This window comes from Mytilus edulis, chromosome 1 (assembly GCF_963676685.1).
Source record: "Mytilus edulis chromosome 1, xbMytEdul2.2, whole genome shotgun sequence".
NCBI lineage: Eukaryota > Metazoa > Mollusca > Bivalvia > Mytilida > Mytilidae > Mytilus > Mytilus edulis.
The window spans coordinates 31,687,663-31,759,751 of NC_092344.1; the positions used below are offsets into that span (position 1 = coordinate 31,687,663).

General features: G+C 31.7%; 2 protein-coding genes across 3 annotated transcripts; both read left to right on the forward strand.

Annotated features, from left to right (window-relative positions):
• The first annotated feature begins 2,655 nt into the window (after positions 1-2,655).
• On the forward strand, positions 2,656-11,758 carry LOC139529729 (uncharacterized). 2 transcript variants are annotated; one of them, XM_071325597.1, is made up of 4 exons: positions 2,656-2,776; positions 7,516-7,600; positions 9,513-9,679; positions 11,399-11,758. In XM_071325597.1, the coding sequence occupies exons 1-4, from the start codon at positions 2,695-2,697 to the stop codon at positions 11,524-11,526; spliced, it is 462 nt and encodes a 153-aa protein (XP_071181698.1). In that variant the 5' UTR covers positions 2,656-2,694; the 3' UTR covers positions 11,527-11,758. The 2 variants fall into 2 exon arrangements, with proteins under 2 accessions (XP_071181698.1, XP_071181707.1); XM_071325606.1 differs by lacking the exon at positions 2,656-2,776 and adding an exon at positions 4,523-4,703.
• A 5,439-nt stretch (positions 11,759-17,197) lies between these two features.
• On the forward strand, positions 17,198-21,914 carry LOC139529749 (protein shisa-5-like). Its single transcript, XM_071325627.1, has 4 exons — positions 17,198-17,337; positions 18,953-19,028; positions 19,614-19,774; positions 20,869-21,914. The coding sequence occupies exons 1-4, from the start codon at positions 17,283-17,285 to the stop codon at positions 20,994-20,996; spliced, it is 420 nt and encodes a 139-aa protein (XP_071181728.1). The 5' UTR covers positions 17,198-17,282; the 3' UTR covers positions 20,997-21,914.
• Positions 21,915-72,089: the final 50,175 nt, after the last annotated feature.

The window sequence follows — 72,089 nt, forward strand, 5'->3', positions numbered from 1 at the left end:
ATATTATCTGCCATGTTCATGTTACCAAAAGTGTAGTACTAGTTGAAAGAACACTGAAGCCAGCTATTCCCAAAGTGATGATTAAGTCGTGTTAAATTATTTCTCTCATTTTTACACGATTTATCCTTTACTTGACATGTTGGTTATTTTCTATCTCTCTAATTTTTGGTCTATTTCAAATTTCTTGATCAGCGGTGTGAGAAAAATATTTCTCATCACAAGTGAAATAATTGTTTTCAGCAAATGATTGGTCGAATTTTATATATTACGTTGTATTTTCTTTATTTCTTCCGAATTTCCGTCATGAAAGGCGACTATGTCTGATGACATTATATATAAAGAACACAACTTTTTGCAAAAATTTGAAAAAGCAAGATAAAAATCATTTAAGAAACAGATTGAACTATAACTCCTGTATTACAAAAAAAAAAAATCTACACAATACACGTCTATTATAAACATTGCATACATTATTTTTTCCACAGCAAATAAATGTTATACCTCCGGTTCCTATGGTGTGTTATATAACGAAAAGATTACATGTACAGTTACTGGTCGCACCTGTCAAAGATGGGACCTTGATTATCCACAAAAAAGAAACAGGAAACATATACCATCAAATTCTGATGATCTTAGATCCTGAAGTCAGATAGGATTTTTGTTACGTACCACTTTGTTGATTATTGTTTATGTAAAAACTTATGCAGAATATCTATATATATTATATATATATTGATTGCCTAACAATGTAATTTAACACACTATTTAGTATGTAAATATAAGAATGTTAAAAAGATTTACAAAATGATGAAAATAAACGCAATATTTCGCTAGACCAACTAGCTTTATCAAACGTGCATCTATCGAGATGAAATTGGATGTAGATGGTAGAAAATTTTGCAGCTCAATGTATATATTGCACTTGAATTTAGCTGCCTTGGCAATAAAAAAAATTTGCAGCTCAATGTATATGTTGCACTTGGATTTAGCTGCCTTGAAAATACATAATTGGTAGTTGAAGTTAGCAACGTCCATTGGCCAATATTATGGGATAGAAAGGACAATGCTTTGTTTTAAATTATTCTTTATCTTTTCTGTATCTTTTCTCGTCTTTTTCGTTAAGACCATCAGGTTCTAAAGTGTGGAGTTGGTGGATCCAAAAGTTTTCTCTTCTCCTTCTCGCCGTAGTGTCCTACTCGGTGTTGACTTCTATGATTTGGAAAGTAACATTATCAAAAGGATGTTTCGTTAAACGAAGATGTCTTATATTATATGTATATATAATTGAGAATGGAAATGGGGAATGTGTCAAAGAGACAACAACCCGACCATAGAAAAAACAACAGCAGAAGGTCATCAACAGGTCTTCAATGTAGCGAGAAATTCCCGCACCCGGAGGCGTCCTTCAGCTGTCCTCTAAACAAATATATTCTAGTTCAGTGATAATGAACGCCATATTAATTTCCAAATTGTACACAAGAAACTAAAATTAAAATAATACAAGACTAACAAAGGACGGAGACTCCTGACTCGGGACAGGCGCAAAAATGCGGCGGGGTTAAACATGTTTATGAGATCTCAACCCTCCCCCTATACCTTTAGGGTTCGTGTTGTTTATTCTTTAGTTTTCTATGTTGTGTCATATGTACTATTGTTTTTCTGATTGTTTTTTTCATTTTTAGCCATGGCGTTGTCAGTTTGTTTTAGATTTATGAGTTTGACTGTCCCTTTGGTATCTTTCGTCCCTCTTTTCTCCTCTAGCCAATGTAGAAAAGTAAACGCATAACAATACGCACATTAAAAATTCAGTTCAAGAGAAGTCCGAGTCTGATGTCAGAAGATGTAACCACAGAAAATAAACAAAATGACAAGAACACATAAATAACAACAGACTAATAGCAGTTACCTAACTGACATGCCAGCTCCAGACTTCAATTAAACTGATTGAAAGATTATGATTTCATCATATGAATATCAGGCACGATCCTTCCTGTTAGGGGTTTAGTATCATACCATCATAACATATATGAGAAGAACATAACCAGTGTCATGCCAACAACTGGTTTTTGAATAAATGTGTTTAGTTTCGATGCAAAGACCCTATAAGTGAATCAATATTAACGCCAAAACATGCAATCTTTAATGACTTGACAACAGTATCGTAACTATATCCCTTCTTGATAAGTCTATTTAAAGGTTTTGTTTTGTTTTTGAGATGAATACTGACATTTTTGTGCTTTATAAAGAATATTTCCATAAAAAATTGGATGTGAAATACCTGAACGTATAAGAAGTCTGCATGTTGAGCTATATTTACGAATGATGTCTTTATACCGATGATAAAATTTAGTAAATATTTTGACTAGTTTGTGATATCGAAAACCCTGGTGTAATAATTTTTCAGTAATACATAAATTTCTCTCGTTAAAATCTAAAACATTGTTACATAAACGAGCGAATCGTACAAGTTGAGATATATAAACACCGTAAGATGGTGACAAGGGAACGTCACCATCTAAAAACGGATAATTAAGTATAGGAAATGAAAAATCATCCCTTTTATCATAACTTTTAGTATTCAGCTTTCCATTAGTATATATATACAGGTAACATGCGTTAAATTGTTGATTTTCTATATCCTGTATAGATAATATGTCCCGGTGGATGTAGTGAAAATCTAAATGGAGATCTTTGATGATCTTGGTTTGGAAAACAGTTGTTATATTACATAAGACACTGAAATTCGCGGTTAAAACCATCAACGAAAACCACGAAAGTAAGTTCCTCATGAATACAAGTACTTTAATAGAGGTTCACCGTACGGCCTCTTACAATGACAAAACCCTATATCGTATAGCTAGCACTAAAAGCCCCCTTCCCCCGATAGAAAAACATGAAAACATTTAAACAATTAAAAAAATTACAAGCTCTTAACTTTAGACAAGAATATAAACATAATTGCGGGGAAGCCGGAATTTAACATGTGTGTAAGACCCCTTAACTTTCAACAGTGTTGTTACAACGGAAAAAAAGAAAAAAACTGTAAAATTTAATTATAAATGGCTTTACTAAAAAGATGGGTACTAACCACAGACAAACCAACTGACATAAAACAATTACAGATACAAAGTATCGACATTAGAGTACTCGGGTTATTGAAAGCTTAGCCTAGCTCAAAGCCGAATACAAGTAATAAATAAAGTATGTTTTCCTACGCTAAAGTTTCAAGCAGTACAGTGTTAATTGTACTGAGATGAATTTGTTTTCCTGTTTTGAAATCTTTATGTTTCAAACCTGGCGAGCATGTACAAAATATACGATAACAATATCAGTCTGACTAAAGTCCGAGAAAGAATAAAAATTGTACTGTCTTCCAAAAGTAAAAATCATAATTCGATTTGTTTGCATTCTGTTAAACGTAAAACTTACAAGATATATAAATTTATCTTTATCAATTGATTGTTTGTGTTTGTGTGAAATATTAAGGGCATACGATACAGGGAAGGTAATGACATTGCTAACGTAAATTGTTATTTTCCCGACGTCAAACAGTGACTTATCGGGAAAAGATGCAGTTTTCGACTGAGTTTTATCATTTAAACTGATCTAACACGAAAATGAGTTCATGGACCCCTCTTTTTTATAATGACATGTGGTTTAATTACATATGGCGATTATGTGTACCAATTTCTATAAAAAGCCAATAGTGCAATTTTTATAAATTTGATAAATATTCAGTAAAATATGTTATTTTTTTCTATATTCATGAGTAGTTGATAAATATGTGTTATTTTCAGAAATAAAATGTACAAACTTATAGAACATTCATATAAAACAGAAAGTACAAATAGATTAACAAAAACCAGCTTGAGTGTATCTTTTAAAACAAAAACGTTATGTATATTTGACGAAAGGAAAAATACGGCCACAAATCCGAATTTTGACTCGGGAAATATCTAAAATTTCAACCTCAATTTACCCACAAAGTAGCACATGATTGTATATTTTTTATTATATTTGATTTAATCAGGTAACAAATAGCCTATATGAAAATTTTCATCAAAATTTCAATACGGAATCTAAAGTGTATCGGATTAAGCAATTTTTGAAGATTCAAGGAAAATTCATTTACTGAAACTTATTACACTTTGTTGTGATTATTCATATAAAGAAAACAGGAAGCAAAAGTTTTAAAATCTTTTATAAATATTATATACACTTTGCGTAGGGTTGGACAATGTTGCAGAGTGATAAATATCAATAATTTAGCAAGAACAAAGAAAGGGGGTGTCTTCTAGCGATTTGATCATATGTTTTTGAAAAGTACGATAAATGAAGGGTATCCAATTTAATTTAATGACATCCTGATTTAATATATGATAGTATCTACTTTGCTCAAATATATTTGAATTAAATGACAAAACCACAGTCATTTATTTCACATCCTGATGTAAACTGTAATATATATTTTTTTTAAATTAAAAAGTGATTAAAGAAAATATTCATAGATCTTCTACGTCGTGTTTTGCATTCTGCACTTATGAATATTTTCGAATTTCGATAACATAACGGTCTATTTTTTCATATCATGAAGTAATGTGTAAAATAAGTTTTGTTTACTTTAAAAAGTCATTAGAAAACAATATTCATGGATCTTTTACGCTGTGTTTTGCATTCTTTTCTTCTGAATTTAATATTCAGCGGTAAGTGTTGTTAAGCTGTTACTCAGAACATTTGTTAACTACCTTGTACTGGTAACTTATTAACTAAACAAAGTATGAACATATGTGTATAGTCCAGCTGATTCGTGCATATTTTCAGAGGAATTGTTGGTTTGATGATAAAAGCATGAAACTTTGCACAATGGTAGATCTATATATGGTAGTCAATTCGCCGTTTCAGAATGTAATGCATTCGGGGTAATATTTCCAAAAGCGTTCACCATACGTTGGGATTGGTTTAAAACGTTCTAAACAATGGAAATTCAGCCAATGACGTAACGTTATTTTCTTTTTGGTGTACGAACAATGAGATTACCCATAGTCCTTTAGATTCTGAAAAGGCGAATTTAAGCTATGGACCCACCCTGAAAAATCCAATATGGCGACCATTTTCAAGATGGCTGTCAATCAGTGAAAATCCCCGTTATCATTTTTTAAATTATAGCGAATAATATTCAAATCTAATATGTATAATGCATGAAAAATGTGATTCAACGTTTAAAGAAAGTCATGGCGGTTTTTAAACTTTACAAAAAAGGCGGACATTTCAAAATCGCCGTAAAAAATGTAAAAATTTTATTTATCTAAACTAAAACAGGGCTCTGTTGATATTCATTACATTCTGCGAATTGCTATATCAGTTGATACTACGTTCTAAGGATTGTGTTTCCATAATACATGGCTTGAAAGATATTTTAATAAAAAATCCCATAAATCGAAACATCCGAACGCCTTTATGATTTGTTTGACTGTGTAACATCTAAGTCACAAATGAGGATTTTAAATACAGCCGATGTGGTATGATAGCTAATGAGACAAATCTTAACAATAGACCTTATGTAACAAAAATTAACAGATATAAGTCACAACACGGCCTTCAACAATGAAAAAAGCCCATACTACATGTTCTACCTCTCCTTGACCGATTCATAGTATCTTTTTCCCAAGAAAATTTGTCAATAGCGTGTAATTTGTTCCTTATTTTGTCATATCTGTGTTGTCAACAAATGAGTTTTTAAAGCAGTGTTATCATCATACAGAAATGGGACACCTGATTTCATTTCAAACTTTCACATTTGGTCAAATATAAGATTACAAAAATTAAAAAGATGTTGGTATACTTAACATATACCAACATGTTTTTAATTTGATTATACTTGATATGACTCATCAAGCTATTTAACCAATAACACATACTGACCCTCCTTGAACACCTGAGATTATTCCCTGTTTTATGAGAGGGTTCATGTTGCTCACGGTGTCTGTCTTCCTCATCTTCTGTAACATTTAAACAACAACATATTTTCACAGCAGTTTTAAAAATGTGTACCTAGTACAGCCCATTTAGTCTTTGCACAACTCTTTACCACATTTGAAAAAGCAATGTACATTAAATCATAATCTTCCCACATGTTTATCTACCGCTATTGTATCTTTCAACCATTCTTATGAGCTCATAAAAAAATGCTGATACCTTTGTGATAAATATCCAATAGGGTATTTATCCATTTCTGTAAAAGAATCCCTATTTATGTGGTGTATTTGTGCGATATTATTTATAACATTCAATACGATAGCACGGCCTTCCTATTTTACAAGCGTGTAATTCTACTCATTGCTTGATCTACATATACAATTTTCATATCACGTTTACAACACTAGTACTGTATAGGTACTGGTACATCACATACTATAGCACACAGACACTATGATAAATGGGATAAGAAAAGGCTAAGAACCACAGAACTAGCAGTAAAATAACACCTTTACACCTTAGACATATAAATAAAGGCAACAGTAGTATACTGCTGTTCAAAAATCATAAATCCATGGACAAAACAAAACCTGGGTTATAAACTAAAATTGAGGGAAACGCATTAAATATAAGAGGAGAACAACGACACAACATTAAAATGTCACACACACAGAAACGGACTAAGCATTAGACAAAATCCTATGAGAAGAACAAATATTACAATATAACATCAAAACAAAATACACGAATTTGGGATATATATAACACAGTTTGAATTAAATGGTATACCTTATGCTTACTTGCAAATCTGTTTTGCTTCCAACGGTCGTGTTTGATTCATTTATTGTTTTTATAAGCTGTGTGACATATTATACCACTTATAATTGTAGCACACGTCATTTGAAAACAAGATATATTTACAGCTTTTTCTTGGATGTTGTTTGCCAATATCAAACGTTAGAACTTCCATACACATTCAGAACGAGAACAAATTCACGAAGGAATGACTGTAATATTGTTTCTATCTATGAAGAAATATTCTCATTATTTGAAAAATATATATAATTATCGAGGGGGTCTTTCAGCTAATGGATCATATGTAATTGAAAAGTATGATCAATGCAGGGTATCCAATTAATTTTAATGACATCCTGGTGTATACCTGAAATTATGTACTATTCTCAAATATTTTTGAGTAACTTACCCACAGTCTATTTATTCATTTCCTGTTAAGTGTAATATAAGTTTTGCTTAATTTTAGGTTGATTAGAAAACAAATGCATTTATCTTTTTTGCCGTGTTTTGCATTCTGTTCTTCTGAATTTAGTATATTACAGTGTGTATTAATTAGCTGTTACTCCGAACGTTTATCAATTACCTGAAGTTAGTAATTTATAACATACATTGAGAATGTCAAAGAAACAATAACCCGAGGAAAGATCAGAATACATAAATAAATGGTATATAAACTGAAGTAATAATTTTTGCGTACTTCAATATCTGCCAATCTGACACAGATAATTATTTGATATTTTTCAGTCTTGGAAGTTTATGGTGAATACTGTTACTACTACTATTCATACACATATGGTTATTACTACGAATGTGATAGTACAGCAAGTGGGTAGGAAACAATTTAGTGTTTAAATGACTAATTAACTTTTCATATATCAGTTAGATTTTTTATTCTACAGGAATTCACTGAAATTCCCATGTCAATAACATTCATCCGTGACCAAGATGAAATATTGTCGGGTAGGTTAATGTTTGGAGGACGTTTTTTTCAACAAACTATCTGCATTCCCATGGGAGCCAGCTGTGCCTCTCCTCTTGTCGCATTGATACTTTATTCTTATGATGCTGACTTCATGCAGGAACTTCTTGTAAAAAAAAAAAGTATCCTTAAACGTTACCTTTCGCTATGAAGATGATGTTCCCTCACTACATAATTCAAAATTTAATGACTATGTTGATCGCATTTATCCCATCGAACAAGATATAAAGGATACAACAGATACAGTTAAGTATGCTGCACATCTGTACTTACTTCTAGGAACTGACAATGAGGGTCAGTTGAAAACAAAACTTTACGACAAAAGAGAAGATTCCAGCTTCCCAATTGTGAACTTTCTATTTCTGTGTAGCAACATTCTAGCAACGCCTGAATACGGAGTATATATTTCCCAATTGATATGATATTCCCGGGCTGGTATTACCTATCATGATTTCTTTGATAGAGGGTTTCTGCTCATAATGAAGCTTTTAAACCAAGAGTTCCAAAAGGTGAGGTTGAAATCATATCTTCGTAAATTTTACGTACGCCATCACGAGTTGGTTGATCGTTTCACAGATAATAGCGGATAAATTCCTTATGCCGTAACAACAGTCCTAAAGTTCCTTATAAACTCTGAAATGTAGCATTACTCTTTTTCTAGGTTGTACGATTGTTCGACAAGCAGAACGGCGGCTTCTGAATTGTGTGGTCAATACACAGTTCTGTACTTTTTTCTTTTTATTGATTTTAATAAAATGTGACATCCATGCCATTTAAAAAAGCAATTCCAGTAAATATTTACACTATATTTTGCATTTCTTTTCAATGAGACAGTTGGTTTGTTTCTGAAGAAATGATACATTTTTTTTCAAATGACATTTATATTTTCGGACTATATTATAATTTTATTCATAAGAAATACATATAACGCTGACAAGTTTGTCATAAATAAAGGCTACAGTAGTATGTCGCTGTTAAAAAGTCATCAAGCGATTGAAAGACAATAATCCGGAATACAAACTAAAACCGAGGAAAACACATCAACTACACTGCTACTTTTGCATAAGTACTATCTCTGTACATGAAATCTGTAGTACTGGAAATTTACTTTTAATTTTTAGTACTTTTTCTTAACTTTAAAATTATTGTAATATTTAGGTACCTGTAGTTTACAGTACTTGATTTGTACTTAAAAATATGTACAGAACTAGTACCAACAATGATCACAGTATATCATGTTTGAACATCATAACTATAAGAGATTTTAAATAGACAAACTTTCAAAATACTGAAAATGTAACGATGTAACCAAAAATCTGTAGTACTTAAATTTCGAGTACAAATCAAGTACTGTTAAATAGAGGTACCTTAATATTACAATAATTTTAAAGTAACAAAATAGTACTAAATATTAAAAGTAGATTTCCAGTACTATGGATTTTTGGTACTGAAATAGTACCTATGCAAAAGTAGCTGTGTATAGGAGGAAAAAAATGAAACAACAGAACGCTGAAGTGAAACAAAAACAAACGACAATGCAATATACATAGAAAAGAACTATTATATAACATCTCTCGTATTCCGGACTTGGTACAGGACATTTTAGGAAAACAAATGTGGATTGAACCTCGTTTTGTGGCTAGCAAAACCTCTCGCATAAACAATAATTCCTGATCTGGATCAGTATAACTTGTTTATATATCTAATTCCCATATTGTTCTTATATACATTATTTATTGATACTTTATATTTACCTTTTCAGTGGTTCCATAGCCGGGGCGGTAGTAGGAACTATCATTTTTATAGTCATCATTGTTGTTATTATTGCTGTGTGTAAAAACCAAAATAGAACAAGGGTGACAACTATTCATACCACCCCTCATATTGGTGGAACAAATTTTATCACACAACAGCAGCAACAACAGCAAGGTAATCTAAATGGCAGAGAAAATATAACTTGATTTTCATTAATATGAAAGATCAATCGGGTTTACTTCTGGTTTCAATACATATTCTTGTTTACAAAGAAAATTAAAACATTTATAAGGCATGTATTGTTGCTCTAGAAATCTCTAAATATTGTTAAGACTGGTAATTACATAACTCTAGTATGTGTTCAAAGCCGAAAATTAAAACAAAGATGCAACAATTTGTTTACAAAATATAATATAAAAAAAAAAGCAGATGTGGTATAATTGACAATGAGACAACTCTCTCCATATAACAATATCGAAGTTAACAGATATATATCTCCATACAACAATGAGTAAAAAACAAAATGACAACAGTAAAACAATCGGAATTTGAAAACTCACAATCTGATTTAGATAAGATTGTAAGTTTGTTCATAATTCCACATTTCGTTTTGTTAATTCTTATCTTCGTGTTCTGTGTTTCACTTGAATTTTATAATAAAATGTTTTTGTCTGTTTTGTTTCAAGAACAATTAAAAAAAAGCCATGTGCTAAAATTTTCAATACAGTTTACAAGGTAAAATATCATATTGAGACATTATAAAAAAAGAAATTGGTTGATTGACGTCCGCTTCACGTCCAGAGGCCAACATTGCATTTTATTATACTTCAGTTATCCTTTTCTATATAAAATAAGTAAACAATATTTGCACTGTTTTGCAAATTACAAGCTTTGAACTATTGGACCGGTAAAAATTTTTCAACTATTACACCTGGGAGAAACTATCTGACCGCAAGCGTCATAAAATTTCGCGGAATTTTAAATACAGCTACGCGATTGGAGGGTTTTAAAAACAACGCGGGAGTAACGTCGTCGTGTTTTACCTATTGTATGTAGTATAGGGTTGGCGCCAGTGCAAGACGTAGCCTTTAGCCTTATTCTTTTTAATATTACGATAGTTGATTTATCCCCGCCATTTATGTCTGTTGTCTTTGTCGATATAATAAACCACTTACTGACTGGATATTCGTGGAATAGTAAGTTTATTGTCCCTCGGATACAAATATTGCCATCGGCTACGCCTCAGGACAATAGTTGCTCCTCGGGACAATAAAGTTACTACTCATACCCAGTCAATAAGTATACACTATGGCATTTAGTCTCTGGTTGAGCGTTATGACATTGGCCATTATACCACATCTTTTATTCTCATACTTACAAATCTTAACTGACAAGTTTAATATAAAAAATAAGCCCCTTTTCAGCGTTTAAGCATTCTATTAATGAGAAAATTTTGTAAAAGAAGTTGTAATGGCAATGCTGTTCAGTTTTCTTTAACCACCATAGTACTCACTCAAATAACGATTCTTTATGAATGATACTCCAATTGGAAAACCAACATTCAATATATTATCATTAAGACAGCAAGCTTTTCAAGGAAGTTAATGGATCAACAGGAAACACCTCTATATCTTTTACTAAATTAAGTATTATATGATGAACTTTGGCGATTTATCAAATCAACCCCTTTCCTGTTTTTAAAAATCCCCTGAATGAAAATATCTTGTAAAAAAGTTGTTATATTTTGTTGAGGTTCCTTATCCAACTACAATTCATGCGAAGAACTATTAAGTATAGATAAAACTACAATGTACAAATTAATTTTCAATATTATTATATTACGATAACTAATGTGTTTACCGATGATATTTTTTAATATTTGTGTCATTTCAGCCCAACCACCGATGATGTATGGTCAGTATCCACAACCAGGTGGTAGTATGTATAATCACCCACCAGCTTATCAACCGCCTCAAGGAAACTATCCTCCGCCGCAAGAAAACTTTCCACCAAAATACTAACAGTTTATCAATAACAAGCAACCTTCCAATCAAAAGAACTGTTTTAAATTCATAAACTACTTATTCTATATAAAGTGTGAATAAACCTATTTTCCTGTAAAAAAAAATCTTCGGTTTTAATGAACTTAAAACAAAAATCAAAATTTGCTGCTTATCTTGCTGATGTTTGATACACCTATAGTGAGTTTGATATATTTTGTGTCTGCAATAAAATAAATAAAATTTTAATACACATTTGGGCATACTTAGAGCTCGAAGAGTCGAACATATTTCAGATTATAAGGTACCATCTGTTTGTACAATTACAAATCACATAAGAAGTATATCAAAAGTAAAAAGGACAAAAGCACTGAAAATGTTGATTATTCTAGTACTATTTTTTCTGAGTTCAGATCAAATTGAATTTAATTTTATATATGTTTTATTTGATTCTTTTGATTTTGTAAAAGTATGGCTCGAGGCCATTTTGTACTTTGTTAATCATTTGAACTCGTGGTTCACTTTAACTAACGAATATTGGCACCCAACGATTAATAACAAATTCTCTGTATATTGTAAAAGTAATAGGCTGTTTGAAATAGATTGTCTGAAGCTTATCAGAAATATGGTATAGAATTGAGAAGGGATATGGGGAATGTGTCAAAAACAAAACAACCCAACCAAAGAGCAGAAAACAGCAGAAGGCCACCAATAAGTCTTCATCACAGCGAGAAAATCCCGCACCAAGAGGCGTGCTTCAGCAGGCCCCTAAACAACAATGTGTACTAGTTAAGTTATAACGGACATCATACTTAACTCCGAAATATATAACTAAAGAAAAATTGAAAAGCATACAAGACTAACAAAGGCCAAAGGTTCCTGACTCGGGACTCGATCTAAAATGGATCGTCAATTAAACACATTATCATTGTATCGGTCTGCAATATTCAAGTATTTATTTACATTAGAAGTTCGAATGAAAATGTCAAGATATCTGTCATACATTTCATAAAATATTAAGTAGAAAACGTCAATATCTTATTTCGTATATTCAGTATCAATTATCTATGGTTGTGTGCAAGGTCGTTTCCACAACTGCATTTTGAAAACAAACAAACAAACCTACCATAAACATTTGAAAAACGCTATTCACGTCATGATTATGTAATGAGAAATAAGCGATATTTGGGTTACACTAATGTCCTGACAATGTCCTGACAGCGTCCTGACAGAAATAAAAATGCTAAATACTTTTTTATTATTGAAAGGATTTACTTGAAATTTGGAATCAAGCAAGATGAGAACTTAAATTTAAAAAAGAAATTTTTTAAAGAATTTAAAAATATTTATAAGAATTAGACAACTTGACCTGACCAACTTGACTTTGAAACTACTAATGTCCTAACTGAAGACAAACGGCTAAAAAATGTTTTATTATTGACAGGATAGACTTCAAATTCGATATCAAGGAAGATTAAAACATTTAATACAAAAATATAAGAAGAAAAAGGAAAACAAATATTTTTAAAAGTTAGAAACTTGACCTGACCAACTACGTCATCCCGTGACTAATGTCCTGACTGATGTAAAATGCTAATAACTCTTTTGTTCTTTGAAGGATCGACTTCAAATGTAATGTCAAGGAAGATTCTAACATGGAATATAGAGATATAAGAAAAAATATTCAAAAAACCTATTTTAAGTGTTAGAAAACTTAATCTGACCAACATCGACTCTCCCCTGACTAATGTCCTAGCTGATCGATGTAGGAAATGTTAATAACTTTTTTGTTATTGAAAGAATTGACTTAATTAAAGTTCCTCGATCACCAAGGAAAATTATATTATTCAAAATAAGAATTTAAGAGAAAATATTGTTTGTTAATTTTTGAAATGTTATAAAACTTGACCTGACCAACGTAACTGATCTTTATCATGAAAATTAAGTAAATTCTTTCAATAACAAAAAGATTTAGTTTTTTTAGTTAATGAGGGATTAAACATGTCAAATAACATAAAAGAGGACAGGAAATTGGCTTCTTTTGATTTCAAGATAATGTTTTTACCACGGGGGGCAGGGGGGGGGGGGTAACTTCCTATTATTAGGTATATGGGGATGTGCCAAAAATATGGGTCATAATTTTGCGAGATCTTGTATTAAATGACCCTCCTTTTTAATGACATCCTATATTAAAATGCATTTACGTTTGATAATTGTATATTGAATTGGGATATGATCTACATATCATATATAAATATGCTATTGAGAATATTACATTATTAATGGTCAATTATTATATTAAATTAAATCAATTCATTTCAAAGTTCCAACGCACCAAACGATGTCAATTCATATATAAAAACTTAAGGGTAGCTGGTATATTTATGAAATAGGAGTGATGATGAGTTAGTGCTCATATAAGCATGGAATCATATTTTAAATATTGTATATAAGTATAGGTCATTCTTTCTTAAATATTTATATAACTATAGGTACTGAATTTCAGTGAATGTTATATTTAAATGGGTATTTTTGAGGCAAAAATGGCACACCCCTACCAAAAAAATATCGAAGTTACCCCCCCCCCCCCCCTCTCCCCCCGTGGTTTTTACAAGCATTCAAAGTAGAATTATGTTAGAATCACATAGAAATATAAAAACTTATAATAAACATCATTTTATTATGTCCCTGTCTTTTGGCTTTCTATTACACATTTTACACATATATATTATGAATTTTAAAAAGTGCATCCAAGTTCTTTCTTAACTATATTTAAATAAAAAAAATGAAATATCAATATAATTTTCAAGAATTAAGTCTATTCTGTCTTTAGGAAGAGAAAAAAAAACGGCCGGTTATATAATATTTGTCTTTTCTTCATCGGTCAGGACATTGCAGGACAAAGATCCAGTTGGTCAGGTCAAGTTTTCTAACATTTAAAAATTAACAAACATTTTTTTCTCATAAATTTCTATATTTTATGCTATCATCTTTCTTGGTAAGGAACTCAAGTAATTTTTTTCAATAATTAAAAGATATCAACTTGAAATCGATCCTTCAAAGAAGAAAAAAGGTATAAGCATTTTTACATCGGTCAGGACATTAGTCACAGGAAAGACGTAGTTGGTCAGGTCAAGTTTTCTAACTCTTGAAAATATTTGTTTTCTTTTTTTTTCATATATTTTTGTATCAACTGTTTTAATCTTCCTTGGTATCGAATTTGAAGTCTATTGTGTCAATAATATCGGTCAGGACATTAGTAGTTTCAAAGTCAAGTTGGTCAGGTCAAGTTTTCTAACTCTTATAAATATTTATAAAAATTTTTAAAATTTTATTTATTAAATTTAAGTTCTTATCTTGCTTGATTCCAAATTTCAAGTAAATACTTCCAATAATAAAAAAGTATTTAGCATTTACATTTCTGTCAGGACATTGTCAAGACATTGTCAGGACATTAGTGTAACCCGCGATATTTGCCTCACTAAATCCATAAAATGGTTGATATATACATATTGATATTTAAGTAAGTCGTAGATACACGATTTTGTTATTTAATGCATTTGGCTTTGAACAAGCTTCCAAAAAAGGTATTTTGAATGGAATAGCACATCCGAAATGTTAAATTGATGTTGTTTATCGAGCCCGGAAATTTAATTATGATCTGTGAAAACCTAGATAAATTAGATCTTTGCAAATAATTTTTATTGGTATAGAAATTGATTTAGTGACCAGTAATTCAAAACTGTAAAAGTTATTATTGCTATACACATATGTACTTTTAAGAGTACTGCAATCTCTCAATACCTATATTTTGCCATTGCATTGTTTTTCTGTGACTGTTAATGACGTCTTTACACTAAAAAGTAAACTAACATAAATACCGGAATCGAAGGAAAATAATCTACATCCCTTGAAAAAAAAAACTATTTCAACCATTTGAAACAAAATGACATAGAAACACTCAATATACCAAGTACTATATAAAAAAACTGACAAGAATACAAAATTGACCATGGCACAGAAAATCAATGCAACGCCAAAACATAAGGTATTGACAGATTTCTGTAATATTAAAAGTAAATATGTGTATAGCAATAATAACTCAGACTACTGGTCACGTCTTTTAAGAAGTCCATGATTTTTAGAAAGTGGACAGGATTTGATTGTTAGGCCCAAACTAAGGGAATATGTTTACTTTACTTTATCTTATCAAATTATATTGTTTGCAAACCAAGAAATATATTCAAAAAATATTTTACAATGAAATTTGGAATAGGTTAAGCTATTTATTTCATATTTTAGATTTTTTCGTGGATCGTAAATTTTACCATAATATTTATGTTGAAACACCGGCAACATCACTCGACCTTGTCTCGTGAGGTTTATTTCGTGGCTTTCCAACAATGGCTACGATACACGGAAAAACTATCCAAGAACTATGAAATATCTATAACTTATTACATAGGAATATACACACCTGTCATTTGAGATAGGAAAAGCCTTTTAACCGGAAGTAGCTCACAAACTCCCTGATTATAGTCAAAATTATATAGAAACAATTATTTTTGAAATAATTAAAAATATTGCTTTCATATAAGACCGAAAGTGGTATTTACGAAACAGAAAGTAGTAAATTGTCTTTCTATTGTCAGACAAAAGATGACAGGAAACATGTACCTTTTGAAGAGCGGCGAGATGTTTTTCTCAATCTTAAACTTTTAAGTTCCTATATTGGTTAAAGGAAATACAAAACAAACAAAAAAAAATCGGTCTGACACAAGTCTTAGATATAAAAAGAAATGTTAACATTCTTCTAAAAGTAGAATGATAATACGAATGTGTGTATTCTTCAATTGACAATATGTATAAATACATAACGTCACAGTACCCAAATTGAACCTTCTGAACAAAAATAGCTGCTGAAATCAAACAACTTTTATTTGAGACTAAACAATTCGTATTTGTATGATTTGACATTATACACGTATTTCAGCATAAGTAAATATATCTAAGTGTGAACAAAACGTTCACAGTATATCTCAACAGATAAAGTATTTACTGTTAAAGTTAAATCTACGGAAACATCGCCATGCGACGTTCAAAAAGCCATATTTTAAAAATGATCAAATAAAATATGTTACAAGCATCCATTTCTTTAAAAAAAAAGAATAGTAAGCATGGACTAATGTCAAATTGTTCTTAATATTTGAAGAAATAAGATAAAACATCTTTTATACGAATTTTAAGGATGTGAATTTATGCATGGATGCAATTTGGGTACTCCCCATTACATACTCATGGATCGTTTGCAGGTCAATTCAGACTCATTTTTCTATTACTCAAAATGGGTTCAAAATTAAATCGGTGTAACTATATAGTAAGTAAGGATAAATCTACAAAATAAATCCAGAATGAAAACTTTTGTCTGGCGCATAAAAAAAACGTAGGTGGAAAAAAATGTCAAAATAGGAGCAATTTGGGTACCCTCATTTTATATATTTTGCATTAATATCTTGAAATTTATCAAGGAAACATTAAGCAATATTTGCAAATTTAAAGGTATTCATGCACTTAAATATATTGTATTTCTATTGTTATTCTTTATATACTGTTATATACTGAACACTGTAGTTCAATAAACCTTTTGTGATATCTGATATTATCTACATTCAATAATTTTTTAACTTACCTGATAAAAACTACACATTGTTCATATCCAGTAGTTAAATGCAATTTAAATTTGATTTACTTTACTAACAAGTGATTAGAAAATAACCATGGATCTTCTACGACGTATTTTGTACACTGTTTTTCTGAATTTAATATTCAGTGGTAAGTGTTGATCATCTGTTACTCCCAAAATTCTATTGATTATCTTGTTTTTGTAATTGATAGCGAACACAAGAAATGTACAAATATATAAAACAACGTTTATATATAATGGAATACCATATTTTCATGTGAGCTGTACTTTTTTTTTCATTGGTCGTATTTATATCATTTAACACTTTAGTTACTCGAGACCTACGATTGAAAATAATCCAGTATCTACCCGATATTCATGTAAATCATTAGTTCAGACATCTTTGAGAGTAGTTCGATATATCTTAACTTCATAAATCTTAGCAGAATAGGAAATTCCTGATTTATCTCATTTGAATTATGTATAGTTAATCTTGCTGTGAAGAATATTTAACAAATAAAATCCGACCTTTCCAATGTAATTTCAAAAAGGGGAACTTCATAACAACTGACAAAACCAAATTTTCTTAATTAACGGAACGAGTTATATTTCAGACGTGAAACAGTAATTTTCCCAACCAAATGTTGGGTTAAATTTATTTTTGTTTAGCTACCTAAACTTCCTACTTGCATGACTGTTGAAAATATTAATAAAATGATATTAAGAATTGAATGATTGTTAATTAAATTAGAAGATGTATTTTGATTGACAATGGGACAAATATCCACTAACTATGCTGTTTGTTTAACATCCAATGGCAAATAATGGCGTATTGTGAACGGGAACAAATTAACAATACATACAATATGTGTGTTCTGTTTGTCGACCGTTTTGAAGGATGGTAATTTTGGACTGCCATCTGTAAACAGAAGCACATACTTATATGATATGTAACTTATCATTTCATGACTTTAGTGTAAAATATGTTTATAATTGAAAATCGGAAGCCATATAAACAAGCCTGCAATCTTGACTGTTCTGCCTGCTTTTTATATTTCTAGAAACATTGGCATCATTGTTTTTACAAATGATGAAAATGGAATATTTCGTTTGAATTGTTTTACATTATCATATTGGAGTTTTTTTTTATAGCTGACTATGCGGTATGGGCTTTGCTCATTGTTGAAGGCCGTACGGTGACCTATAGTTGTTAATGTCTGTGTCATTTTGGTCTCTTGTGGACAGTTGTCTCATTGACAATCAAACTTCTTTTTTATATTTGATATAAAATGGTTTGTGGGATTAGAATAAAAATACCATAACAAATGTGCACAGACAGAAGACAGACACTCAGTGACAGCATTTGCGTACAATTGCCTATTTTTACAATCTTGACAGTTTGATATTAAAATATCTAAGATCCATAACATAGACAAATAAATATCCATAAACATAAATGTTAGATAATGATAGAAGAATTTCATAACGCAAACTCAGTCCATCTTGTATCACTTGGTTTTAAAATCTCCATCGTAAACATAAATGTCGTTAATAAAATAAATAACATAGTATTTGAATATGAGGTGTCTACCTACCACATGCCAAGCTTTAAACCTATTCTTTTTACTGGTAAACCAACCAGTCATGACTCACTGACGAGATTTCATATATGTGTCGAATGTAAAATAATTGTTCTTTTAAGGGCGTGGACCTTAATATAATTTAATTCATGTTAATTTAATTTAAAATATATATTTTTTTCAGTTGTGACGGTCCATGGTGAATACTGTTATTACAGTTCTTACTATTCTGATTATGAATGTGATGGCACAACAACCGGGTGTGTTTAATTTTCTTTTTCCTTTTTTCTTTTATTGTACCATAACATGCAAAATTTCGTTTTAATTCATGAATAAACGTTTTGGCTGTTTTGTACACAAGTAAACGGGCGTGGATAGAAAACAAAAGACACCTGTAGTGTCTGATCAGTATAATTAGAAGATGTCAACTTCGTATAATTCTGTTCTCGTTTGAATATGTTGTGTTTATATTTTTTTTCATGGTGAAACCAAAGCAATTTTAAGTATATATACTAATAGTCTCACTATTTGTGGAAAATATTTCATACAGATATTGTCTGTGTGTTTCTTCGCTGATTTCTAGAATTTTTCACATAGTATTTTAACTGGTCATTTACGAAAAAAATAATGTTGGACTGGCGACGGTTTAACGTCATGAGACAAAAGTCACATGTATATTTTAGACGATAATAAAATTATGTTAATGAGAAATGATAACCTTCTTTATACTAGACTGACACCCTGGTCGCACATAATAGTGCATCTGGATAAGTATGGTTGGTTTATATTTATGATCCACGTACATAATTTGAATATTAATTGATACTTAATACTAACTCTTTCAGTGGTGCCATAGCCGGTGCGATAGTAGGAATTATCATTTTTATAGTTGTCATAGTTGTTATAATTGTCATTTGTAAAAAGCATACAACTAGGACGACAAGTATTCATACCACTTCACACACTGGTGGAACTACAGTTATCACACAACAGCAGCAACAACAAGGTAATCTACATAACAGATTTTTGATATTATAAAACGAATGGTTGATTTCGAATATAAATGCATATATAATTTGTTTGTGAGATATAGGTTTGACAGAATTTGTTTGTTTGTCATTCACATATCTTTTAACAGTATTATTCATTTGTTTGTGCCTCGGCAAATACATTTCTATCTCAATTTTGAAAGGCGTGTTACTTGGTGTTGGGTTTGATGTTTAGTGTTTTATGCATTTGAAAAAATATTATTTATCTTTATTGAATTTTAAAATCAATATTTTGTTTGGTCAGTGCTATTGAGAACAGTAGCAAGAACAGTAACAAATCATTTCATGTGCTAAAATTAAAGTTTTGGTTTACAATGACAAATGTTACATCGTCATCTAACATTATAAAATGAGAAAATTTTTGCAGGACGTCCAATATACGTTTTCGGCCAAAAAACAAACATATTTTTTTTTGCTATTTTGTGATTGCAAATTGAAAAATTCCCTTGAATGGATGAAATCACACAAAAAAAAACCGAACTCCAAGTAAAATTCAATTCGGAAAGTAATTAATTAAGCTGGCAAAATCAAATGCTCAAACACAAGAAACGAATGAATAACAACTGTCATATTCCAGATTTGGTAAAGGCATTTTCTTATGTCACAAAAGGTGTACTAAACCTGCTTTTATAGCTAGCTAAACCTCTCACTTTTATGCCAGTTTCATACACTTCCTTTGTATTGACAACGTTGTGTGAACAAAACAAATAGACACAAAAGGTAAAATGTCAAAAAAGGGGTACAGCAGTCAACATCGTGTTATAACCTTAATTAATCACTATTAAAACAAACAAATATGTAACAAGAAACAATAAAAAGACAAATTGACAAAGCACATTAGCGAAATGAAAAATGAAAGTTTACAAATTTACCATAGGACAATTTACAAAATGACGGAAAGTACAGAGCCACGTCAAATTGAACAACTCTAAAAACAATAAAAAAAAATACAATAAATAATAAGACAACACGCATTCAGGAACCGCTATAACTTGTGAGTAGTACGAACTTCGTTTACAATGGATATGTTTTAATATTTTTGTCATTCCAGCTCAACCACCGATGATGTATGGTCAGTATTCGCAACCAGGAGGCCCTATGTATAATCAACCACCAGCGTATCCGCCACCTCAACCAAACTATCCACCACCACAAGGAAATTATCCTCCAAGATTTTAACAGTGTTATGAATAAAATAAAACTTATGTTTGATACCACTGGTAATTGAATGACTGTTGGTTTTTACATATTATGTTTTGTTATTTCATTTATATTACCTGAAGGAACGATTAATTTGTCCAGTATTAAAACAAATGCTATACCAAATTGATAAGAAACCGAAAGCCTCTCGTTTTTTATATCTTGCATGAACTCATGACTTACTATCTTGATAGTAAACAGTAAATGTTTAACATTTTATCAAGAAAACACTGTCACTTGCATCAACATTTGAAATATACTTTGATATATTTAGCGTTTGAATAGTAGTCAAAATTACAATAAAGAGAATCCTACTCCGTATGCTGGTCTTTCGTCTTATTACTTGATATAATTAGCCCTTCGACTTATGTATTATTATGTAGTGAAATGCAAAAATGTACAATAAGTACATGGTGTTAACAATTGTTAGGTCAACTCTGTTTCTTGTGTATTATTATGTTTTATTCTATTTTATATACTTATTACATCTTGTAACAAGAGTTACTGCCTTTTAAAAATGTATAAAAAAATCAATCTTTTTCATAATTTGTCTGACAATTTCTTCATTGCGATAATCCAACTCATGGTGCCGCATCTTATAATTTTAAATAGTTCTTACAATAAAGGTTGTAGGTATCCTTCAAGAGCGATTTTATTTGAACCATAATAAACATGATTTTAGACGAACATGTCACTTACAAGATTCCTTACTTCGCTTGCTCACTTAATTCTGTACTGCACTGAAAAGCCGATTGTTTACTCATCATATTAGTGAATTAAAAGAAGTTTGAAGGTACAGTTTAACAAGTTAATGATAACAGTTTACTATGATCAATAAGATCATGAGACAAGACATAGCATAATCATTTTAATGTTTAATAAATATACTGATTGCATTGTCATTACTATTGGTAAAACAAATATATGGTTACTATGAGATTAAAAATGTTTGACCATAAGAAAAATGCATACATTCTAAAACAATCTCCTTAACTTAAATATTAAGGCAGAATAAAAAAAAATGTTTCAGCTTTGTTTCATGAAAAAAGAACATTATACAAAGGAGAATTCAAGCAAAAAGGCCTTTCAATAAAATCAAAAAGATGCTTCAGTTTGTAATTGTAATCATATTTGATAGACTTTTGTTGAATATATGGCACAGATGAGCACAAATATGTACCAATTGTCCTTTTCTTTCCCCTGATTGTAACTTTATCGGGGTGACATATCCTCAACGGTTGAACCTAGCGGAGCAGAAACGATTCATCTAATTTGTTTAAGGTTCATGATGATCAGCTGGCTAATTATTTCTGTTGTCTTTATTGTTGATTGATGTTTGGCAATTTGTTTTTTGCTATGGTATTGAGCTGTTGAACATGTTGAATTCTTTAAAAGATCTTGAAATATTTCATCATGTTTTCCAAAAATGGAACGTAGAGAAAATTGAGTTTTACAATATAATATGTAAATAACCTAACACTTTATTTTTTATCCATGAGAGTCTAAACGTATGTTAAATAATTCCAATTATAGATTCAAAAGTGCTTTTAATTAGTATATTTTTGCAATTGAACTTACTTACAATAATGCCCAGGTCGAGTTTAAGATATATATATTTCTCAAACAGCAAACATATGAAAAAATAACGGAAATCTCAATATCGCATCAATTTAAAACGTTTTTTTTAGGATTTTATTTCTTTTAACAATTTGCTATTTACCAGTCTCTATTAGCAGTTTAAAGTAGGTGTCTGATATTTTGTTCTTGTTTGGCTTTATAAATATTTTGATATGAGCGTCACTGATGAGTCTTATGTAGACGAAACGCGCGTCTGGCGTATAAAATTATAATTCTGGTACCTTAAATGAAGTCTGATAACTATTTACACCACTGGGTCGATGCTACTGCTGGTGGACGTTTCGTCCCCGAGGTAGTCACCAGCCCAGGAGTCAACACTTCGGTGTTGACATGAATATCAATAATGTGGTCATTTTTATAAATTTCCTGTTAATAAAACTATGATTTGTTCCAAAACAATTTGCTATTTACCAGTCTCTATTAGCAGTTTAAAGTAGGTGTCTGATATTTTGTACTTTTTTTGGCTTTATAAATATTTTGATATGAGCGTCACTGGTGAGTCGTATGTAGACGAAACGCGCGTCTGGCGTATAAAATTATAATTCTGGTACCCTTGATAACTATCATAGGTCCAAGTTGTAAGATGAAAGTACTTCATTCAAACATTTAACAGACGTAATCACGAGATGGGTAATTGAAATGGAATATCTGTTTCACAGATAACGATGTTTATGTTCAATTGTTCTAATAACAATTTGTACCATTAAATAATAATTACACCATATCTCTTTTTCTATGTGTTCTTTAGGCATTTTAGATTACAGTCATGGTTTCATTTGGGGAATTTGTGTTGAATGCAAATCTTGTTAAGTCATTTTTGAATTCTCTCACAGTGTTTTTCAATCAAAACTTTTTATATTGCATATACCACTGTATATTGTTGAAAAAAAAATCCACGTGTTAACCATTATATTTGTTGTTTATATTTGAAATTATTTGCTTGCTATCTCAATGAAGATTTCATATTCTAAACGTCCAGGAGTTCAATTTAGCGTAATCATTATATAAAAGTATATGATCTAAAGGGTCTTTAATTTTAAATACAAAATATAAATGAGCATATTAGTTTGTGTAACCGTTTTATACTAGTTTTATACTAGTTTAAAAAGTAGGATATTACACTTATTGAAATACCTACATAGCTCGTAATTCACTGTTTACACGCTGCCATGCATTTAAAATAAACAAAACCTATCAAATCGTTTGTGTTAAAATTAGCGGTGTCATTTAAGTATACTACAAGGCTTATTTATACACAGTGCATTGCAACTTGTCATGTATTTTGACACAAGTGTTTTAGATTTGTCATAGTTTAAATTATTTAAAAAAAAACTATTGAAATTATATAGCTGTTCATATTGTGTGCTTCAAATTTGACATAAAGAGGTTGACCAAATTAGAAAGAGAGAAGGGAAACTGATATTTGCTAGCACAATTTGACACATCGCATTGCTGATCTTGGCCTTGGTAAATAAAATCGGTTTATATTACAGAATTAATCTATAATAATATCTACAATAACATTCTGAAGAAATTGATTTAATATGAAGCAGCAATGTAAATTTAAATAAAATAGAATAATATGGAAAATTCATATCTGTAACAAAATAACGGTAACTCTTTTTAATATCACAGGCTCATATAAAGGGAATGGAATATTCTTGTTGACTATGGTATTTTTTGTTCTTTCAATTATCTCTATACAAAACTTGATATGTGAGTTGCAGCTGATATTTTACAATACATTCTGATATATTTGTTTTACTCTTTTTTGTAACTCATGGTAATCAATTTTTATTTTTATTTTCCAGTTTCAATAGTAACTTGTATTGCTCAAAATACAACACAAAGAATAGCAAAAAAGGGCATACATTTTTCTGCCTTTGAAAAGAAAACACCGCATCAGTTATTGTTAATTTTGTATTTTTTTTTTTATAAATCAATATTTTGTAATACAGTTGAATGTTTCATAAAGTCTCATGGAAAATAATGAACATGAGTTTTGTTTTCGTTCAATCATTAATAAAAGTATAACAATGAAATATAAATGAGCTTTTAGCAATTTTGTAAAAAAAAGCGAAGTAACATCACTAATGACTAATTCACTTACAAGTCAATAATCCGTAAACATGTGTCCCTCAATTCAATTCATTAGCTTGTGATTGGTAACGTATATGATACTCATGTTCGGCCATTAAAAAGAAAAGAATGTCAACATTGAAAGTGAAACAAAGATGAAACAATACGTAAACACAAAAAAATCAATCTTATACCGGTAAAAACGATGATTAACTTTATTTTTAATTTACAGTATGAGATCAAACAGAAATAGAGAGGTACATTTGCACGATGTCTCTTTCTACTTATGTTCATGTTAATATTAAGTTATGTAACCTTCGGCAGTCTTCGGATTCATCTCGATGGTTAATTAGATGACTAAAATACACAAGAAATGCTGATATATATATTATTCATGGAAATGTTCATTTCAGACTTATTGCAATTCGAATATATGTTTAAGTATGTTATAAATAAAAAATGCGATTTTTTTTCAAATCAATGAATATGAATATGACAGCTTATACCCGTTATTAGAAGCTGTGGAAGGCAATTAGTGTCCTTTCTTACTTGTATTAGTAAACCTGATAACATTAAATATAAAGTCTTGTTTTAGTGTTTCCTAAACGGAATCTGCTTACTCTTCCGGAGCACATGAGGTCACACCCAGTTAAAGTGAGTTTTGTTTCTCAAACTTTATTTCTTTGTGTTGTGCTTTGTGAACTTTAGATTGTCTGTTGAGTTTTTTTCTTGTTTAGCCATTGCTTTAGTAGTTTATTTTTGACTTAGGACTTTCAATGCCCCTGTTGGTATCTCTCACCTCTCTTCTACACAATTCTCCTCAACATTTGTCATCAAAATTTTCCATTCATATAACTAAGCATTTCTTATATCCCAGGAGTAGATTTATAAGCTTAGCCGTATTTGGCACAACTTTTTTGGAATTTTGGGTCCTCAATGCTCTTCAACTTTGTATTTGTTTGGCTTTTTAACTGTTTTGATCTGATCGTCACTGATGAGTCTTATGTAGACGAAACGGCACGTTTGGCGTATTAAATTATAATCCTGGTATTTTTGATAACTATTATCATCAATCTACGTGTACCCTTATACGCATTACCTTTATACACGAATCTTTGTCAATGAAATGTTACGTGACCGGATGCAAGAGTATTTTTGTCGTATTATTTCTTGTTATTTGCCCTTAGCGCGCGATAGTTGCACACCATATGTTTTAGGTGACATATATTGTATATATTAGAAAATAGATGTGATTGCCAATGAGACAACTCTCCATAAGAGACCAAATAACATCGAATTAACAACTATAGGTCACCTTACGGCCTTCTACAATGAGCAAAGCCAATACCGCAGTCAGCTATAAAAGGCCCCGAAATGACAAATGACAAACAATTCAAACGAGAAAACCAATAAATGAACGAAAAACAAATATGTAACACATCAACAAACGAAAACCACCGAATTACAGGTTCCTGACTTTGGAGAGGCCCATACATACAGCGGTGTTAAATATGTTAGCGGGATCTCTCCTAGCCTGGAACAGTGGTGTAACAGTACAACATAAGAACGAACTATAAAAATCAGTTGAAAAAGCTTAACTCATCAGATTGATAATAATACAAATAGAAATACAGCTTACAAAAACACAGAGTGGACGTGGCCGGGTACTTATATGCCACCAACGAAAACACAAAAGTACTGATCTGAGAGTACTCACAGTTACTGACAGCTAGTTCAAAGCAACTAACAACTAATAAAAAAAAAACATGCATCTAATACTAAATATTCCCTATTGTTATTTCCTTTACGATTGCTGCAAATAATGAAGCAACGGGAAAATGTATTATAAAGATACGAACAGAAAAATGTAAAATCACAAAAATACTGAACTCCGATGAAAATTCAATCGGAAAGTCCTTAATCACATAAAAAAAAAAAAAAACAAATGGCAAAACACATTGAACGAATGGACAACTGTCATGTTCCTGACTTGGTACAGGCATTTTCAAATGTAAAAAATGGTGGATTGAACCTGAATTTATACAATACAATACAATATTTTTATTTTCCAAATTAAAGGCCCATTAAGAGCATAACATTAATAACAACATGACATAAACCTTACAGAGTGATTAAAGAATCATAAAATAATAATTCAAATGCATGAGGAAAGAGTTAGTGGTCAAGGGGAGATAATTTTGATATCTAAGTTAACTAAATCTGATTTCTAAGTTGCAGGCCTTTATCAAGGTATGCACATAAAATAGATAAAAAAAAACTGCTATCTTCATTAATCATGATCTATTAAAAAAGATCTTTTCTGTTTTAATTATCTAAACTGGGGTATTTTTTTTATATAATCAGTCATATCTCTTCTGAGGTTATTGTAAAGAGGGCATTCCAGAAGGAAGTGCATTTCATTTTTAATACAATTTGAATTACAATATAAACATACCCTCTCATGTCGAGGTAATATTTCATATTTACAACATACATTGGTAATTCGTTCATGTCTGTCAGTATCTATTCTTAAACAGTGATTGCTGAGTCTGTATTCTGTTAGCAAATGTTTTGTGGGTGCTTTAAATCTAAATAATTTTCATAGTCAAATAACCTTTTGAATGAAAAATAAGTGTCCAATTTGCCTGGATTCTGTATATAAAAATCTCGCATTTTCTCTCAATAAAGATGAAACATTAGCATGATCATGAGTCACAAATGATCAAAATTAACACATTAGCGTGGATCACTGTTGATCAGTTATAATATTAGAATGGATCACGATTGATCAATTAAAAACTTTAGCATGGATCACGATTGATCAATTATAACATTATCATGAATCAAGAATGATCAATTAGAACCATCTGTATAAAAAGAGCACTTTATCATTACTGTCCAATACTGACATTGACTTTAAAAATACTGGCCCTGGGAACAGAAGCTCAGTAACGGATATTAGAGTCCATTATGTGAACATGGTGCAAGATTGTTGGCGTTGTGTCGCTTTCCCGCCAAATGGTCACATGTTAAACATGCGACCACCGCCATGAAATAAAAGAAAACGACGCAACAAGCCGTGGCCTTATTGACTTGGTTGCTACATATTTATATTCATCTTTGCCTTCTCTTGCAGGGCGAAGCCTTTAAATAAACGAACGTCATAGCACACTATTGCAAGACGTTTTGTTAATTTAAGTCGTGCACTTCAAGTGCACGACTTAAATTAACAAAACATTATTAGATAGTAACCACACAGTTTGTACACTAAATCATTATCTGTACGTTTTCTTTCATAAGAACGCTTACACAACTTCCTGGAGAAAACTTTGAATTCTATACAAAAATAGTTCATTTCCCATGTTTGAAAGATGCACACCGTCCATGTTGAAAAGTCCCTTCTCATTCCATGTTATTTCAGGATATTTTATGTATCCTCCACCAGACTTAAGACATAACCAACCAGCAAAATTGTTTATTCTGACCGCAGCTCGGTTCAGAGACTTAATGTTTTGGCCATTCCGCCAAACCAGCCTTGGTAGTATCTGGGACCAAATTAATTTAGCTTTAGGGAGCAATTCTGAAACCTTACAAAGAGACGACTTAATTTTCCGTCTAAAATTATGTAACTTGCAGGAGCCTATGTTGTTGCCCCCACAATGTATAATTAAAAAATCTGGCTCCTGTTCAAATCTTAATAAATATTTTATCCTTGGTACTAATTCGTGCCAATTCATGCCCCCTTTACCTTGCCACCAAATGGTACATTTTTTCCGCTTCAAACCCAAATGGATACCGTCATAAGTGGTGCGGGCATGAGTAAATGCATGTTTTACAATGGACGAGCCTATTATCCAAACAGACTTTTTCTCATATCTCTCAAGTATCCCTATTAAAACACAATTAAACGTTTAATAACATCTATTTACCACCTATTTACAGCTATATATAAACAATAATTGTCTTTGATATATGACCACATCAAAATAAATTTTTTACAATCTGATATATGACCTATATGCACCAGATTTCCATCGTCCTAGCTTCATAATTTCCTCATTAGAAATTCCTTCAGCAGAGGCTTCTGAAGCTGCCCCAATCCTGAAAGAATGTGACTTGTAGCCACTTGAATCAATACCTATTACATTCAATGCTTTAGATAATATACCAGAGAACTGATAACGAGACACGCATTTTCCACCAAGGTGACAGAGTAAAGGACCATTTTTATCTGGTCTTACTCGTAGGTATCTTTTTAATAGCAGTATTAGACAAACTGTTGAATCCGTCTTCCTTATATCAATAGAAATACCCTTACCAGTTTGATCCCCCTTAGAGTGCGTTAAGTGAAGCCTAATAAACTCGCCTTTTGTTCCTTATAACATTTGTGTACCATGTATTGATATTATATTTTGCGCTTGGCCTAATTTTGTGTAAACTAATTCTCCAACTCTTAGAAAGCCATGAAAGGCGACTGAAAAAACTGCCGCAAAAAGCAAAGATTCCTATGCTGAATAACAAATCGATGGCAACTTTTCAATTATCCTAGCCAAAAGTTCCGATGTAATTGGAAGCCTCTTATCCTTCGAGAACTTACTGCGTTTCAAACCCTCTAACATTTTTCGTATAATAAAATTTTGTGAATAGTCCATAAATTGAGACTGTAGAACCTTGCAACGAAAACCGATAGCAGTCACGTAACAACTGACAGTTTTATGTGCTCTCCCTTTCAGTGATAAATATGCAATAAAAAGCACAATATGCGAAGGGGATGCGGCCACACGCACTCCATATTAAAGTCTTTCCGAAACATCTCGAAACTCTGCAATCCCGTTCTATATGTATCCTTCGTGTTCGAAGCTAGCGAGGCATCTACTAGACGATCAATTTCAGACCGGAAATCAGCTGCAGAAAAGTTTCTGGGATTGGTGTCGCCTCTGTCTCTGCTTGTGGTGCTACCATGCGGAATCTGTGCCACTGTTTACGTGAAATAGCATCAGCGAATGCGATGAAGTTCGAACGACCTTCAATATGTACTGCTTTAAATTGCATATTAAAAAGCATTGTGTGTAATACAAAAGGCCGAACCAACTCCATCACCCGTCTCGATTTTGAGGATTTCTTGTTCAAAATACTCACAAGTGCCTTATTATCTGTATGAAAACGTATTCGCTTGTTGTGCAACACTTTAGGGAGCCCACTAAAGATTGAAGATCCCTTAGAGTGATTTTTCTTTTCTTTATAGTCAATTCCAGTTTTCCCTTAACCTCTGTTAGTTTGTCTTGTGGTATCCGAATAACCATCTCCAAAGTGTCTATTTCTAATCCCAGAAAAGTCATAATACACGAAGGACCTAAAGTTTTTTCCTCTGCTAGAGGAACTCCAATATCGCTGCAAATAGTCCTAAAATTGTTCATGAGATGTAAACATTCCCCCAACCGAGCTTCTCCGGCAAGCAGGAAATCGTCCAAATAATGCTCTATTGATTCCTTTTGCGATTGAAAACGGACCAACCACTCTAAGAAACATGAAAACTTTTCGAACAGCGCGCACGCCGCCGAACATCCCATTGGGAGCGCTTTCTGGAAATAAAAGTTGTCTTGAAAGCGAAAACCAAATAAAACAAATTCATCAGGGTGCAATATTAATAATCTAAATGCCGAGACTATATCCATTCGTGCCATTTCTGCCCCCTTTCCTAGTTTACTAATAGTGCCAAGAACTTTGTCAAAGGATGTGTATTGCACAGTTGCTAATTGGGGGTCAATAAAACTATTAATACTACTTCCCAGTGGATAACTTAAATGTTGTATCATACGCCATCCGTGAATTATAGAACCAGGGGAGGCTTTTTAGCTACAAGCCCTATCGGTGATAAGCGGAGGTTAGAAAAAGGTTTTTTTTAAAGGGGCCCGCTATTCACCCTGCCTGAATCTCTTTCGTAATTTTTCCCTCTAATTCAGACTCATGCTGCTTTGCCGACATCAAATTCGAACAATTTACAGCTTGACGCGGAACCATGTAATTTACTTTAAATCCATTTTTTTAAATCCATCTAACAATATCTGTGCATCAATTTTATTTGTATAACTTTTTAAAAAATGTCTTAATCTTTCCACTTTAATTGGTGTCTTTCCTAATTCCGTTAGCCTATAATGGCTATATGCTTCCTGGGACTGACGATGCGGACTTAAATTTGAATCCATTGACATTGTTTGTTTAACTCTTTTCTCTCCGAAAGTCATTCCGAAATGATTCATAAGGCTTTCTTTTCTCATTCTGACTGTTTTGTGTAGTTTTTGAATTGCAAAACAAAGCTGCATGAGCACCCCCGCATTTTAAGCACCTATGAAGATAACGACAAGCTGAACGGCCGCATCTACCTTTATTGTTGTACAAGAAACATTTACCTGCATTCATTTGAGATATTTGAGGTTCTTGTGTAGGAGTTACACCCTGGGAAATATACAGAAGCCATAACTCCATGTCTACACAACCCCAATTCATTGATGGGTTTCTGGCACGTTTTAGTCTAAATTGTTGATCATAGGTTAACCAACCCATATCAGCACATCTGCCTGCCCCCAATTTTACATTATAAATATACTTCAGTAAACCCGGGGTACTACTAGGATGTGCTGCTGTATAAATGCTAGTATAAATTAAGATAGCATCGAACCATGTATTAATGTCGGATATTTTCTTTCCGGATTTTGGATTTAAATTAAGATTTCCATTATTATCCATAACTACTGCCCTTGATTGCTTGGAATGAGAAATAACCAATAAGTTTTCTAATTCTACATATTCCCCATTAATAATTTTGTCTCTCACTTGCTGTGAAATGTGCACCCCAAGGTCATCATTGAAACTTTTACCAGGGGCAATATTATCATTATCATTTACAAGTATGCTGTTATTAGTGAGATTTATACCTGACAAATCTGTATCTGGGGTTGAGCAGAGTGTGAGTGTCCTCTGGATATCCTCAATGGCTTTAGCTATTTTGTCCTTTAATTCTGGCACGATGCGTTGGGTGACAGTATCTACCACTTGCTCCAACTCAGGACTCAGGCTTGCGGTCGGCTGCTGCTAGGGAACTCGCTGAGTAGTGGCATTCACACTTCCAGTCCTCCGGTAAATAGCTGTTTCCCCATCTGAAGAATGGTGTGCTGACTTCCTGTTGGCCGCCGCATACTGGCTCCTAGTCTTCCGGGCCGTTCTTCCCATATTACTATCACACAATCTGAAAAACAAATATGTGAAATGTGAACAACAAATCTATTTTTACTTATTTCATGCAAGTGTGTACGTTGGTTTAATTCAGAACTTATGTATATATCGATCCTCGCTATAGAGATCAATTAGTTATGCGTTTAAAGGATTTTATACAAAACCACGCCTCACGTTAAATCCCACTGCAAAACTTACCAAAAATTTATCTTTACTGAATCTTATACAACACATTTTTCTTTTCTGATAATTACATGTTACATTACATTACATAGAAATATATAAATACAAAACCCAGAATTTACTCTGACGAAAAATGTCTGCCTTTTCTTCTCAAATCTCTGAACGCCAATGCAGGCGATATACTGACGTCACAGACGATATTGGTCCGCTAGGCCACATGACCCTTTTTCGAGAACAAAACAAAACAATATTTGCGACTAGCAAAATACCAATAGGTATTGCAAAAGTAAACAGTATCATATCTGCCAATATAATATAACATTTGTCTCCCCCGTATCCTAGGTACCCAGTTGTTTTCTTGTTTTCATCACTTGTTAAATTATAAGTTATATTAGAGGGTACTAAAAGAACTGGAATAATAGCAGCACAGAGGCTATAGACTATTACCATTCGTTTTGATTGTTTAACCGTCGGTTTCATTTTCATACTGAAAAAACTCTAAACATATGAACAGTACATATGTGCATCCAGAAAACTGATGCTAACCAGAAATAATGCGTCAGTAATCCAAGGGCTGAGCATAGTTTATCGTTTATGGTGGCATTAAAGCCAAAAAGATATAACGAATGTGCAATTAACAGATGTAAAGATAGCATCATATTGTTAATTCCTGGAATAGTACGAAGTTTCTTGAAAACTAAATATATAACAAGCGTTATGACTAAAGATACTATTGATACTAATGAACACACGAGTGATAATATTTCTTCCACGGTGTCTTCCGTAAGAATATCCCTAGTCATAGTGTTATTGCGAACCAATACCAAGAACGGATATAAGCAGACCAAGTAATGATTTCCGTTTTTGATAACACTTTCGATGTCGTATGTTGCATTATAATTCGGCATTTCCAAGTAGCTGCTCGAAAGGACAACTTCATCCAAACTAACCTTAATTCTTGGACAGAATAAATCAGAAACTAAGCTCATGATTTCAAAGCTCATGTTACAATCCTCATCATCTTTATCTGGTAACGTCCTAGGAAGTTTGTCGATGGTTCTGTCAAATTCCAGTTCCATACTTGAAGTTATATTTAGATTAACTGTTACAAATGTTCCATTATATATTATCGTTATTTCATTTAATGATGCAAAAGTTTTTATATATCGCTCGTGGTCATGAGAACTTAGCTTTGCAAATGTTATTTTGATAATCACAATGATATTAGAACTATTTCTTTGTGTCAAACCATCACTGTACCATTCTGAAGGACTTCTTCCACACTCAACAATTCCATGGAGATCCTTGCAAATTCTAATTCTGAAGCATACTGTTGATAACATGACTGAGTGATACACGTATTGTCAGATATGATTGCTTTGTAGTAAATCTCATACAGTTGATTAGACATGTTACTGAATATCGCTTCACATGAATTATTATTCTTATCATACTGGTAATAAGATGGACATATGACTTCCCAACACACACCCTGAAAAAAAAATCAAAAAATTTAACGTGGTAAGGTTAGTTTGGCATTGTTTGAAACAAACCTTCAAATGTTTTGCTCTATCTGATATCGTTATTTGATTTACAGTTACTTTCACCAGCCTCTTTCTAATCCACAAATGCTCCAAAATCATAAAGGTCATTTGAACATATTTGTGAAGTCTTATGTGGTATTGAACGGATTGGATATGGACTCGGTGCCGGAGATTTGTTGATTCATAACTTTTAATAATTTCTTTTATTTCTCTTAATTTCGTTCATTTTTATTTGATGAATAAATATAGGCTAGCTATCAAACAAGCTTTAACCATACATTTTCTACATGATGAAATACCTGTTCCAAGTCATGGATATCACAGTTGTTTTCCATTCATTTGATATGTTTTAGCTTTGTTAAAGAACTTCGCGTTTTGAATTTTTCATTTGTCATATATTTAAGTTCAACAATCGGACCAGCAATGATTGTTTTTGGTATCAAACTATCCAGTACATGATAAAAACTATACATTGGCATTTATTTTCATGTATAATTTGAAATATTTATTTCAGCATTTCTATAAAAAAAAATTTCCCGTCAAATATTAACTTAATGCTCAACCCAAGATTATAGAATACTAAGCTCAGCCTATAGTATATCTTTTGTCATTGTTGGTGTACTTCGTGCAACGATATTGCTTTAAAAACACAAATTTATTCATTTGAAAAAATACCAATAAAGTTTTCAGTGATAATATGACATGCAAATATGAATAATTGCAAAAACATGTACAATACTTAATTAAATTATTATTATGTGATGTAATTGTGCAATGATTATTGAAAGTTTACAAACAATTCACGAGCTGTACTTATAAATCGACATATGCCAGTTTCAGCTATAAGACGTAGAATAATCCAGACTTAACTAATCGATCAGATCAGTAATCGAACACTAATCAATCATATTTGATCAGTACTCGATTGATGACTTGAAGTCATCGATCAGTAATCGATCAAACTCTCTCAGGAGTTTGATCGATTAGTGATCGATTAGATTACTGATCGATTTAAGACCGATTACTGATGGATTAGTGATTGATTAATGACAGATTAGTGATTTTATTATTATTGAGAAAACAATGCTATTTCAGAAATAAGCCTTATGAAAGACATCATTTGTGAAATAAAAAGTTCCATGAAAATATTTTCACCATGGCCAAAATTTTCTGGAATTCCTGGATTTACTCAGTAATACATGTTTATACAATATGCAGTCGTAACCAAGAGAAGCATATCTAAAAGCTTAGCCCTAACAAATTCAAAAACTACATTTTTGTAGGTTTACCCGTGTATATTAGTCCTAAAAACTATGATATGACGTCTTGAAAGGCTATTGTATTTTTTTTCTTTTAAGCTTTCATTGACGAAAGGGGTCAAAGCAAAACTTAAAATAGCCTTCCAAGATGTCTTAATTATTTGGACTACTGTTTATATAATTAGATATGACCTACAACATTATTTCCATGTGAATTTGAATCCAGCACTTACCCAACCCTTCCCGTATCATATTTTTACTTATCAAAAATGTATCTGTCATAAAATGGTTTTTTTATGAAAATAAGATTAACCTAAGGCATACATGTATATAACTGATGAAAGATACATTGCTATTTTTTCTAAACACATCAGAATTTTTTTTCAGGATACATTTGTAGTAATGTAATGTTTCATTATTATATATTTTTAATATTAATTAGGTGAAAATGTCAAAATAATAGGATCAAAAGCACAAACAGCAAATAAATAGCTGGTAAGATTGAATGGGAAAATTGATTTAGAGATAATTGATTTGACCACACTATTGGAAACATTAACAAACATCAAAATATTCTGACATCTAATTAGTTTCAGACACTTGTGATATAAACAGGCAAGTTGAAAACTTCACCTCAATCTAAATTTCACAATTTTATCATGAAATATGTAATAGAGCTTGAAATAGTGACCATGGTGACCAGCTCATCCCTACCACTCAATTTATTCAACAACACTATACCTGCTAAGTTTACTAAGGAATGAAATAATCTTTCCATAAAATTTCTAGACCTTGAAATCCTCAAAGAAGAACACATGAAAATACTGGTAGATATGAAATGCTATAAAAAATACAGAAAAATTCCAACATCTTCATAAAAACCGCAAACCAACCCATTTGGAACTTTAAATCCTATATTAAAGGTAAAGGTATTCATTTACATAGAAACACAAACCAGAAAGAAAACTCTTTATTGAAAGACCATTTTATTAACTGAAATTAGTAAAACAAATTTTATTAAATTCCATGACAGAAAGGATAAGATTAAGAAAAAGGAAAAAGTTTAAAATATATGTTATGGATCATTTACATATTATCATCCTCAAGCAGAAGAACTTCAAAAAGTATTCAGGAAATACTGGCATCTTATTGAAACAGATTCTTCAATAAGTGCTACATTGTGTATCATATCCCATTAAAACCTATCCATAGGATTCAAAAGAAATAGAACATTGGTGAATTAATGAAATGACCTATAAAATAGTTTGTATGAAGGTCACAATTCCTTCAAAATATTTCACTGTGCAGAACTAATTAATGACCATCATCATGTAAACCTCACATGTAAACTGAAATTCTTATAAGACAAAATTCTACCAGGAAACACTTAATTCAACATTTATTGAAATAGGATGAAATAGTTAGAAAATCAAAAACAGAGTTCGTGAAAAGTGGTGGTCGGGATTTTACCACCAAAATTTTGCATAGGACTGACACAATTTTAGTATTTTTCAATAGAATCAATAATGAGGTCCAGCAGATTTTCTCCAAGGACCACCTGGGGAAAAAAGATTTTGTGAACTCTGCAAAAAAACAAAAAATCTAAATTCAAATTAACAAATTTTACAAAATTATGAAAAAATCAATAAATTAAAAACAGTAATAAAAAAAATGACAAACAGAAGGGGTGGTCTCTGCTGAAAGTTTCCCTTTAATCACCATATTTACAGAAAAACTCTAAACATTGCTACACAGTATCAATGAAAGGCCAGAACAATGATTTGTAGTTGCACTATGCAACTACAAATCATAGGTGGATATAACGGCCTTAAAATTTAAAAACAAATATGTAACACATAATAAAACTAGTATCTCAATTGTTTGTAAAACAATTGAAAGGTCTTTCCTGTAAAAGTGATGTTTTCGTAATGTTCTTTGTATGACCTTTCGTTTGATATACGACAAGCATACCTTTTGAAACTTTTCGCTTTTTACACTTAATGACCTCATCGGTCTACATTTTTGAGATCGGAATTATGATATATGTAACACGGGGTAGATGAGCTTTCATTTGATATGCGACAACGCCATGTTCTAAAAAGTTTGATTTTTGCACTTAATAACCCCATCCAACCAATTTTGAGAATTTGATATTTCAAATGTACACATAATGACCTTTCATTTGATATACAACAACCCTATCGTAAAAGAAAATTTATTTTTTGCACTCAATGACCCCATTCAACCAATTTTTGGGGGACATCAATTTGAAATTTGAAATGTACGCTTTATGTTCTTTCATTTGATATGCGACAACCTTACCATCTGAGAAATTTGAATTTTTGCACTAAATGACCCACCCTTCCACCTGGGATGAAAAAGAGGTTTAAATTTTTCATTTTTAAAGGGGCACTAGCTACGATATATATAAAAAAATAAAGTATGATTTTTTTTAGATCAATCATTAATCAAATTGGAATAATGAAATAATAATTTGCTTTTAGCAATCAATTTCCTTTAATTTTGTTGAAATAAGCGATTAAACATAATTTTTGACTGATTCACTTGCAAGTGAAAACGTCATCATCATTCTAACAGGTATTCATGTGAACTTCAAGTTAACCCCTAGCTAGAGATTGACAACGCATGCATTGTATGTGTACTGGTTATTTAAAGAAAAAGAATGTCAACAATGAAAGTGAAACTACGGTAAATCATTTGATTACTAATTCGATGCACATATAATCATTCTTTTATGGTTAAAAACAATGAGAAGCATTTATTTTTAATCTATAAAATAAAATCAAACAGACCTATACAAATGCAATTGCACGTGTTGGTTTAATCTATTCGTATCTTTATTTTTGTTTACATCGCTTATATAGTCATCTGAGGTCAAATCGATAGTTAATTAGATGGCGTCTGGACAAAATACACACGAAACGAACCTATATATATTATCTACCCCATGCTCTGTAAACTGTTTATTTTAGACTTTTGATAGTTTGGATAAATGTTTTACATTGTTATAAACCAAATATGAGAACTTGAGTCAAATCGGTTACAATGAATTTGACAGCTAGTGCCCCTTTAAGTAGAGTTTATCGAGACCTTCAATTTGATATATCAGATGACCTCTTTTGACAAAGTGCCAAAAATGATGCAATATCAACGATATAAATAGAAGTTATGAAACTTACAAAGTCAATGCAAAACATGAAAATTTCAAAATGATTCTTTGGTGTTTTTTTCAATGGAATGTTTTTGGTATTTGGGCAAACATATAACTATGTTAACCTCTTCAATTTCTAAAACATTTTAAGTGGTAAGCTCTTCTTGATTCAGAAATACATGCCCCCGCTCGCAAAATTTCAAACTGCATTATCTCTAAAACGACAATAGATATCTCAAATCTGTTAAATGATAAATGATCTACAGTTGAAGGACAACATTATAGAAAAAGAATTGGGACAATTTTAAAGTTCACCAAGGTCATAATTAATCATCAAATATATGATGCAATACCAAACTTAAGAACCGGAAGTCGTAGAGACATGGGACTATCACCATTCAACTCAGGACCACTTGACCTTTCAAATATCACAAGGTCAAGGTCATAGTATAATGTGAAGGTCAAGGTGAAATTTCATCATGACCTGACATTGACCTCAAATTGAAGGTCTTGAACTACTGATCATCTTTGCAGCTTATAGTAGGTTGATATATGTTACCTTTAAAAAGATATACACACAATACTATACTTTTAAGAATCATCCCGTTGTTACTTTTGAACAGACGGTCGGACATTTTTGGGCTTATTATATAAAATATAGAGCTCGTCGAGAGGAACATTTTATACGCTGTATGTATGCAGCAAAGTCTTATCGTTTTCCTAATATGTAAGCTTGAAATTGCGGCGTAAATTTATTTTGCACTCTGTGACCTTTGACCTTGACTGCATATTAAAGGTCACATGAAATAAAGATTATTGGTGAAGGTCCCAAGTCTCTATGACTTCCGGTTCTTGAAATACAACGTTTCTAAAATTGAACACAATTTTTCAAGGGGAATAACTCCTTATAAGGCTTAGTAACAAATTAATTGTTTATGTTGATAAACATTCCCTTCTGTATTTGTACATGCTGCCATTTTCAAATCGATTCTATCTGGAATGATTTTGAAGAAAAATGCAAAAGAAAGAAATTGCTTCAAGGGGACATAACTCTCATAGGGAATGATGAAATCCTTAGCAGCCTCATATGGTAATACATCATGATGAGATCTAACTATTGTCCAAATAAGGTCATGATATCTTTTAAAACATTTAGGGGGGGGCCATGTTGAAAAAAATCAATAAAAGGGAGATAACTTCTAAAGGGGATGATGAAATCCTACAAAAGTTCATCTGCTAAAAGTTCATGATCAGGTCTATCGATGGTTCAAATTTGGTATTGATAATTCCAATAGAAGCGGTAGGAGGGCGTGCCAAACAAATGCTGGAAGGAAAAAAAAAAGAAAAAAATATACAACAACCCTACCTTAAAAGAAAATTTATTTTTTGCACTCAATGACCCCATCCAACCCATTTTTGGGAGACGTCAATTTGAAATTTGAAATGTACGCTTTATGTTCTTTCATTTGATATGCGACAACCTTACCATCTGAGAAATTTTAATGTTTGCACTAAATGACCACACCCGTCCCCCTGGGATGAAAAGGGGGTTTAAAATTTTCATTTTTAAGTAGAGTACATTTAGACCTTCAATTTGATATATCAGATGACCCCATTTGACAAAGTGCAAAAAATGATGCAATATCAACTATATAAATAGAAGTTATGAAACTTACAAAGTCAATGCAAAACTTGAAAATTTCAAATTGAATTTTTGGCGTTATTTTCCATGGAATGTTTTTTGTTTTTGGTCAAACATATAACTATATTAACCTCTTCAATTTCTAAACATTTTAAGTGGTAAGCTCTTGTTGATTCAGATATACATGCCGCCGCTCGCAAAATTTCAAACTGGATTATCTCTAAAACGACAATAGATATCTCAAATCCGTTAAATGGTAAATGATCTACAGTTAAAGGACAACATCATAGAAAAAGAATTTGGACAATTTCAAAGTTCACCAAGGTCACAATTAATCATCAAATATATGATGCAATACCAAACTTCAGAACCGGAAGTCGTAGAGATATGGGACTATCACCATTCAACTCAGGACCACTTGACCTTTCAAATATCACAAGGTCAAGGTCATAGTATAATGTGAAGGTCAAGGTGAAATTTCATCATGACCTGACATTGACCTCAAATTGAAGGTCTCGAATTACTGATCATCTTTGCAGTTTATAGTAGGTTGATATCTGTTACCTTTAAAAAGATATACACACAATACTATACTTTTAATAATCATCCCGTTGTAACTTTTGAACAGACAGTCGGACACTTTTGAGCTCAGTGTATAAAATGTAGAGCTCATAGAGAGGAACATTTTATACGCTGTAAGTATGCAGCAAACTCTTATCGTTTTCTTAATATGCAAGCTTGAAATTGCAGCGTAATTTTTTTTTGCACTTGGTGACCTTTGACCTTGGATGCAAATTAAAGGTCACATGAACTTAAGATTATTGGTGTAGGTCCCAAGTCTTTACGACTTCCGGTTCTCGAGATACAATTTTTCAAAAATTGGGTATATTTTTTCAAGGGAAATAACTCCTTATAAGGGTTAACAACAAAATGATTGTATATGTTCATTATCATTGCCATCTGGTCTTGTACATGTTGCCGTTTTCAAATCAATTCTATCTTGAATACTTTTTGAGAAAAATGTAAAAGAAAGAAATTGCTTCAAGGGGACGTAACTCTCATAGGGAATAATGAAATCCTTAGCAGCCTCATATGGTAACACATCATGATGAGATCTAACTGTTGTCCAAATAAGGTCATGATATCTTTAAAAACAACGAGGGGGGGCCATGTCGAAAAAAACCAATAAAAGGGAGATAACTTCTAAAGGGGATGATGAAATCCTACACAGCCTCATCTGGTAATACTTCATGATGAGTTCTACCGATGGTCCATATTTGGTCTTAATAACTCCAATAGAAACGAGGGGAGGCCATGTCAAAGAAATGCTGGATGAAAAAAAAAAAAAAAAAAAAAAAAAAAAAAAAAAAAAAAAAAAGGAGAAAAACAATAAGGTCTTTCCTCGCGGAGAGGAAAGACCTTAAAAAGACAATCACTGAATTACAGGCTCCTGACTTGTGACAGGCACACTCAGCAGGCACATACTCAATTTTATTTAAAAACATCTTTAATTTCTTATTCATATTCATTCTACTTATCTTTAGATGTGTATGCTTTCGTGTGAAAATAAAACACCAACCACTATTGCCTTGCACTAGAACTATTTTAAAATTTTAGAAAAAAGGGGGGATCTCCTGTATGTAAATTCAAAAGTCAATAGAAGGTTTTCCACTGACTCTGATAACAATCTATTTATTTTTATCAGTATTTTGCAATCCTTAGTAGAGTCATAGTCCACAGCTGGTCATTTCTGGTCAGTCTTCTACAATATTGTGGAAATTAGACAATATCCTGCTGTGAAGACAAACAAGTGTGTTTGAATAAATGATGTATCAATTTTCTGCTAATTGGTAAATGTTCTGGCTATTTAGTTGTGACCTAAATTCTGGCATATTAGTTAATAATGTTATAGGACAAACCCTAAATTTCATCATAAAGTTAAGGATATATCAAATTGCACAATTTATTTGTGTTGATTAATCCTTATATATGAAAAATACAGATTTTAATATATATTAGCTTGGTTGAAATTTTCATCTTCTTAATAAAATCACAAGTGTCTGAAGCTAATATTATATGTAAAAATTAATTTTGATGTGTTAACAAAGGTCATTAACTTAAAAGGCATCAAATATTGATCAAACCATGGAAGTATATATATACTACTATATTCAAGTCAAATGTTGTTGTTAAAATCTATTTTTTCACTCTTTTGGTCTTTTGGAAAATGTAGTTTGTGCTGTATTTAGACCCCTCTACAACCAAATTTGTTACATGCACACATATAAAAATTAGAGTTTTTATATCAATAATTATGACATCTTGGATGGCTTTTTTAAATTTTGCTTTGACGCCTTCCATCAATGAAAGGTTGTAAAAGAAAAAAATACAATAGCCTTTCAAGACGTCATAGTTATTGTACCAATATACATGAGTAAACCTACAAAAATGTAGTTTTTAATCAGGAATATGTTAGGGCTAAGCTTTTAGATACGCTTCTCTTGGTTACGACTATATTGTGTAAAAATGTATTGCTGAGTAAATCCTGGATTTTTTGGCATATTTAGACAGAAACATAAATTCAAGACTTAAATTTAAAAATAAACACTGATGTCTGGCATGGGTATTGGTTCTAACCTTTACACTCAAATTTCCAGACATATTGACAACATCATGAAAAACAATTCCAGTATCTTCTTAGCAGTGAAATGATTTTAAATTCTAGAATTCCAGAAAATTTTGGCAATGGTGAAAATATTTTCATGGAATTTTTATTTCACAAATGATGTCTTTCATAAGGCTTATTTCTGGAATAGCATTGTTTTCTCAATAATAATAAAATCACTAATCTGTCATTAATCAATCACTAATCCATCAGTAATCGGTCTTAAATCGATCAGTAATCTAATCGATCACTAATCGATCAAACTCCTGAGAGAGTTTGATCGATTACTGATCGATGACTTCAAGTCATCAATCGAGTACTGATCAAATATGATTGATTAGTGTTCGATTACTGATCTGATCGATTAGTTAAGTCTGGAATAATTGATTTCACATTTAATAATTATACTGCCTTTGTTTAACTAGAAAAGTTCTGTCGAAGCTTTGTGGCCAAAGTTTTATTTTCAGATACAAAATGTTAATAACTTGTTGCTCTATCTTCAAAGATCTTAAAATATAAGAAATTAATGCTATGTTTTAGGAAATTGATTAGCATTGGAAAATAGTCGTTGTGCAGTGATACATGTTTTATAGACTAAGTTGAAAATATTAAAAAACAAAACAACTTACGGTAAATCAAAATGGTCACCTCCTATCTGCCCGACTTGTGACAATGAAAACAAAATATTTAAATCTGACCAATGCCCAAAAGGCACCGAGATGGTCTTTCGAGGGGACCAGTGAAGCTAGGTCTTCATCTGGTGATAAAAAGACGTGTTGATAATATCTTAACTTTGATTTATGAAAATATAAAATAAGTTAGTACACAATCCTCAATTTATACTAATTCGAAGTTGAATATAGGAAATCATTTAACGCTTTTTTCAATTTACATGTATGTTTCAAATTATTTTAACAAAAGTAATAGCTTACTAATATTTAAAGATAATCCAGTCTGCTATTCACCTATTTATTTGTTGTTCACAGTTCATGAACCAAAAAATTTGCAAGGCTGTATATGTTAGCAGACATGGACTTATATCTAACACGTACACTTTTTCTCATCTTGCATTATATATTACTCTCCTTGGTCATCGTGTTAATCGAAAATACAACTGGCTGTATAAAGAAATAGTTAAATAACATTCAAGTCGTTTAAAAAGTGTATTTGATGAACTTTACGCCTTTCTAAGCTGACACAGTAATCAATTAGCTTGGAGACATTTCTAGACATTTGTATTATATATATATAATCTGATTAGATTTATTGTGTATATCTATAAATACAAGTACTTCAGTTCATTTGTTTTACTTTTTTTATTTAGGTAGTTTTTTTTAAGATTTTTTGATAATTGTTCTTTGTGAATTTTATTTATGTGAAAATTAAGCTTCCAATTACGTAACCATGTATATGCACAACACAGATCAAACATTTCACTAGATTTCATTATTCCATATGTGGTCATTTTGTTATATAAGCTGTCGAAATTTGTTTTCTAGATTTGTAACATGTGTAGCCGAATATCCCAGACCGGCATTAAGATCCCTGCTGAGGAAACGTGCTTATTAATTAAAAGTATTCGGCTATCTTAACGCAATAAAACCGTTGCAAAGGCTTTTTCAAGGATATATATATGAGTAAACTAAAATGGAGGTCTGTTTGCATACGCAAGACTGCAGAGACGTGCATATCATGCGAATTTATTATATGACCGATCGACCGTTGCTCGCTTAATAACAATTCTAGCATACATTTTTTTTTTTATATCATATGACTTTGGTGTATGTACTGTTGTTTCTCTATTTTTAACATTTGGTAGGTAATGTAACACAATCTGATAAATACAAATAAGGAAATATTGGGTACGGGTCAGCCATGTAACACAATAAGATAATTTAAAAGAACTACAATCGTTAATTCGTGTAGCCTCTTAAAAAAAGATCTCATCATCGGGACAGGAATATAACGTTTATATTAATTCCCAAAACGCTTTATTATCAATGCAGGATGAGACGATTGTAGTGTCCTATTAAGACAATTTCCTGCTTAAAGAGAAAACAGGAAAAGCATGTTAGACTCTATTTGCAACATGTGAATTTCAAGATCATGTTGGAAAGACAACTCTGTTTGGTAAAATCCATACGTTACCGTCGTACAAGGTAAACATGTTTTGAACAACATGTTTTGACCTATAATGGTTTACTTTTATAAATTGTGACTTGGATGGAGTGTTGTCTCATTAGCATTCATACCACATTTTCCTATATCTAGTTGACTATAAATTATGGACAAGTTGTGAATCAAACATCACTCGAAAAAAAATTGTTCTCCTATCTATGCAAACTACAATAGTAAAAGTTGTGTAAAAAACACCACGAGAATAACAATTTTTTTTTATCAGGAACGTCATAAAGCCAAATATTCAAAACCCAAGTGATGTACAAAACCCGAAATAGTTTGAAAATTGTTATATGATTAAAAAGGACCTAAAACAATTAGAGCCAAATCGTTCTGAGGTCAACGTGAGAGAGTTGAAACCTTATAAACTTTATAATTTCAAAATTTATGAGCGGAAAATTTAAGATAAGTTTTGTTATGAATTGAAATTTCTTCTTCGGGCTCAACTGATATTTTACTGTGATAAAGTCAGTATCAAAAACAAAAAGTCCTTTATTCTATATATACCGGTAACGACATTCTGTTGTTTGAAATTTCATACTTGTTAACTTGACATATTTCTCACAACCATCCTGATATTTCTAACTAAGAAAACATGTCAAGTTAGAACTGATATCTGTTGATGTTGATGTTGGTGTAAGAAATATAAAATATAAAAAAGTGGGAAATGTCAATATAGAATTATGAGTGTCATCTTTGAAGTTTAATATATCTACTTTAAAATGAAGGAAAGTGCAGTTCGGTCAAGGTATGAATTCACGGTTTATAATTTTATATCAGTACTAGAACACACCCGTGATATCGCGGGTCCGTGACTGAATTAAAGTATATAACTATGCGTAAGCCTTATTTTAGTATTGGTATTGCCATCTGATAAAGTCGTGCCGATTATAAGATACACAGTTTTGTCTGCTTTTAAATCTTTCTGTTTGAACCCGTCGACCTGGAACTTTTCAATTATTGGTAATATTCAGGTCCTGGAATTGAGTATTTTTTAATCAACAGCATTGTTCAATAAAGTTCAAATCTTTGATTCGCTGTTTTACGTCATGCCCGCTAACAAATTGAAAACTGTACCTATACGCCTTAGTCCAAATTTTTAGTATTCGTATTGTTATCTTAGAAAGTCTTACTAATTAAAAAACTACAATAGGGAACAATTTGACAATGATTGAATTTAGTTGTGTCGACTTTGTGATTATGACCCGTGTATATAGTAAAATCAAATACACCATTTGGTGGTGCGCCTGTTAGATGCCGAACGTACAGATAAGGTAATAGGTAACAGGTGAATATACTATTGTATCGGTACCGGATTCGACCCGGAACTTGTTAATTATTGGCAATATTAATTATGTGGAAAACAAAAGGGTCTGGAGTGGTGTCATTTTTAATCTACACAATTGTCCTATATTAGCTATATATAAAGTTGAATTCTTTGATATGTCGTTTTTACCTGATGCCGGCTGATAAATTGGACCTCGTAATTTTAGTATTATAGATGAACCAACCGCTGTTGGAATTGACGAATGTCAAGTCTAAGCACTGAACAATCTTGTCGTAATATAAGGAAATGTATTACACTGCAATATCACTACCTGTAATTTGTAGAATACATATAAGGAAGACGTGATATGATTGCCAATGAGCCCAGTTGAACCTTCACCCACAAGAGTCCAAATGACACAAAAATTAACAACTATAGATCACAGTACGGCCGCCAACAATGAGCAAAGCCCATGCCGCATAGTCAGCTATAAATGGTCCCGAAATGACAAATATAAAACTAACAGCCTAATTTATGTACAAAATAATGAACGAAAAGCGAATATGTTTCACAGCAATAAACGACAAGCACTGAATAACAGGCTCCTGAATTGGGGGACAGGCACACCCGTAATGTAACGGATTAAACCTTTTTTAAAGGCCTCAACCCTCCCTTAACCCTTGACAGTGGTGTAATAGCACAACGTATGTAAAATCATTTAAAAAGACTGAACTCATCAGATGGATAGACATAGAAATATACAATGTATCCAACAAAAACACAGATTGGACGTGGACGAGTTCTTATACACCCAAACAATATAAAGACACTTAGTACATTACTGTTGCAGACAACTAATTCATAGCTAATAACAACTATTAAAATATAATGCATCTAAGATTAAAATATCAGTCTGTAAACATTCAACATCGAATGGATTCAGTGTTCAAACCGCATAAACAGTCAGAGAAAAAAATGACCTTGTGGAATAGTATAATTCTGGAACTACTGCACGTTCATCATAAAAAAGGACCTTATACTTCCAGGATTTAATGAAAACTGGATACATTTTACTTTGTTTCATACATAGTTTTTAAGATGTTTTTAAATTTTACATTAATGTTAAACGTTTCAAATGTTTGAATGAATTGAGGGAGTGTTTAATAGACGTACTGATGCAGCCCTTTCATAGCTTTTTTGAAGGACATAGCGGACTTAGTGCTGGTAATCTTTTCATTCAAGCAGTACCACCCAATAACGGTTTAACCAATAACTGACTGTTTGTTCTACTTGTTGTATCCTCTTTTTACAGAATATTGTTTTGTTAGAGGGGCTTATGCGTTCTTGACTTTTATAAATGTTTTAATAGTGCAATGCACAAGGTTTTTATTTATGGTTCTCAATGTTTTTATTTTTGTTACAGATTGCTACTAGTACCAACATCGCGCATGTTGTACTGTGTACACAATTTAACGATCCAAGGTGGTCCATCACTGCTTATAGCTCTATTGTCATTATTTTCAGTTCGTAATTAATCAGTATAAATAACCATTGTAAAACATTTTTTTATTACCTCCCAGTGTATTGTGTATTGCATGAGAGTATTTAAACTGCAAAGTTTATTTTTCATACCCAGTATATTTGTACAATTGAGTTGTATTCTTATAGTCACTGGAAAAAATATATCATGGATTTCGTACATCGTATTTTGTACTGTGCTCTTCTGAATATGATTACAAGGGGTAAGTTTTGATAAACATTTACTCTGAATATTTGACCCGTTACTTTATAGTGTCATCTTGGACGTTGGCATTATTTAAGAAGTTTAAATTTCAATTAAACCCTAACCTTAACATGGTTTAATATAAACGATTGAATTTTTCGTTGCTTGCGTTTTGATTAACTTCACCAGCAGTACTTTCTGTAATATCTTTCTAAAACCGGCAAATAACGTCATGTTTATGTGTACAACATTTGATTAGTTTCTTCAACCGATTTTCGTATACTCTGAAATAGTTAACTTTGACATAGATTTTGAAATAGTATCGTATTGAACAGAAAACACGAACATCGGGATTAACGTTAAGTTGTTCGGTTTGAATTTATCTTTGAGATTGGTATTACAAAACAATTAGACTGTTTCTTTTAACATATGCCATTCTCGGAAGACATAACAGATTTCACAGTGGAATAAAAACAAAGCATTTATTTTGTTTCCGGTTTTAAGAAGTTTTCAGCACAGTTCGGATTTCGGCAGTCTTCTTACTTCTTTAAAAAAATATATATTGCCTTATAATTAAAATGCTCGCAGCATAATACCACTTTTTGCCAATTCTTTTCAAAATTCTAAATATGAAAATCATAGTTCAACACAGAAGATATAGCTATATTTGCTACACAGTCTTGTAAAACGTTTGCCGAATGCATGTTGTCGTTAATATCATTGACGACAGAAAGACACCAAATTCGATGAACATCATAAAACAAACAGTAAGTGAAAACCAAACACAGAAAACCAATAACTCAACTGCTTGCACCCTTCAAAGTAAAACGGAATAGCTCCTAGGGTTTTGCAAGGGTATGCGGCTCTTGATGTACTATTTTTTTTTATGTCTCACGACAATTAATTTCAATGACAAGTCGTATAAGATTATGTTACAATCGGGGGAAACCTTGACCGAGGACGGAATTTTTGCTAAGGCAATTACAAATTACACTTGATTATAAGCGACAGAAATTTCGAACAGAAATTAAAAAATTAATAAAAAAATTGAAAACAACACGTTTAATAATTTTATGCTTCCGAAGCGCTTTTCTGGATTTACAATCATCAGGAACGCTTAAAGCCAAACATTTGAAATCCGAAATGCCATACGTCCGAAGTTGCTTTCTTGATTAACGTGAACCATAAATGCTAAAACTAACTAGATATCATAACCAACGATATATTACGACCTGAAAGGAACACTACTGTCAAATGTTCACCGATCATATATATATTTGATTAATAACCATGTTAAACATTTATCAAAATTTCAAAAAGTATAAAATAAACAGTTACATGGCATCGGCCCGATCAAATGTAAATGTAGCTTCGTTTCGTGTATATTTATTAAGTCTTGATGCTATCTTATTACATATCGAGTTTGACATCGAAACACCTCCGATGGTCATAGTGCGATAAAAACATAAATACATTGAACTGAAGTTTACATGAAAACGGATCCAATGAGGTCTAATTATTCACTTGCAAGTTAATAATTCACCATTAACGTTTATTAGCTTTTTTTTTGACAAAATTGAATCCTACTGGCTGCTTAAAGTGAATTCTTATTTCACTTTTTCACTTTCCTAATACCACAGTCCCACAAGGGCACGATCGCAATACGATCTATGAAAAAAATGCGTGGTAAGATCGCGAAAGTCGCTGTACCATCGTAGCGAGAGCGTAGCAAAAGCGTGTTTCTATTCGTAGAAACTGCACTACGATCTCACAGCGACGTTACTACGACCATCACGTTCTCACTGCGACCAACCCAAAGGAGTGCTTCCACTATGACTATACCATGTTTACAACACGCTGTTCAAGACCATAGTACGATTCTAGCACGCCAATGCCTTCCTCAGCACGCCCTTCTTACGACCTGACTACGTTCATACTACGACAACCATGCTGATTGTCATTTTCACATGAAATATATAAAAGCTCTCCATGTTTTATTTGTCTGTATGTAATTTGGACCTCTTGTCTTTTTTCTCCAACCGCCTAACCATGCTTGACACATCTGTGTCATCCCTGCTATCGTTCACTAAAACATCGTCATTTGAGCTTGATGGACCAGCAGTAGGTTGTGTTTTAGGTTGCATTGGTCGGTCCGACATCTCTAGATCAGGATTCGTTACTATTAGAGCTCCCTCTGCCTCTACTTCTACTCCTACCACCACACCCACGTATTCTGGTAGATTATTGTGGCATAACTGTGTTGTTTCCGAGAAATCTACGTATTAATCAGAAATATAAGGAATGGAACAGTATCTATATGGAACACGATGTTGACGTTATTGCTGAGAACATATGAAGTAAAATCGCGGTATGAACGTAGTATAATCGTGGTAAGAACGTGCTATAATCGCAGTAGAAGCGTGGTGAGATCGTGTTGCAATCGGATAACTCTGGGTATGGTCGTAGTGAGAACGTGGTGAGCGCAGAAAAATCTTGATAAGCGTAGTGATGTCGCAGAATAAGCGCGGTGAAAACGTGGTATAATCGTAGCGGGATCGGTGTAGAAGCGTAACGAGGACGTAGTTGCATCGTGAAAGCAACGAAAATTAACATTTCATGCCGCTCATACCGCGACCTCACTACGATCTGAATTTACTTTAGATCACGGTGAGCGTGGTGCGATCGTGGTCTAGTGGGACTGGGGCTTAAATGGTTGCACAAACAAAATATACTTTAGATTTTTGTTATATATCTCGTAGCTATAGAACCTTTATAACGTGAAAAGCTATTTGATAAAAAAAAAAAGGACCAAACATAATATCCAGCAATTGTAAATTGTGACAGCTATCATATGATCTTTTACAATGAATTAAGAGTTCTTTTATATAATAGATTAACTTTTTGGTAAAGGGACAATAATTGTCAAACTAATGTTCATCGATTTAACTCAAGTTCTGATATTTGATTGATAATATATTGAAACTTATATATCAAAATTACAATAGTCCAAAAGAAAAAACTTACAATGCATGCAATGTCAAGTCTCAAATTTGTTTTTCGTAAATTGTTTTGTTACATTGATGAAGGCCATATAATTGCCTTTAAATAATTGTTTACACTCGTTTAGTTTGAAATTTTTAGTTAAGTTGTCTTATTCTTATATTGATTCGTTGTAATATTGCAGCTTTTCGTGTATATAAAGAAAAATCCAAAATTACCGAATTCCGAGGAAAATTCCAAACGGAGAGTCTCTAAGCCAATGGCAAAATCAAAATCTGAAACACATCAAACGAATTGATAACAACTGTCACAATCCTGACTTGGTACAGGCGTTTTTCTTCTGAAGAAAATGGTTGTATAGCTAGCTTATCCTCTCACTGGTATACAATCTTGTCAGTTTACAATTTATAATTTGTGAAATTTTTATCATCAGTACAAGGACATCATTCGTAAATATAAATCAACATGCAGACATGGTATACGTTCAGGTATTTCACATCCAATCTATCATGGTTATATTTTTTACAAAGCACAAAAATACGGCATTAACCTTAAAAGCCAACAAAACCTTTAAACAGACGAGGTATAGTTACGATACTGTTGTCAGGTCCTTAAAGATGGCATATTTTGGCAGTGGTATTGATTCACTTACAGAGTCTTTGCACTTGAGTCTGGCGTATTACATTATAAGCCTGGTACCTTAATAACTATAAGCCTGTCGCAATGTTCTATGTATTGTGTATTTGTGTGTTTCTGTCCTGTATGTTCTTCCATTTATTTGTATTGTAATCTTGTCATGTAATACTGTAATTTTAGTGTTATATTTAACATAGCCATAAAAGTGGGAGGTTTGGCTAGCCACAAAACCAGGTCTTAAAATGTCCTGTACAAAGTCAGGAAAATGGCTATTGTTACCTTAAAGTTCGTTACTCTGTGTTTGGCCTTTTTAGTGTTTCTGTTTCGTCGTTGTTCTCCTCTTATATTTGATGTGTTTCCCTAAGCTTTAGTCTGTTACCCGGAGTTGTTTTTCTCAATCGATTTATGAATTTCGAACAGCGCTTTACTACTGTTGCCTTTATTTGCGTGGGAAATAAACACATTTATTCTAAAACCAGTTGTTGGCATGACACGGTTTATGTTCTCTCTGTATTGAATACTTATTGATGGCTGCTTGGTTGTTTTCTGCTCTTTGGTCGGTGTATACTGTCAAAGAGCTGGAAGTTACTGTTTGAAGAAATTCATTCATACTTCTATATCAAGAAGACTGAATTTATATAAAACTTAAAGTACCATTAAAACAATACTACATACATGGCGGTTGGCTAAATATTTGTTAAAAGTAAAATAACACAAATACTGAACTCCGAGGAGAATTCAAAAAAAGGAAAGTCCCTAATCAAATGGTAAAATCAAAAGCTCATACACATCAACCGAGTTAACTGACGTTGATTACTGTAGAGATATTTTTTTGCAGTTTTGAAAGTTTATGGTGAATTGTATGCTCATAAGAATGCATGTCCAAATGAAAAGTAAAATCACAAAATTACTGAACTCCGAGGAAAATTCAAAACGGAAAGTCCTGAATCAAATGGCAAAATCAAAAGCTCAAACACATCAAACGAAGTCTTATTCCTGAATCAGAACAGGCATTTATTATGTAGATAGTGGATTAAACCTGGTTTTAAAGTAGCTAAACCTCTCTCTTGTATGACAGTCTCATCAAATTCAATTATATTGACAACGATGTTTGAACAAAACAGACGGACTTAATAGTTTTATATGTATTTAACAAAGTACTAGTTGAACAAACAATAATACATTTGTTATGTGATATTAACAACGTTTTATAATTTTTCAGTTTTGAAAGTTCATGGTGAAAACTGTTACTACAACTATTCATCCGACTACGGTTATGATGTTTGTCAATGTTACTGTACAGATGAGTATGTTACATATTATGTTTTACTTTGGTTATTTCATCTTTTTGATAAATTTCTCAAAAGTTTTATTTCTCAGAAGCCCTGATGATTATCTGTGCATTAATGAACGCATTTAAGGTAGGCGGACAAGAGGGTAGGTAGAAGAGAACACAAGCATTGTGTGATCAATGTAAATTGGAGACCTGAATCTTATTTGGTATACTCGTTTACGTGATTTTTTTATTTGGGAAAATAGCAACGTTCATTTGTGTTTCTGATAGAGGGCTACTATTTTTTTACACATACTTTCTATGGACAGTTGTGTCTTCCTTTGCCTAGTTTATTTGGAGAAAGGTACCGGTTTTTCTTTGCCCATTGCCAAGTTAATATTCATATCATTGATATCCTTTATGAAGAAATTTGTTGATTTGTTTTGTTATGTAAAAAAAAAGTTGCCTAGCAAATATAAATCTTCAATCTTTACTCCTCTCGATACACCAGTTTTTACACCGCATATGCTGCTCGTTACTAACCTGCATCTATACCAACAAGACAAAGCTCGGCATCATATAGCCCTTTCTTCTGTTGACTTCCTAGCCAACTAGAACATTTAAAAAACAGAGCTGCACTGTCCATCTAAATCATCAGGTGTGAAAACCAATAGAAGATATGTGGAATGATTTGAGTAAATATCTGCGCAGTCTTCATCAAGCGCCACAAGCTATGCAAGGACTGCATCTATCTCATGGGCAAGAGTTTGGACATAATTCATCGGTTGATTTGGTCTATGCCGAAACGGGTCCATAATAAATACTAGCCTAATGGTGGGCACGACATATATTGACTATGAAGTGACATCATTTGATAGATTGTACTTAATTATGATACATATTGGCGTAAAAGTAAACTCAAGGTCTTTAAAACCATTGGCCAAGCTTTAATGAAATGTTCTGCTTATTTGTTTTTTTTTTAAAAACTGTTTGAAAATTTTAGGTAAACTCTTTGTTTTAATATTGCGTTTTATATTTTGAGTATATCAGCACCAACGTAAATCATTTTGATAAATTACACACTATAGGATATAACAGTATAAAACATTAAAAAAAAAGATGGTTTGAATTTCTTTTCAAATATTATACAATTGTAGAATTTTATTCCTTTTGTTTGTTTTTATGGTCTGAGTTTGCATGAAAATAAGCCCACAAAACTACAAGTTGAGGTACTACGTTGACAATTAGAATATACAGATAATTTTACATTTGAATGAGCTTCAACTTTAAACTTTCCAATTAGACCCGAAGAGGGGATACACATAGCCCTTTACTTACCTTGTTCTTTTTCGGAATATTATTGCTAACTCATAATTGTTTTCATAATTTTCAGGTTTTTTTCTACAATGCCTGTGATTGTATTATGAAACAAACGAAACACCAATCAATGCCATAATAATACTTATAATAGTATTAACTAGATTTCAGTGACCCTGAGTACCTTATATAGGATGAGTTGTGTCTATTGCGTTTATGTTATTTATTTGTCATTGTGCTCAATATTTATCTATTGTGTGAAGCCATTTGTAATTGATTTTAACAATTTTTCAAAATGTGTGATGTTAACCACCTAGATTATGACACTAGAGTTTAGGGCTCACAAACAAGTTTTATCTGGCTACAGTCGGTATATACCTGTCCACAGTTCGAAGCCTGTTGAGTGAACGACAATGGTACATTTTTGTCAGATTTGGTTTTCTGAAATCGTTATGTAATAAATTAGGTAGTTATTTGTGTCAATCGTGTCAACCATCCCATGGCAGAGTTTTACGAATTGGAGTTTTTTTCTCATGGTGACCTTTTATTGCTAATATTCATTTCATTCAACATGTTCTTTTGACCATCAGTGTACATGATAATATCACTCGTATCAATCTGACACGGTGGTAATAAAAATCCTTCTTTAATTGTGGGCAGTATCATTTGGAACCATATCATTTCTTATTGTTTCTTATACACCCATGTGCAATTTGATAATCACTATAAAGCTTTTGATATTTTATTAACCCTTGCTTTTTCAGTGCTACAATTGTCGGTGCCGTAGCAGGAACTATCATTTTTATACTTATCAATGTTGTCATTCTTATCGTGTGTAAAAAGCATACTACCACGACGACTTCTATTCATACCACTCCGCACACTGGCGGAACTGCTTATACCACACAACAGCAACATCAACACCAAGGTAATCCTAATTATCACGTGATTTCATTTTTATGAGAAAAAGACCAGTTTGATGCATAAGAAGTAAAATAAAAAACATACCGAACTTCAAGAAAAATTCAAGAAAGGCGTTTAAAAAAAACAAACTCAATAGCTCAAACACATAAAACGAACTTTAAACAGCTGTCATATTCCAGACATGTAGAAAATGGTTGATTTAACATATTTTTATAGCTAGCTAAACCTCTCACTTGTATGACAATCACATAGAATTCCATAATATTGACAACCACATGTGCATATTATTGTTCTCAAACAAATGTTTAGAAACATTTCCAAAACTCTACATGGATGAATGATCGAAATACACTAAGTCTTGTTTTAGTATGTAATCTTAGCAAAACACATATACAATAGAATCTAAACGAAATATAGTGCTAACAATTTATCTTTCTTACGCTTAATTATCTTTCAAATAATAAGTTGGTCGAGTCGACATGAAAATGTGCGAACCAGAAAGTTAGGCTTTGTTTTGTGTTGATTGTATTGATGGCGGACTATTGGTATAGAATATTAAAATAGATAAAAACTCATTTTTTTTAAGTAACTACTATATTGTAGGTTCTATTCTAATTATAATCAAAATTCCAATACTGAAATACTCTTCAAATATTTCGGTTCTCATACATCTTTGGCTTTCAGATATTCGTATTTGAAAGTTCCTGATGAATAAGTTTTACTAAATGTGATAAGATTTCTTCTCACGGTGTCGGTCATTCAAGGTCATCGACATTCAGTTTTCATTTCCTTTCTATCTCTTTTTGATGTGATTCAATGTTTTGCAGAAACTTATTCTATTAGAACTTTATTTTAGTATATTAAATATGATCGTAACGGGAGAATTGTTTTCATGGAATTACACTTCGATAGACTATACTGTCGAAAATGATTTTTAACTTATGTAAACACAAAGTCGATTTTTCTGATGTTTTTTCGATACCGATTAATAGGTCTTATAGACAGTTGCCATTCTTCAAAATTAGTTCACACTATTTTGTGTTAATACCTCTTAATAACAAACAATCAAAATAACAAAACAAGGCGGCATCATATACCTCCTTCGAAAAAAGCACTTAACAGATATATTGTGAAAGCGTGTTTGAATAGGGAAAACAATAAAAATATTATTCTGAAAAACTAAGTTTTCATAAAAAAAAATCAGTTTAACATCGCCATTTTCATCGGATAATAACTGCACACAAATCAATAAAAACTAGCACATAGGTAATACAAAATGTGTTCCCAATGTATGTGTTTCTATATTTATTTTCATTCCAGCTCCACCACCAATCATACATGATCAGTCTGCGCAGAATCAATAACCAGGCGGCGGGATGAATAATCAACGCCAGTATATCACCAGCCTCAAGCAAACTATCTATTGATATACAAACACTATCTACTGAAATACTTATAGAATAACTAATTGAAGAATTCAAATAGAGAAAATTATTCAAAGAGTGACCGAACAGCACATTAATTGACGAATGCGCGTAGCGCATGAGTTAATTATCAGTGTTGTTCGGTCACGAGTTGAATTCTTCGATTAGTCTTTAATTCGTTATTCTTTTTATTACATTGACAAAAGAAATTAATGTAATATATGTAAGGAACTATATCTTTTTTCTACGCATAATTTGTTTTGATCCGCCGTTATCGACGTCTTGACAACGCCTATCAATGTCATTCATTGCAACTAATGTAATAATAACATTTATTCCACCTAGATACTACTAATGTTTTATACTTTATCGTCAATTCAGTAAAGTGAAGACACTGACAATTATCCATTTAACAAGTCACTGAAATATTGAAGCTGTGTACATATTTAGTTTTTGATGAATAATACATAATGCAGCGTGACTTAGACAACAAAGAGACCATAAATCTTGGGCCATTTTTATTTCAGCCTCCCAATTGTGCAATTTCCATTTCTATGTAGCAACATTCCAGCAGCGCCTGCATACGGAGCATACATCTCCCAATTGATACGACATTCCCGGACTTGTATTTCCTATCATGATTTCCTTGATAGAGGACGCCATCACGAGTTGGTTGAGCGTTATGGAATATCTGTTTAACAGATGATATCAGATCTGTTGCTCATGTCGTAACTGCAATATTATTCCCATTTTCCACGAATTTGACCTACTGAATGAGACTTTTCACGTGGTTTGTAATAACATGAGCAATACGATGGGTGCCACATGTGGAGTATGATCTGCTTACCCTTCCGGAGCACGTGAGATCACCCTCAGTTTTTGATGTTGTTAGTATTGCTTATTCTTTAGTTTTCTATGTTTTGTCTAGTGTACTATTATTTGTCTGTTTCTTTTTTAGCCATGGCGTTGTCAGTTTTTTTTTCGATCTATGAATCTAAATGTCCCTCTGGTAGCTTTCGCCCTTTTTTGTTTTCAACCAATATATTTTCCCGTTCACTGATTGGTGAAAATATACTAAAATTATGTACAAAATGCAAGAAAAGAGGGAATTCTTTGTTTTAATATGCACTTAAGTTTTGAAAACTTTTTTTGTATTTTCTTGGGTGTAAAAGAAAACCAATGAGATATTTCGTAAGCAGTCAATATGAACTTCACATAAAACTGCGAGATTTGCTAGATGATTTATACGGTTTAGCGTATGCTTCTTCGTTTGTGGATCGCGTCCATTTATAAGGCATCACTCTTAGACATGATTCAATAATTCAATAAAAGAACGATAGTATAGCAATGATAGAACATTGCATTTTGATACATACATCTTTTTACGTAGCTTTTCCAAAATAGCAATAAACAACAAAATAATAATCTATTTTATTTTGTGTCACATATTAATTGACATGCATATTATACAATTACATTGAAACATACACATATCAATTTGGCTAGTTAGACTCATTTCAAAAAGTATATACACATATAAAAATCCAGTAATACTTTGAAATACTTAATAACTATGATTTAAGAGTTTTTTTTAACATGATGAATAAAACGAAAGAAAAATAATGGGAAATATTTTTGCCAATATTTACTTTACATGTATCTAAAAACAAATTGCTGTCGGTGTACCATGACGAACACATCATATTAAAATAAAGAAAATCCTGGAGTATGCATTTCTCATTTTCTTTGAAATTCTTTGATGCTTACAGAGAATGAATCTTAAATAACTATGTGAAAATATTTACATAAAGATACCTAGAAAAAAAACCCAATATGCATAATTCAACTCAATCTCACTACTACGTGTTATCAATTGTAACTGCTTATTGTTATAGAATCTTTGAATATTGTCTTTATCGGTTTAAAATAGATTTTTTTTAAATAGTTAGATATGTAACCAGGATGTGTTACTGTGGAAATGCTGGTATAAGTATAGGCGACAGTAGTAGAACGCTATTCGAAAGTTCGATTTTGAGAAAACAAATCCAGATAGCACAAATCATTTATTGTTGTCGGACATTTTCATTCCAGATTTTTTTACTTGTTTGGTTTTTCTAACTATTTGACCTGAGTGTAACTGATGAGTGTTTAGTAGACGAAATGCAATAATATTCTTTTTTTCATTCTTCAACAATGAAAGCAAAAATTTGTCAATTTTCCAAAATTTATTGATATGCGCATATATGAAAATCAATACTTTCCAAATGTAATTATGCTGCTTATTATGTAAATGCCTATGGAAGACACATATAAAACTATTTCGCTAATTAAGATTCATCAACAAAAAAATAGCTCGCAACACCTCTCTTTTATTTGAAAAATCTGAAGGACAACTGTTTTGTTTTTTGTGACCTTTTTAGCTTTTTAAAGCAAAACCACATTTACAACAGATTAGAATCATTTATTTATTACTAAAAAAAATATGAAGATGCGGTATGATTGTCAACGAGACAACACTTAGCCAGACACCAAAGGACATTTGCAATTAAGAACCAAATATAAAAATCAGGAGATTTGGTTTGATTGCCAATGCGACAATTATATTATATAGCAAATTAACCTGACGATATCGGGATATGGGTACTTAGTCGGATCTTAACACGTACTTGTGATTTGTTTGAAACCGGTTTCAACGAAGAAATGTCGAAATGTTCAGAACTTAATTAAATCTGTTTTTGGGTAAGATGGTGCAAGCATACGATTCTTATTGCGTCTTACACTTTGAGAAGCGAATAATCTTTAGCTACTTTATTTAAATATTGTGTAAAAACGTTAATTATGAGCTATGAAAGTCAAGTGGCTCAAGCATTTTACTGAGGAAGTTTAAAAAAAAAATGCAAAGAAATATTTTAACAGTGGGTTTAGATTTCATTAGTCTTTACTATCTATAGATTAACAACTTTTGGTTATATTTAAATTTAGAATCATCATTGAAGGTGGAGCGCGATTGCACAGTTAATTAATTATATTGATGTGCCATTTGTATGCAAGAGTGACATTCCGTTGTATTAAGTGCCAATTCGAAAAAGTTATGCGAGTATTGTCTCCCTTTAACAGGTTCATTATTTTATAATTAAGTTTAGGTTTAAGATATAAATTTGAATCGTTACAAAATGTATCAATTCAATATATTTCAGTTTTTGTTATTGGTGTATCAAAAACATTGATGTACGAATATAATTTCATAAATTTGAAACGTTTACAATGATTACATACCAGTATAAAGAACCGTTCATCATTTTTGAAAAAAGACTATGATTGAAGTTTGTATTATTTATCTTCCCTTCATGATATATTGATTGGGAAATGAACCAAAGTTCTCTAAAGGTAATTACAGAGAGGGACTAGCAAGCGATTTTTAATTGTAGCTTATTTAACGTTAAAACAACTTTCCACTATAAGCAAATGTTATTTTATACAAATATACGGACCTTGTTAGAGGCTAAATCTACAAATTTTATTAGATATTATGAATTTTTATTACAATAGATTAATATGCTATATTATAAGTGAAGATTGTACGCAATTATAGGCAGGCATATATATATATATATATTATATATATATATGAGTCTGAAAGATTGTGTAACAATACCAATATACATTGATACACATTAAAATGAAACACACAATCAAAAACCAAGCATTGCATTACAATGTATTTTATTCGACATTTAAACACATCAACTAAAGTCAGATCATACATACACACACCAAATAATACTGTCCTTCCAAAAGCGATTGAATAAAAATGCGTTTCTGCTCAGGAATTACAGGTACATTATTAAACAGTTATCTATAGACTCTTGTCAGTACACAAAAATATATTAGGTGCATATCATCTTTAATAGTACACTACATACTTGTTATAAAATAACGGATGTTGATGTTATGTTTTAAATCGGATGCAGCCGAAGCACATTGAACTAGCCGGCAACTGTTTTGAGGATTCTGCAAATCCCTTTAGTTGCATAAGGGCAACATTTATATTAAAATCTATAAACCAATTCCAAAATCGTTTAAATTTCTGCAAGAAGTTTTAAGTTAACAAAGAATCACATCTTCTATTACGATTTTTTAGATAATCCCGACTGTTTGGAAGAATCATGTGAATCTAAACCTCGCCATTTGTAAGATATCAGTAATCGAACTCTATCATTACAGCAAAAAGATAAGAATATGAACAATCCTTGGGATGCATTTAAAAGAATAAATATATATGAAAATGCGGGTACAGGGATCCATTGATAAACAAATCCAAATATCCATGTTATCCCAGTTAGACATGTCAACTTCGAATATATGACAAACATGTTTCTATCTTTCTCATTGTTGGAATTCACCTCTGGAAGATGTTCAATCTTGTAAATGACCAAACAAAACAAAACCACATTTGACGATAGTAGGATACCAACAGGAATCGCAAAAGTAAACAGTATCATTTCTGTCAATGTTAAATAACATTTGTGACCTCCGTATCCTAAATATCCAGTTGATTGCTTGTTTTGATCGCTAGCTAAATAGTACGTTATATTAGAGGCTACTAACAGACCTGAAATAATAGCAGCATAGAGACTATAGACTATTACAACTCGTTTTGATTGTTTTACAGTCGGTTTCATTTTCATACTGAAGAAAACTCTAAACATATGAACAGTACAAATGTGCATCCAGAAAACTGACGCTAGCCAGAAATAATGCGTCAGTAAACCGAGGGCTGAGCATAATTTATCGTTCCAAGTGGCATTAAAGCCAAAAAGGTATAACGAATGTGCAATTAATAGATGTAAAGACAGCATCATATTGTTTATTCCTGGAATAGTGCGAAGTTTCTTGAAAACCAAATATACAACAAGCGTTATAGCTAGAGAAACTATTGATATTAATGAGCATATGAGCGATAATATTTCTTCCACAATGTCTTCTATTAAAATAACCTTACTCGCAGTTGTATTGTGAATCAAGTTCATGAATGAATATACGCAGACCAAATAATAGTTTCCGTTTTTAATCACGTCCCTGAAGTCGTATGTTACATTGAATTTCGGTACTTTAAAGTAACTTCCCGAAAGGACAACTTCATCTACACTAAACTTAAATCTAGGACAAAAGAAGTCAGGAACTATGCTTATGGTTGTAAACCTCATGATACAATCCCATTCATATATTTCTGGTACCATTATTCTATGAAGTCTGTCGATGGTCCTATCCAATTCCAAATCCATGCTTGACGTAATATTTAGATACACTGTTACAGGTTCGTTTTTATACCTTATCGTAACTTCATTCAAAGAGGCTAAAGTGTTAATATATTCCACGTGATCATGAGAATGTAGTTTTGCAAACGTTATTTTGATAATGACGATGACCTTTGAACTGTTTCTTTGTGTCAAACCATTACTGAACCATTCTGTATTGCTCTTTTCACACTGAACCAGTCCGGTGAAATCTGACTGTATTTTTTCTTTTATCGCAAACTCGACTGCTGAGGCATACTGTATATAACAGGACTGAGTGGTACAAGTATTGTCAGATATTATTGCTTTGTAGTAGATCTCATACATTTGATTGGACATGACACTGAATATTGCTTCACAGGAATTATTATTCTGATTATATTCGTAATACGAAGGACATACAACTTCACGACACACATCCTGCAAAAATACTTACAATTATAAGGTGGTTATGTTTTCATTATTGTAACATACCTTTGAAAGGTTTGTTTTATCGTATATCATTAGCGGATTCAAACAAAATCCAACATTATCAGGTTGGATTTCAACTTGAACTCATCATAGTTAACTTGTATACTAAAATCATATATGAATGCCTAAAGAAAAAAGATAACATAATTGTTCTTTGCAAATTGACGGAATGTCAGACAAAGGCGAAATGATATGGCACGACATAAGTTGGCGGGTAAAAAACTCCAGCTAAGTAAATTGTACATTGCTGTACGTCTCAAGCACTAGCATTGACTTTAAACATCGGAAGTATGCTTCAAATGTTCCTAATTTTGATAATTGTTATGTTGTTTCATATCATTTCCTTAGAAGAAAAATACGAATCAGTTGTGCATGAAAGGGCCTTGCATACCTTATAAATACGGACAAGAAAATCAAAAATATTTGCTAAGAATAAATAATAAGAAACATATCAACCATACAACATCAATTCGTTGGATTTTAGTATTTTATATTTTCTTCCCATTTTGTCCTGTCGTGTCTTTTGTAGCGTTCTATATCTAATAGTACTTTATAAGTGTTTAAATGCTCGTCCTGTAGCATATGACGGTATTTGCCTTATTGACCAACAAACAACATTTCTTCAATTTTGGTGTCAACGCTTGCACTCGAGGTTCGACATGAGTAATTAATCACGAAGCCGGGGTTTTCCACAAAAATATTTGAAATTCTGATCAAAATGTTTTCACATGACTAACTATCTAATTTCGTCAAAACGAACTTTAACCCCTATAATTGAAGTGCTAGTTATCGATGTCTATGGAATTTACTTTCTTATATTCTTTTTGTGATTTATCAATTGCTTTTAGAGAAAGCAGTGTGTTTAAGGGTTAAAATGACAGACATAAATTGAATTTTCAGCTCATGAAATAAGTATCCTTATTCCTTATGGGTAACAATAATTGTCGTTTAAAAGACAAACTATCAAATGTTGCTTCAGTTTGATTTTTTTTTTTTTAATTTTCATTTTTTATTGAAATCTGTACATTTGTTAGTAATGAAAACATCGAATACCGGTACCTTATCCCGGCCTCGTTGATCATGTAAAATATCTATGTGTTAGTATTTGTTAGTTCATTTTACCAAAAAAATATTTAAAAAAAAAATGTAGTTACAATATTATACCACATTTTGCATTTGCCTTTAAAAAATAATATAATAAAAGTTCAATAATAAGGACCACAAATAAATGTATTCATCATATTAGAATAGTTATTTTAACAAACATACAGATATTCTAAGTTTTTATAGTTTTTTTAAGAATGGAAATTTTGAGGAAAAATAAGTTAAATTAACAAAATTTAAAATAATAAAAAAAGGAAAAAAATTAATACAGAAAAAAAGAAAATAAAAGTAAATATAATGTTCTGATGAATATTTTTTATGTAATTTTTGTGTTAATTCACAAATTAACATTCTATCATGTTTTTTCACATATGAATTATAATAGAACTTTAATTACAATCGAACAAATGAGTAAATTGAATCCACAACTAATTGAAACTCTCAAGTTTATTGTTTCTTACTGCTATACACTTCTCTAAATTATAAAGATCTTTTAGTATTTTCTTCACAGCATGAATTGATAAAACTTTCTGGAAATATTAGAATTTAATTCAATAATAATTAAATTCAGTTATTGTAATTATATAACTTGGTATGCCTATTATTGATTTAAATTGACGGTGTGTTCGATTCATTTTATACTGGTCACTTTAATATGCTAATTAGTTTAGCCCGCGAAATGTTAGTCCGTGCAATTTACCTCGTGTGCTTTGGTCATTTGAATTCAAACCTTACACGGAGCTTGACCAAAACTATAGAATTTAAAACACAGAAGAAAAGATGAGTATTCTTTTTTAGTTTTAGAATTAAGCAACATTTTATAAAAAATAATAGCTCAACAATTTAAACTGTTAATCTTGTTTTTCTTTCTTAAATAATTTTAACTTTGTTAAATGCTTTAAATAGTCGTGAACTTTTTCTTTGGTGTTATAACTGAATTTAAATTCTATCATTGCGTAAATTGTCAATCTTTTCTTGGATATTATTTTATATTTATATTGTAAATTGAGTAGATGGTTATACTTATTGTGCGAGTTGTTATATCTAATTGTTTAACTGTCTTAATACGCTAATGAACATTTACCATGTTATTTATTCTTAATCCAAATCCAAATCTTGCAGCGCGAAGTAACCGGTGAGTAAGCCACATATTAATTTCAACATAAATGTATATATAAATTCTTTTTATTCCTCAATATGCAAGAAATAGGTGCCACTGGACATAAAGATAACAATCTATGAATCTAGGTATGGCAACGAATGCTATTCACATTCAATGCATTTTGAACTTCAGTCCTGAATGAGATTGGTTTACAGATTTCACTGTATACATATTGTAACTGATATACAGATATGAATTTACTTTACTTTTATACATACAAGTATTTTAATACAGTGATCTGACATAATTATTTGTTTGAAATTTCTGGAATAAGAATAATGTTATATTATTTTCATTGTTTTTCAGTGCATCAGGTATTTTAGTCCAGTAGAATAATTGTTAAAAGGTTGTTGTTTATCTTTATTTATAAGCATTCACTATACATGCTATATAAAAATAAGAATATTTCATTAAATGTTAATGAAAAGGGAACATTCTAAAACTATCATGACAATACAAAGACAGATGACATATTTCAAAACTTTTCTTGTCTCTCATGGTACAACTGATTTTTTTAGTTTGTTCTTATGTTGTAGTGTCACAGGTCAAGGGGGGGGGGGGAGGGGAATTATGCGCCTGCTAACATGTTTAACCCCACCACATTCTGTATGTATGTGCCTGTCCAAAGTCAGGAGCCATTAATTCAGTGGTTTTCGTTTGTAGATGTGTTAAATATTTGTTTTTCGTTCATTTTTTGTACATAAATTAGGCAGTTAGTTTTCTCGTTTGAATTTTTTTACATTTGTCATTTCGGGGACTTTTATAGCTGACTATGCGGAATGGGCTTTGCCCATTTTTGAAGGCTATACGGTGACCTATAGTTGTTAATTTCTGTATCATTTGGTCTCTTGTGGAGAGTTGTCTCATTGACAATCATACCACATCTTTTTTATACACACACACAAACATATAAATTTGTATATAAAGAGTAATATTTCATATTTTGTTTCTTTACATTCAAATGTTAATAAAGTTTTACTTTACATTTTCAATATACCAACTGATGCTCTGAAAAAAAGGAATATATAAAAATCGTCATGTTATGTGACTTTGGACGATAGAATTTCATGAGAGTGGTTGACATTTTCATGCTTTAAGCTTCTATTTTGACCAAAAAACTTAATATGGAGGATTGAAATTGACTAACAAGCTGTAAAAGAAGCAAAATAATCAAAAGCTATAACCCAAATGATTAAAAAAAAAATTTTGAAAATGTCTTCACAATGCTTTTAAAATGAGGTAAAGTTTTCTTAGATCAGTTGATTAAAAAAAAAAAAAAAAAATAAAAATAAAATCAATTTCCGTACCAAATGAATCATTACTTTTTGTAAACGTTTGCGAGCCATCAAGGATGTTAGTTGACTATTTAAATATATATACTTTTCGATTTAATTGTTTCATAGTTTTCATGTATTATAGTCGATTATAGGATAGGAATATTTCTCATTAACGAAGGCCACTTCAATTGATATTCGGTAGATACAATAATTATTTTCTTTTATGACTTTCATTATCAATATGATATTATCATTATGAATATACTTGAAATATCTGCCACTGGACATAGACAGCCACAATCAAGCATTTGCGGTTTTTTCTACTTTGGTTATTGCCATTGTATCTTTATACTAATTAGTCAATGGTAAAAATTGAAATACTTGTATTTCAATATTGATTCAATTGTTTAATTAAGGGATGTTACATTGACAAATGATATACTATTTTCCTAATGCATTGACTAACATTGTAATTATTTGTTTAAGCCAGTATGCCGAGAGGAAAAGGGGAGAGGGTGCTGCCAAACCGTGCTGTACGTAAGCAAAATCAAATACAGCTACCGGTAAACAGAAGGCTTCGCCCAAAGAGAGCTGAAATTATAAGACAAAATATAGCCATTCCACAACAGCCGGTAATGCCACCACAACAGCCATTAATACCACCACAACAGCCATTAATACCACCACAACAGCCATTAATGCCACCACAACAGCCATTAATGCCACCACAACAGCCATTAATGCCACCACATCAGTTATTGCCACCACATCAGTTATTGCCACCACATCAGTTATAGCCACAACAGCAGTTATTACCACAACAGCCGTTTGCACCACTACAACCAATTCTACAACCACAACTCATTTGAACTTCAAACTTCCTCAGCAGCCTGCTGAACAACAAGTTCCTGATCAGGGATGTGTACACCCAGGGCAGCCCACAGCTCGTAATTCTGTACAAAACGGTGAGATTTTAGTTATACCTACTAGTAATGATGTTGATGTCTTTGTACCATAAAAAATTATAAACCAAATATGGAATTTAGAATATGTTGATTTGGCACAATTACTTTACAAAATATTTTGTTTCAAATATTGATCAACCGGAAAAAGTGCTCGGTTTTGATGAAGATGGGGACATTTTAATTGACAGAAACAAATATTCAAAAGTAAATCATTATCTAACTTAGGTGAGTGGACTGAAGGGTTTTTAAATTATATGAAAATTTTATTGCAAAGATTCCCGGAATTGGCAAATGAATTGATTAGCTACATGACGATTATAAGGGGGTGTACCTTTTGAGAACGTTTATAAATTTGACATGCAATTTCGACTTAGAAAAGCTCGTGATCATATGCGTGCATGGGACGTCATTGATGGGCAGCTATGGCTTCAGTTTATTGCAGTAGGCATAAATCATGTTCCACAGACATCTTCTTATACTTCTCACACAGTTATTAGTCCTTGCTACGATTATAATTTTAAGGCCGTTTGTACTCTATGAATTGTGTATACAGCCATGAATTCATGTATAAGATGTAGCCAGTTCCATCCTTCGATGTACTGTACAAATTATTCATATAACAAGAATAATCCTCGAAGTTCTGTAACTTCGGACTATTCTGCTCCTAGGTATCAAAACTACCCTAGGGCACCTGGTGCAAACAATTTTGCACCAAAGTATCAGTCCAGTGCTAGAGCAGTCAAACAGGTTTTTGAATACACCTGGAAGTTTTAACCCAAATACTTGTTTTTCGATAAATAATTAAACTTAAGATTTCCCTGTCAGCAGGCAAATGTTCCACGGATGCAATTTAATCATTTCAAATTTTATAATTTTGTTTACAGCTTGCAATCACCGTATGATATTTGGTATTTTTGGTTGTACCCCTGTTAATACTACGGTTTAAGGGAATATGTTGACTGACTACCCCGTTAAAATATTGGCAAATTTATAATATAATGGTTTTAAATATGGTTTTCGAGCACATCATACAAGCAAAACATTAAAGTCTGTTTTACAAGATCCAAATTTAGCTTGAAAAAATCATGAGTGAATTGAAAAAAGGTAGAATTGCGGGGCCTTTTTATTATCGACCTATTTCTAATCTACGTGTTTGGAAAATAATTTTAGAAATTATAATGGCATTTCTTATATTTGGGTGACAAGTGGTTGTCGAGTTCTGTTTTAAATATCTTTATCGGTAGTGCAACAGTTATTCAATACTTGGCTTACGTATCAAATGGACTAAATTAATTTCAAAACTTTAAACATAAACTAAACCTGTATGACGTATGGCCATGCCCCATTTCACATTTAGTTAATATTAGCTGACATGTTTAAGGATGAATATTCTTATTTCACTGGGAATGCGTACCTTTCAGGCATTAGGTTTAATCATAAGATCAATGGTTTATTGGACAACACTCATTCTTTTATTGTTCAAAAGATGCTCAGTGACATAAGCGACACGTCTGTCGTAAGCCTATTACTATTGGTATATTAACTAGACTTTTAGATGCGCTTAATTTAGTTTGTTATTCAGTATATGAAACATGTTTATTCAAAGCTTCATTTTCAGCTAGAATTTTGGGTTTCTTAGTTTTGGAGAAATTGCAAATTCAAGTTTTAATGAAAATCTTATTGCAAAACGATCCAAGATATAATTTGATGCTTATTCAGGGTCACTTATTATAAAAGTTCCTTCTTAGAAAACAGATCAGCTGGGTAATTCAGTAACGACAATTCTGGAAAAGAATAAACTAGTTCAATTTGTCCTGTCCGGTTGATGTCGGACTACATTGCTGAGACACAAAGACGATGGACATTTTCATACACTTTAAAAAAAGGTTATGCAAGAACAAACCTTGTATAGTTGAAACACTTAATTTCAGGGTACCTGAAAGATATTTGGGTAATTGACTCTTTTATTGTCATAGGAGCTGTCATATTAAGCTTATAGGTGCATCGTTCGGATTAGAGATAGTTGGGTGTATTCCTAAATCAGATTCAAGGAACTCTGAAAATGTTATATATATATTTTCTTTAAATTTCCTCATTGTTTGGTTTTCCCTTACAATGAACATAGCTTAGATGTTGACAGTATTGCATTTTAGCTGAAGTTTATGTTGATGTTGCCACATGAATATCAATATAATGAAGTTCAAAGTATTGAATTTAAGTTGATGTTGAAGTTTTTGATGTTTGTGTTGAAGTTGATAATAATGTTGAAGTTGATAATATTGAAGTTGATAATAAAGTTGTAGTTGATAATATTAAAGTTGATAATAATATTGAAGTTGATAATATTGAAGTTGATAATAATGTTGAAGTTGGTAATATTTAAGTTGATAATAATGTTGAAGTTGATAATGATGTTGAGTTGATAATGATGTTGTTAATATTGTTGATGTTGAAATTGATTATGATGTTGAAGTTGATAATGACATCGAAGTTGATAATGATGTTGAAGTTGATAATATTGAAGTTGATAATAATGTTGAAGTTGGTAATATTTAAGTTGATAATAATGTTGAAGTTGATAATGATGTTGAGTTGATAATGACATCGAAGTTGATAATGATGTTGAAGTTGATTGATGTTGATTCTTGCTGTTAAATTTGTCATGCGGTAAATTTTATGGCGGATTACAAGTTGTGCAACTAGTTACTCAACTTGTAATTTTGGCGGAATTTACTTTAAGCTGCTATGGACTACCCAGTGGCTCCTGATATAACTTTGTTACTGCTGGATCGCCCTTCAGTAATTCAATCGTCATCAAGTTTTGATTGACAAGTTGATTGTGTTTCTTTCTTGCAATAAATGCCATGACAAATTTACAGCCAAATAAAAACATAATTTCTTTAGTGATTTTGATTGATAGTTTATTCGTTGGATTCATTAATTACATCATGATGTCAAACAATGAGAATACAGATTTAAACAATACAAGTACACTTACATTTTATCTAGGCCCCCCTTTCAATCTATGTGTGTATATATATATATATACAATAATAGAATTTAATTCAATAATAATTAAATTCAGTTATTGTAATTATATAACTTGGTATGCCTATTATTGATTTAAATTGACGGTGTGTTCGATTCATTTTATACTGGTCACTTTAATATGCTAATTAGTTTAGCCCGCGAAATGTTAGTCCGTGCAATTTACCTCGTGTGCTTTGGTCATTTGAATTCAAACCTTACACGGAGCTTGACCAAAACTATAGAATTTACCCGCCCTCCCTTTTCCCCATTATGAATATTTTCTGCTGCTTTTCATTTATCGTTTCAGTTTTGGAAGAATGATTATAGAACCAGCGTCATGGCATATACAACGACTGAGTTTGGAGCTTTTTTGTATTGTGAATGGACAGCGGAATTTACTTTAAGCTGCTATGGACTACCCAGTGGCTCCTGATATAACTTTGTTACTGCTGGATCGCCCTTCAGTAATTCAATCGTCATCAAGTTTTGATTGACAAGTTGATTGTGTTTCTTTCTTGCAATAAATGCCATGACAAAAAGTACACTTATATACTTATATACAATAACTTGTATTATAAATATATTGTTTAAGACAGAGAAAAATCAGGTTTGAAATTTCACCCTTTTATACATGTGAGACATTACCAAAAATGTTCCTTACAAAAATTACATAGCTGGCTATTTATGACAATAATTTTACACAAAAATTTGTTTGTAGCTAATATTCTATGATTTACTCTAAACTGTAACCATTGTAATTTTGTGTTATTAGTAACTGCAAAAGGAAGTTTGAAAATTTCTCTACATTCCAATTCATTAAGTTCCAAAATTTCATTCCACTTTTTCTCACCATTATTAGGAACCACTTTAGGTATCAACATCCAATATATATCTTTAGTTCCCTTTTTTCTTTTTAAAATGGTTTGAACAAAAGAGGGAATAAAAGGTTCTGTGAGGTTATTATCTCCCCTTGAATACAGCTTCTTTGTCTGATTTAATGCTGAAATGATACTATTATACATCATTATATTCCCAGAAATATGAAATTTGTCTTTTATTTCCCCATAGGAGAGAAACTTTCAACTATTACTAATCACATTATTTACAAAAACAAGACCTTTATTATACTATATTTTACTTCTATAAAATACATTTATTGTTAACATTTATATTCTTATTCATCTATATTGGACTAGCAAGAAAATATTCCCATGTAGAATTTATATCTTTATCTACAAAATATTGCCATGCTTTAAATACATCAATCCAAAATTTGTTTTTGACATTTGAAATAGTATTTGTTGTGTAACTATTTCCTAGTTTGAACAATTTTTCTTTATCTATATTTGTAAATAAAATATTTAACCATTTACAGTTAGAACTAAACAATTTTTTTTATCCATGTACATTTTAAAGCTATCATAAATAGATGAATATTTATCATCTTTAAACCACCATTCTTATAGTCCACGTGTAACACTTCTTCTTTTTTTTAACTCTATGAACTGGTGAGTTCCATAAAGAATAATAAATAGCATCATTAATTTTCTTAATCATTTCAGCATTTGGGTTTGGTAATGTTAAAAAGAGATGATTAAGTATCGGAAGAATAAGAGTTTTAACCACAGATATTTTACCAATAACTGTTAAGTTTCTTTTAGACCGTGTATTAATCATTGTTTTTTTATCTGAAGATACCTATCAGTATAATTTAAGTTTAAAATTTTATCAAGATCAATATCAAAGTTTATCCCTAACAGCCTAAAAGAAGTTGACCCCCATTATAAATCTCTGTTTTGGCATAACATTTCTCTACTGTATGTTTTACTTCCAATCCATACTACTTGAGTTTTTGTAAAATTTATCCTTAGTCCAGAAAGTTTCGCATACCAATCTAGCTCTAATAAAGCTTCTTCCATAGATTCTTCACTTCCATCTAAAATCAGTGAAGTGTCATCTGCAAACTGAGATAGTTTATGTTCAACTTGAGAAATTTCTATACCCTGTATTTTCGTATTACCTCTAACCTTTATTGCTAAAATCTCTGCACATAATATGAAAAGGTACGGTGATAATGTGTCCCGCTGTCTACAGCCTCGTCCAATACGAAAGAACTCTGATAAATTTCCACCCTGAATGACTGCAGAGCTAATATCATTGTTAAGTACTTTTATCCAATTTATTATGGAATTCCCAAAATTGAAAAAAGTCAGAACTGCCAAATCCTAGGAAACGGTATCAAAGCTTTTTCAAAGTCTATCAACAGTAATAAACCAGGTATATCTTTTTCTTCGGTATACTGCAAAATATCATATATAAGTCGGATATTATCTCCAATATGACGCCCACTTATAAAGCCAGTTTGATCTAAATTTATAAGTTTATCTACAACTTGTTTAAATCTATTTGCGATCACCCCTGACCCAGTTTTATAAACTGTATTTAATAATGAAATTGGGCGCCAGTTTCTCGGAAATACCGTGGCTTGTTATCCTTTGGCAAACATGTGATAATACCTTGTTTCTGAGGGACTGATAATGCTCCAATGTGAATAATTTAGAGATTCTAAAATAAAATATTTTAAATCTTTCCAAAAAAATTGTTTAAAA

Excerpts from the sequence above, each read along its gene's own strand:
- LOC139529729 (XM_071325597.1), top strand. The coding sequence starts at position 2,695 with ATGATCTTGGTTTGGAAAACAGTTGTTATATTACATAAGACACTGAAA. Across the intron at positions 2,777-7,515 it reads CATCAACGAAAACCACGAAA|TCTTGGAAGTTTATGGTGAA; the intron begins GTAAGTTCCTCA and ends GATATTTTTCAG. Across the intron at positions 7,601-9,512 it reads TGTGATAGTACAGCAAGTGG|TGGTTCCATAGCCGGGGCGG; the intron begins GTAGGAAACAAT and ends TTACCTTTTCAG.
- LOC139529749 (XM_071325627.1), top strand. The coding sequence starts at position 17,283 with ATGGATCTTCTACGACGTATTTTGTACACTGTTTTTCTGAATTTAATA. Across the intron at positions 17,338-18,952 it reads TCTGAATTTAATATTCAGTG|TTGTGACGGTCCATGGTGAA; the intron begins GTAAGTGTTGAT and ends TATTTTTTTCAG. Across the intron at positions 19,029-19,613 it reads TGTGATGGCACAACAACCGG|TGGTGCCATAGCCGGTGCGA; the intron begins GTGTGTTTAATT and ends TAACTCTTTCAG.